A 51,538-nucleotide genomic window follows, 5' to 3' on the forward strand; every position below is an offset into this window, starting at 1 on the left:
AGACAGCTGCAAGTGATACCGAGTTCTCCAAGCCACAGGTCTGATACTTCTGTAAAATACTTCCTTTTGTTTTCTCCTTGGAACACAGTCATAGGGGCTTAGGAGACAAGGAAATAAGACTAGTCTTATTTAAAAATATTTTCCCCACCTACTTATTCCACTGATGATAAGCAAGCAGTTTCTCTCTTCCAGTGCCGGCGCAGATAATGCTTTGTGTAAACACAGAAATAACCAAAAGTGACATGAAGACTTAAAAGTGAATATTTATTAGGCACTAAAGGCACCACTGAAGTGGCAAAGAATGACAGACGCCCAGCCGGACAGCACGGTCCAGGGAGACAGACTTACAGCACAAACAAAAATAATAATAACTCTTTGGTAGGGAAGCTCCAGGGTCACATACAGTCCAGGGCTGTGAGCTACAAGCTGATGCAGCACCGTGAACTGGGAAGCGAATGTTTATCTTACAATGCAAGAGAAGCAGCTTATGCTGGTGTGGAGAAGAGGTTGGATCTTGCAGCACCTCTTTTCTCCATGACACCCAGAATTATTTTATTTATTTATTGGCCACAACTTACAGCACAGTGATTTGCCCCGGAGATAGGGCCTTCTCTGCTAATACTTAGTAACAGATAAAGCTTTTGGGGTTGGGAGGAGGTAATACTTTTTTTTTTTTGGTCTAAGCTTTGGAAAAAGCAATTTACTTATAGATGGGTGTGGTCCTTTGCTGATAAAGTGTCAAATGTGGACAAAAGGACAGACATGACAAAACTAGCCTGGATCATTCCCTTATTGCATTCCTTTTCTGGGGGAGAAATGTGCTAATTCCACTGCAAAACAAGCACCAGTAAAGAGAACAATCGTCATCCAGAGTCAAGGTTTGGGAAGAGCTGCTACCCAAAAGGATATATGCAAATCCCCTCCATCATACATTTGAGAGCCAATTCACCAGCTATAAATTCATAGTGGACACTATAATGGATACATTTGTACAGGATACCTGATGGCAGGTACCAGATAGACGCTGGCAGTTACTGAATGGAAAGCAAATTCCAATGTGAGGGCCCAATTTGGATCATGGGAGATTCAGGTCCTGCCCCCCCCCCCTGCTGTTTTCCTAGCTGAAAAATGGGACCTGCTATATGTTCTCTATTGGGAAAAGTTCTCTGTAGCCATTAGTAAATATAAGATGCCTCAGTGGGGAAAAAGAAGCAACCCTGGGCAATTTTAGGTTAGGCAAATGGAACAGGCTAAAGTCCTGATTCAATATGAAGACCCTCCCCCCTGCCCCCGGCAGCTGGGAATTAAGTTCCCAGAACGGAACTTCCAGACCACAGTCAGCCAACTTGTCATGTGTGGATGAGCCTAGGCAGAACAGGAGGCCCAGTCCTCAACAGCAGCCCTTCAGCTATACAATAACATTCCAAGGGCATCCCCTCCTTGGCTGCAACTGTACAAGTTACAGAGGTGTAGGCCAGTCTGTTGGGCTAGCTAAGGACACTATGGCCCCACAGGCAGGAATGGGTGGTGTTCCCTGCCTGGCGCTTGTGCAGAATGAAGTAGTATTGAAAAGCAGTGGTTTGAATCCATGTAGCTGAATTTTCCCAAAGGGAACCCTGAGCATTCTGCCCCCAACTGGGAATGATTGTCAAGTGAGAGATCTGGGCCCAGCTCTACAAACAAGACAGGACAACAATGTGGTGAGAAGGAAATACAGGGGCTGGGCAACAGCTTGGGTAGTCAGGACTGCCTCCCCCCATCCCCACCCCCTCCCACTCTTCACACATGGGAGAAAGCATGACTCTTGCACAGAGGCTTATCCTTTTTGGAGTAGAACGTCTTTCCCTCCAAGTTGATCTGGCAGATCTGTGAAGAAAGGGAAGAATTGGTGACCAAATTCTCACAGTGGCAAGCAGCAGTTTGTCACTTACCCTCGCCCCCTCCCGGCTCAGCCACACAGAATAAAAACAATGAGGATGGTGAGACAGATACAGGCCAGCATTAGCCGCAAAGCTTTGCTTTGGCACCAATTGCCTTCCAGATCAAAGAGCTGCCACGTGCCAATGGAAAGGCTTACACAGCAGCTCCACTCTCAACATCATATCAGAGAAAACACCAGGTTTTTAAAAAAATTAAATACAATATAACACACACACACTCGCACAGCCTTTCCCCACCATCGCACAGTAGCTGGAGGCGGCTTACAGATATCATATCACATACAAATAAAAACATTGTAAATACAACATTATAACAGAATAACGTATTTCATTTATGTCTTACTTTTCTCCTTAATGGGGATCCAAATTGGTTTATATTATCCTACTCTTCCCCCTTTTATCCTTAAAACTCTATGAAGACTGCCCCAAGTCACCCACTAAGCTTCCATGGCAGAGTGGGGTTTTGAACCTGGGCCTCCCAGATCCTAAGGACAATATTGTAATACTACAACACGCTGCCTCTCAAGAACTAAGAAACAAAAAAAGGCAGCCCTCTCCACTAGTTGTAAACTACATAAACATCATATCAATTATTCAACTACCCTCAAAGCCTTTTTAAACAAGAAAGTTTTACAAGGTCACCAGAAGGTGGGATTCTTCTGACTGCTTCTGGGAGTCCGTTCCAAAGAACAGGTGCAACAGTAGAGAAGGAAGGTGACTGAAGTATGGCAGAACTAAGAGGATGTAGGGACAGGACATGTCAAACAAACCTCTGGGACACTAACTTGGCACATGAGTTCATCCTGTGAGAAATGGTCCTTCTGGTATGTAGACCACAGACCAAATGCAGCTTTGGAGGTAAAGAACCAGAGCCTGAATTTGACCCAGAAGCAAATAATACAGACAACATGAAATTCATTTGTCATTAACTAGCAGCTGTGCTGGGTACTAATTGAAGTTTCCAAGTCACCTTCCAGGGTAGCCCCACATAAAGTGCATTACAATAGTCCAGTCTGGGGATTATGGAGGCACAGAGCAAAAGCAGACTGCAGGTCATGAGCTAGTTTCCGGACTGAGTACAGTTTAAAGAAAGTACTGCATTAACCTGTTCCTCTGACCTCAGAGCAAGGTGTAATAAGACTCCCAAGCCCTTTATTGTCTTCATTAACCTAACCACCATGCTGTCTAGTGTTGGCAAGACAGTTGCCTCTAAAAACTTTCCCTTACTGACCAGCATCACCTCTATCTGGATTCAATTTTAACCTGTTGTTTTTTACTAGCCAAGAATGAAGACTACTGCTTTCAATGGCTTATTCAAAGAAACAGAGAGCTGGAAGTCATCAGCATAATAGTAACACCTATCCCCAAAGCTCCAGACAACAACAACACTCAAAGGCCTGGCATTAATTAAACAACACTGGCCAGAGAATCAGAGAATAGCTGCCCAATGGCACTGACCCTAGAGCCATCCATGACTCCTCTCAGGATTCACCCAGCTAAACAGGAATTGGGGTGACAGGACTTTTTGTCTGATCTCAAGATGTCTCACCAAAATGGAGCAGCTGACCATCTCCACTGCCTTTGAGAAGAAATGTCAGCAGAGATGGATTTCCCTTAATTTGCTGTAAATAGAGATTGTCCACCAGAGTTACTAATGCACTCTGTCCAGACCTAAAGCCAGACTGAAATAGATCAAGGGTAGATGTGTCACTCAGAAAATGCCATTATTTCAGTTACATTGCCTATGAAGGGCAAATGTGACACACTCTGATAACTGAGCATGGTTTCTCTGTCAAAAGAAGGTTTCTCTAACAATGGTAAAACAATTGCTTCCTTCAAAGGATTTGGGGAGTGCTCTTCTAAATGAAACTTTCCTAGTATTAGCCAGAGGATTTCTTACTTTATCCCCACAAGATGTAGCTTACCATGGGCAAAGATACAGGTTATAGGTGATTGGCTCCACAATCCCCAGGATTTTGTCAATATCAGTGGGGGAGGCAGGACAAAAAACATATTAATATTCATTTGAACAGACAGTTTAGCCAACACTTTGCTTCTAGCTTAACATTAAAATTGACGTCCGTGTCTGATAGGATCTGAGAGGGGGAGGTTTGGCTCAGCAAGAAGCATGCAAAATCATCACAGCTAATACCCAAATAACCCTCATTTTTGGACTCAATCTTAGGAGTCACATTCTAAATAATCTCAAATAGTCCAGTAATTCAGCTGATACAATAATAGTGAAAGGGGAAATTTTTTTGCCATTATCACTGTCAGTCACGTCACAGGCCTTCAAAGGAACTCTGTCTATCTGATTCAGCTTGAATTTTCCACAATAGCCACTCCAGCTGTTCTGCTTGCTTCTTCACACCCACAATTACCTCCTGTTTTTCTTGAGGGCAGGAGAAGAAACCAGAGAGCAATGCTTATTAATAGCTAGTTCACAATCAACATATGAATTCATGTCTGAAAACAAGGTCTGTGCTACCACTGCCATTACGAATGCTCTCTCCAGTCACTTTAGCATGAATTGTGCTTGAATTGCAGCAGAGCAAGAATTCTGGCTGAGGTTCATTTGGTTAGGGATTTGGGGAGGGGATTTGAGAAAGTGAATGCTCACCGCACAGACGAAGCAAGTGTCATGCCAGCTGAAGCCCAGTGCCTCTAGGAAACGGTCACCAGCATCTATCTTGAAATCACAGCCACGGCATTTGGTTCCAAACATCTTCTCGTAATCTCGGTAGGAGGAAGAGGAGAGGAGTCTGACTTGGATTGGGCAATGATATTCAAATCCGAGGGTCAAGTGACAAAGGACTCTAAGTCTGTAGGCATAAATCCCCCTTGGCTTTAAAGAACAGGTTGGCTTGACTGCTGGTCTATGCGTAAAGTATGGAAACTAAATATATGAAACTCATCCTATAAGAAGCAGTCCTTAAAAGGGTTTGCCTAACCTCAATTGCCACTGTCCATACATGTTTACTTCCATCCAACTCAGTGTAACAGCCTTTTCTTTCTGACCCATTGCTATCTGAGCTCTAACTCCCCCACTGTCTTAACAGCTCTGCTTGTGCCCCACTGCTTGTTCTATTTATTTTTAGATCTAAAAGAGACACTCTGCCACTGCTCTGGGGCTTGTAGGGTTGGAGGACTAAAGATTAACTGAGGGCATTGCAGATGATCCCCACTGTCATCGAAGGCTGCACATGCTGCTAGGAATTATGCCATTTATGATGAAAGGTAGCTGTGCATTCATCTGGGAAAATTCCAGATCTTTTCATTTTATCAGATAATGTGGGTGTAGGGAAGGAGGTGATTTCATTTTCTCCCTATAAAACTCCCAATGAAAAATTCCAGGAAAGGGCAGTGTTTGCATGCCAGCATGAAGGAAGAGAACAACATTTCCCAGCATGCTACATGATGCAGGTACTAGGCGGTCATCTCCATAGCAACCAAGCAGAACTGACACTGCCCAGCAACCATTACTAAGGGGCAATTAGGCCTGGGTCACATGACAACACCACTAAGGTTTTGTTCCCTGAACTCTCCTGGCAGACCATAAGAACAAAGTCAAGCTAGGGCTCCTTTCTATACCATACAAAGAACAACTGCTGTTCCTTCATTCTCTTCCATGACAGAGAAGGCAATTTCGGGAGCATAGTGTCCAGCACTATTCTAGCAGATATTCAGTATCCATTCAATTTCACAGGACTGAAAGATAAATTCAAGGGATGTATCCCTTATCCCCTCTCTCTCCCCAGAAAGATCCCAGTGGAGCCCCCATTACATACTCCTCTGTACCTCTCTCACAGTACGGCTGCCCTTCTTCCATGTAGAAGGCTCGATTGCGGATAGGTGTTTTGCAAGCAGCACAAACAAAACACTGAACATGCCAGGTCATCTTCAGTGCATGCATAATTTCCTAGATCAGTATAGAAACAGAAGTCACTCCCCTGTAAGACCGAACTGTCCAGCCATTGCTGGAGGATATTAAGCTATGTAAGGTTTCAAATTCTGTCTGTACACTACCCCAATGATCCAAACAACACTGCACAATGGATAAGGAACACACAGAATAACTAAAGCCTCCCATGTTCCTCTTGTACGGGCTGCTTTGGTTTTTGATGGCATATAGATTTTACAGCTCTTAAGAATAAAACACAATTTTAAAAAATTGAGAAATAGGCTTTTGAAAACCTGGATTAAGGATTACTTAAGTTCAGCAGAGCAATGTTTTACCCTTAAGATGTGTGACACCTTTAAAAAAATTGCCTTCAGAAGCCAAAATAGGTTAAAGTGCCTGCATGGAAGGAACCCCACTGTGCTCAATGCATAGTCAACACTGAACAAGCCTAGAAGTCCACATCAGCCAGTCAATAGCTAGAAAACTCCAGCTCACAACTCATGCTGCTTGTTGCTGTGGTACATCAGCTTCTTGTTGCCTTACAGAATTACAAGGCACAGGTTTGTACTGTATGATCTTGTCACTGCCGTAAGTATCAATCCTTGATGGACTAGAAAGGTTCAACACGGTCTCCAGGCTGCCATAGAGAGGAGACGCCTACACAGCAATGACTTGTTCATTCCCAATTAGAAAAGGCCTGCAGTATGCTCGACTATGTAGCCCACTTCTCTGACGGCAGCGCACAACAACTGAACTCACCCCTGTGATCTTCTTCTTGCACTTGGCACAGTTTGGGGCATAGCGCATGTCATAACACTTGGGGCAGAAGATGGAGCCTTTCTCTTCAAAAAAGCCACCCTCATCCAGCACCTTCCTGCACTGCGAGCAAGTGAACTCTTCAGGATGATAGTAGCGTCCCAGGGCTACCAGATACCGCCCCCTGGTGGAGAGTAAAAGGAAAGCATTAGTTTGGTGCTAGCAATAGTGGTGTCAGAGAATCCCCATCTAGTCTCCATTTGGGAAAGAGAATTCTAAGATTGTAGATGTTTTCCCATCTGGAATTGTCACAGAAAAGGTTCACCTACTGTGAACTGAAATAAGTTGATTAGAAGTCATAGTAAACAGAGGAAACAGCTTTTGAGGTGCTGTTAACACAACTTCTGATTACTGGCTTGTCTTTGACAGCCCATTCACCCCCCAAACAAAAAGACGTTTCATAACCCCTTCAAAAATGCCTTTTTAATTAAATCAGTTTACACAGTCTGCTACCAGCAGTGAAGTGATCCATAATAATCAAGAGAGAAGGGAATATACATAAGGGGTTCTGCAATTCATTATTCCAGCAGTATGGAACAGGAGAGGAGTGGCAAGCCCCCCCCCCCCCCAGCACATCTGACCTCCTCACCTGATGATCTTGTTGCACTGATAGCAGATGGGTGTTTTGCTGGCACTCTCAGGTGGTTGCTGTGCAGCCTGAACAATGGAGTTGCGGTTCTGCATAGGTGTTGGGGTGGCTGGTTGGCTGTGCTTGCTCAGTACTGTGCTGGTTTTGTCTGGGGCATAGCGCTCGGCAAAGGAAGGATCCACAGCCCAGGGTGGGCGACTGTTAGGGCCAGAGGCAGGTGCAGGCTTCGGGACAACAGAGCCTGGAACAGTTACACAAGCCATCTGGCATTTCAAGTTTGCAACAACACCCTGACCCAAATAATCCAGTGGAAGCTTGCAGGGGAGGGGAGAGAAGGGAGGCCAATTTTTTTGGTTCCCAATCCAGGATCCATGCAACCTACTCAGAACAACGACATACTCAGCTATTCATCAAAATATTCTAGCAGCCACCTCTCCTAGACGGAGAAAAACTGGCCACTGTTAATTTATATAAATATGTAATTATAAAAAATGAAAAGGTTTGCCAATCGCTCAATATGGAAGTCAAGCTAAAACTACAAAAGGCTACTCTAAAAAGCAAGACAGGTACAACTACCTTGGCTTTAAAAGGGGACTAGACAGATTCATGGAGGAGAAGTCTATGAATTACTACTAGTCAGAGGGCACAAGGCAACATCAGGGGAAGGCCTTGGCCTCTATGCCATCTGCAACCCTCTGGGGCAATTTGTTGGTCCATGTATGAAGAAGGATGCTGGACTGGATGGATCACTTGCCTGATCCAGAAGCAATCTTCTTACATGCAGACCCTGAGAATCTACCTAACCACCCTGCTCAGAGCTTCACTGCTTTCAAACCCCCCCCCCAACCCCACCCCCGCCGGAAGCACAGTGCTCTCCACTTACCATATCCAGGATCCACTTGCAAGGCTGGCACAGAAGACAGATCCGGTTTGGAGACCTGGCTACAAAATAACCAATTAGTTCCTGTGCCACTTCACCCAAGCAGAGACTGGCACCTTGTGCAGACTGGGAGGTACAACCCCCCAAAGCAGAAATGAAGACAGGGTGAGTAGAGTGATGCATCATTGCAGTAGATGGGCAGCAAAAATATTCCCTTACCCACTGTGCAGCAGTGACCCCTACTGGCTGGTTTGGCTATCCAGGGTGATCAATATTAGAATCAAGGCCCTCACACCTGGGTTTGAAGGACAAGACCGAGTTGACAATATAAGGACACAAGAGACTTCCCAGTTATATACTGAGGAAGCATTCATTTTCCCTTCTCCTTTCTCTGATCAGGAAGGGTCAAGGGTAACAAAGTCTAAAGGAAAAAATCCTGTCCCCTTCCTCCAGCAGTGAAGAAACATCCACACATTCCCAGCTTGTTCACTCCAAAAGGAAAGAGGATAATACAGTGAGCTTTGCACAGGAACACTAAAACCCTCTGCTTATTCCCTTTTATATAGACAGGTCATGAGCTGAAAACAGGTAAAAACAGGAACAGGCCTAGTTGGAGACAGGAAACGCCATTGCCTGGCTGCTGTAATTAAATCACCAGGGGTCAACAAGATGAAATGGAATCCTGACAAAACAGAAATGATGCTGGTCAAGAAGGCTGATGTCTTGGAGGACATTACGCTTCTCCACATTTGCTGGGGTTTAGCGGACCCTTGCTGCCTCAGTTGAGAGGCTAAGGTAGGGGTGGCCAACCTATAGTGCTCCAGATGTTCATGGAGAACTATCATGGAGTCCAATTGTCCACTCTGAAAGGGGCTGATGGAAATTGTACTCCATGAACATCTGGAGCACCATAGGTTGGCCACCCCTGGGCTAAGGGCCACACTGGAGCCAGCATTACTGCAAGGTTTAAGTCCATTGAGCTGAAAAAAAAATGCTCCCCTCTATCTTTACTTGGCTCAGAAGATGGCTCCCTACCTTGGACCCAGACATTCAGGTCACACGATCCATATTGCAGCAATCTCAAGGCTAGACTATTGTAATACACTCAACATATGAGTGTCCTTGAAGATAACGTGGAAATGGCAGCTGGTACAAAATGCTGCAACTCATTAACTATCTGGTGAAGTATGCATATTACGCCTGCAGTCATTCCATTGGTGTCCAGTTAGTTCCCAGGTTCAATTCAAAGGGCTGATTATTATCTACAAAATCATTCGTGACCTTGGACCCACACATCTGCAGGACTCCCTCTTTCTATACTTTTTAGGCAGTTTCACTTATCCGAGAAAGCTCTCTGAAGGTGCACACTGCAAAGGGATCAACAGCTGCCCATGTTGTGCATTCTCTGCTGTAACTCCCACCTGGTGGAATGGCCAGCCTGAAGAGGTCAAGAAGACTCCCACACTTCTATTATGCCACACCATGTGGAAAACAGAATTGTTCAAGAGGGCATTTTTATAAAGGGAACACAACCAGAGTTTTAGTGTCTATGGAAATAAACTAGGTCAATTTTTAAATATATTGCACTGTATACTGTATGTATTTTACTGGCTTTCATTGCATTGTGTTCAAAGTCTGTCAGCAGCCAACAGGAAAGGCAGACTACAAAAGATTAAGTAAAGTTTTGTTCTAGGAAGTGTTCCTTTCTTCTACTGTAACATATTGCTTGTGGCTGCCTTCTGACCCTACTGGAACAGTTTCTAGCTCACATATCACCAAGAAGCGGTCACTGGAACAAATAAGGATGTTGTGATAAGAACATTAGCCTGAAGGGTTATTATCATTGTCTCTGAGGTCTCTTGGACCCCTTTCATTTGCTATATACCAGGTAGAAGTCCAGGCCTGCATGCAACACTTAGCATTCTGGTCAATACCATGAAAGATAAGCAAGAAATAAGATATCAGGCACTTCAAGCTGAAGAAACCATCCTTAACGATGCACTTGAGGTCAAGTAGTTACTTACATTGCCTGCCCACACATCTGTTTTGTAGTCAGATATTACACAGTACTAGCTGTCCACAGCTGCTTACACTGGGAGATTTTGTGCTCATCTCTGGCATAAACTCACACAAGATGGGTGTGCATTTTTTAAATCCATGCTGCCTGAAACACTTTGATTGAACTCCACAAAGCCCTACATCTGTCTGAATCTACAATTATCTTGCTCCAGCAAGACCTTCCCACAAAGTATTCCTCTCAGAAGCCTACCCATTCTTTTGACCAACTGCAATCAGAAGATTTACCTTATGTTTAACCCAGCCTCTGTCTAAAGTATATTTTTCTCCTTGGCCTCTTTTCCAAAGGCAACACAAATATTGCCTTTTATTTGAACCACTGTTTCAAACGGTTTGAAGTTAAGTAGATGGATATGTTGACAGTATCCTCCTATCCACTCAATAAAAAGGCCCAGGTTGGCTCAGGTGCAGCTGTAGGAAATGGCACCTCAACGAAGCCACGTAGAGTTTAATCCTCAAAAAGTACCTGCCTCCCATCTTTCATTTGGAAAGAAAAGCTGAAATGTCACATTGGGAGGATCACACAGTGCAGTATTTGGAATGTGCCCCACATAATACCCCCAAACACACACACAAGCTCTCCTTGCATATAGAAAGCTACAATGTCAGACTTGAACCTTTTTCTTGGCATATTGATTTTGATCTGCAGGGAGAGGGTTTTTTGTTGCATGGAAACAATTAAACATGCAACTCCTCACTTGCAATCACAAACAGTGCAGCTCAGCAACAGCAGTACCAACATGGCTCTCATAGAAGATGGAAAGGAATCTAGAAGTCATGAGGCAGACAGTTAATTGTAGACTTCATGAAGCTTGCAAAAATATTCTACTGTGCACGTTTCTCGCCTCCAAACTTTTGTTACCAAGATAGAATCCAACCAACAGAGAAGAGTTTGGCAAAACTGGGACTCCTCCCACATATGCAGAATAATGTACTTTCAAACTGCTTTCAATGCTCTTTGAAGCTGTGCGGAATGGCAAAATCCACTTGCAAACAGTTGTGAAAGTGGTTTGAAAATGCATTATTCTGCGTGTGCAGAAGGGGCCTCAGACTGGCAGCACAGACAGAAAATGGCTCAAGTGGAACCGTCCTGCTCCTTACCCACCACCACATGTTGTGGGCCTGGTATGAGAATTTCAGGGTTCTCTGGGAATTAAGGTATTGAGAAAAGGCAAGATGATCTAGTGCGAGATGATCACAAGTCGGCTCCTACTCCCAAAAGAAACCCAGGTTGCCGCAACTGCGCACAGAAGTCAAACTGGGCTAGCTACTGGCTTTGGTGAGCTGTCTCAGACCATACTGGTGAGAAATGCCTCTATTGCCTCCTCTGCCCAGTCCAGAATCCAATTTCTTCTCACCTACGTACCCTGCACCGCATGCAACAAGGAAGACAGGAGTCAGTTACAACAATAGGAACGTTTATTTTACTACAAAATAGTAAAGTAGTAACTCATTCTCCATCCAAACAGCAAAATATCAGCTGGGCACATTGGGTCTGAGGCAGCTGCAGGGTGGGTGGATTACAGCACTGTACAAATAGCAGCTGAGTGCTATGTTATGCCAATAGTCAAAACATTGATATGATTCTTTCTAGAGAAAGGGGCATGTGGATTTCCAGCCTCAGGGCAGCAGAAATAGGCTACTACAGAGATAGAAGATGATGACTCATTTCTCCAGAGTCTTCCCTAACCGCACCATAAACATCCTATCAGTGTCACCAAGCGCACTGAGCCTTTTGCATACCTGAGGCACACTTAAGTCACTCAAGTGTAAGGATGAGAAATCCCTCATAGCTGTATCGTAGCTTTATCATTTAGTTATAGCATTGTGGGCACCAAGGGATGCAATTACAATGTGTGTAGAAGAAAACCCCTCTCTAAAAGAGGAATGATCTTCCTTGTTGCAAGGCGGGTGGGGTCACAATCAACCTCCAGCCACTGAAATCAAGACAAGAGCAGGTAGAGAGGAAATCAGGAGAAAAATGTCACTTGCACCAAATAGTTGCTTACAAAGAGGAGGACAAGAGTTGCAGGAAAAGAATTTTATTCATTTAATCTCATTTACCTGCTGGTGAGAAACAGGCAAAGAAGAACAAATGAGTCAACTGTGCTGAGGTTAGCACACAAGAGAGGGAGCTAACCCCCCCGCCCCTTTTCCTAAGCAGAATGAGAAGGAGTCCCTCCAAACAAACATGTGGCTGGAAAAGCTTCCCTGGCTGCTCATGAAAGGAGGCTGGTCCCAGCAATCCAAGGCAGAACAGCTGGCCTCTTCTGAGCAATGCAGTCTTGCAGAGGTGGTTTCCACCAATCATACATGGAAGCAACAATAAGTGAGCAAAGATCTCTATGGCCACTTCAGAGCAATCTCTCTTTATTCTGAACAGGAGGAACAGCTTCCTAGTGCCAAAAGCATCTTTAGAGCTGGGGAATGCCAACTCTCCTGCCCAGGAATACATCTGCAGCTTGCAACTTATTCTGTACCCACAACTCGAGTTGTCGTTACATGACTTTCAGCAGGAACCTCCTGCCCCTGTCGAGTTTCTTCTCATCCCACAGCACAGATCAAAACTACATTTCAGGAGCTGATGTGGATTTCTAGTTTTTAAGTTTCATTCAACTGTTAGAAGGAGACAAACAGAAGTGCGCCTTCCCCACAACATAAGCATGCAATAGAGAGAGGCAGAGTTGGAAGAGCAGGGCAAGATCCTATCCCGCTTAGGGGAGCACATTCAAAGAGGTAGCTGATCGCTGGTGATGCCAGTCACGCAGGCGAGTGTAACGGGGGCTCTGAAGCTCCGAGACAAACTTTTCTCTGGAAAAACAAAAAGGAGGAGGGCAGGAAGGACAGATAAGCAAAAGGAGAACAAAAGAGAGTCAGAAACAGAAATACAAAGTTTGCAGTTTCAAGCTACCAGAACAGCCACAGACATGAAAACCAGATACACCAGGAAGAATATTCCCCTCCCCACAAAAAGCACTGAATGGTGCAATTACGCTGGAAAAGCCATCCCCAGCTGCTGGGAAGCGTGGCTACCAATTGAACAACGGCCTTAACCTCCACACCTAGCTCCATACCTAGAGGAAAGCTACCATGTGCAGGGGCAAAAATCCCAGACTCTCCTTGCCCTGCACAGGCACGTCTTACCTGGCTTTCCTAATATGTTCATCATCTGGGTCTTGCACTGGCAACAGCAAAAGGAAAAGAGAAAGAATATCATGGTCGGAACCAGCCAATCCGTTTCAAGGTTTCTCAAACGGAGGAACAGAAAGAAAAACCAAAGGCTGAAGACCAATGCATTCCCTAGAGGGCACAGGGTCTGGACATGCGCCATGTCTCCAGGGAGGGAGAACAAGGTGCATGTAGAACATCCTGAATGAGGCCAATAGAGTGTCCTAGGATGGAGTATTCCTGGCTCTGGCTGCGGGCAGACCTATTGGGTAGCCCTCACAAGCTGGTTGGTGCTGACTGGCTTAACAGAGTGCTCGTGGAAGAAGAGGTGCTCTGGGCCAGCCTCCCAGATTCCACAACAATACCCCCCCCACAACCCCCACACCAAAGCAGATGGTGCAGATCACTTGCTACTTCCTGCTGTTTCAGCCACTGACTGAGGACGAGAAAAGAATGTGCTCAAAGTGGTCCCTGTGAAAAGAGCACTTACTGAATTCTGTGCCTGTGAGATGGGCCAGAATGCGGAAAGAACGGGACTGGGTGGTGCCAGTCCGCGGTCGCCAGTCTTCCGTGTCCTCAATAAGTCTCTTTTTGCTGGAGTCATTGGGAAGGAAGGCTGGGAGGCTCACCAGCCGCAGAGAATGCCTATGAACACAGACAAGGGTGCTGAGCCAGGGCTGCACTAGAATGGGCAGCTGCCAGGCACGCACACACACACACACACCCCTCGCATCAAGCAAAGAGTCCATCACATGAGCACCCGCAAGCTAGCCACAACAGGGATACAGCCATGGTTTCATAACTCTGAAGGTCAGAATAAATAGCCACACTCAAATAAACTGCCCTGCAGTAGCAGGGAAAAGTCTCTTAAGTCCTTCCTCATCACTCTCTTGTCTAGGGTAGTTAATTGTACTTAGCCAAAGACGCTGCTTGAAAGGGTACTAGCTCTGCAAATGAGAGGGAATCCATACACACTCCAAGATGCAGGCTTCCTTGTATCTCTAGAGAAATGCTCTGATATGCATGGAAGATCTCTGGTTCACTTTCAGGCTTTTTAAGTAAGCCTGAGAAAGAACTCTGCCAGACCTGACACCGCTGCTGCCACAGTAAGAATGCAGGGATGCTCCTGGCTGGATCAGACCACAAGGTCCACATGATTCCAACACTCCTTTCGAACAGATGCCCCTGGAAAGCCAAGCATCTGGTACTCAGAGGTACACTGCCTCTGAACATGGAGGGTCTATTGGCTAACAGCAACTGTTAGACCTCACTTAGAGCAGGCTATACCAAAAATAGATGCACTGATGTTGTGATATAAATGTAGCATCATATATCCTTTAATCTTTAACACATACTCCCAAACGCAGTACTATTGCAGTGGTATCTGTAAAGAAGGTTTTTGGAATCCCAACCAACAAGTCTGGATTTTAGCTGTGGCAGTAGTAGAGACTGCACCTCTTCACTTTCATGGCTGCACAGCAACCTCACAGAAGGGGACATTCATATTCAGAGAAACAGCATACCATGTAAGAAACACAACAAAATATCTCAAGATGCTGCTACTATCTGTTCCAAAATCTTACGTGTCCTCCAGGTAGTAGTCACCATAATCAGGCACAGGATTGCTTTGGGGTGGAGCCTTCACCTCAGGAGGCTGAGCATTAACTCTGAGGTCAAGAGTATCAAGAGAAAGAGTCAGGTGAGAAATGCCATCCCCATCCCAGGAAAGCAGAATAAAGAGTCAAACCTCTGCCCAGCAGGCAATGTGACTGGAGGCCCCAGCTGTTTGTGCAGTAAAGACAACAAAATATGGCTGCCAGTTTGGCAACCTGCCCTCCCTCTTATCTGGTCAGGCAATAATGGAGTAGCTCTATGGAGTAGCTCACGATTGACCCTCTTGTGCTGCGATACCAGAAAAAGAGTTCTCCGAAGAGAAATAGCAACCTTTGACGTCAGGATAGCAACTATGATTCACTTGGCTCCTTCCTTCCCCAAACATGCCTCATTACTGCAGATAAGTGCAAACACTGTGCCCGCTGAGATGAATTCTAGCATATTCTAGTCAAGAAGGCTCAAACTTTGCCCTACAGGAGATCAAATGCTCACCTTCATCTCCATTCTATGCCAATAAAGGCTTGCTTAATTACCTTCATCTCCCCCGTGGGCTTTGAAGTTGTTCAACTTCTCTTTTCTCCCAAACATATGGTCAACCACATACCCCAGTCATATTCTTATCAGATCCACCCCCTACCCAGCCACACTTCCCTTTGATATGTCAAGACAGTGAATGCAAAATCAGAGAAGCCACAAACATTACAAAGAACTAGCAATAATAGAGAACTAAGTTTAGGTCACACAAAAGTTAGCAAAGTTATGGCAGATATGGAGGAACAGAAGAGGCAAAAGGCTTACTAACTTTTCGGGGTTCTTCACCTGCAAGATAGAGAAAAAGACAGGAAGGGAAAAAAGACAGACAGGAAAGACAAGGACAGGTTAGAGCCAGTAGACAATGATAAAATGCTTCCATATCCTGTTGGGGAAGAAAAATCCTGGTACAACTAAACTTCCTAGTATGTCATCCATGCTTCCAAACCAGTACCAAGGTTAGAAAAATATGTTAAAAGCCAATTTTCTGTACATGCATAGTAAAGCTTAAGTAAACCTCTCTGTAAGGAAAGGACCAAATCCTTTACACACACACACACACGCACGCACGCACGCACGCACACACGCACACACACACTGCTGAAATGAAGCTAACGGAAGCCTGACTTTTATTGAAAGCTCTGAAAAGACAGAGGACCACACTCAGTCAGGGCTTTATCTTCTCCTGCTTTACTGTAAATCACAGTTCCAGTTTCTAAGGGGATAACATTGTGTACTAAGTGGTACAGAAGAACTATGCCCATCATCACTCCTGCCAACATGCAGATTACATCCACTATGCTGGCACTGTCTGCAGTGCCCAAATGACAGGAGACTCAGTGTATACTGCAGGGTTAAGAGATGCATCAAAGCTCATCTAATGCACATGTAAGACTGAAAAAAGCTGCCAGGGCACCCTCAGAGCACCCAACTAAAAATAGTTGTCTAAAAAAATTGCAGCAGTATATTCAGCAACAGCCAAGTTTAGAGAGGCGGGCAATGACTTCTACGTAGTCAGACACAGGAAGGGCATATTGTCTGAAGCACCCAGCCAGGACTACAAATTACATTCACCTCTTTTTGTAGCTCATTTTGGGTTCACAAACATTTGTGGAACAAAATCAGAACAGCCTTGTTCAGTTTCAGTGTTCCTAGGACACATCCTAATTTCATAAAGCAAAGGGTTACCAACACTGCACATGATGCAACATGCTGCATATGCAACATGACCTTCTGTTTGGAAACCAAAAGGACTGCATTCACCTTTATTTATAGGATGCCCCACCCATGCATTTATGGCCCGATTCCATACCATATTGCACAGAAACAACCCTGTGCAGTATTGCACAGATGGGCCATCGAAACCTTTCCCAGGAGGGTTCCTCCATTTACATGCCTGCAGGTGGCAGACAGTTAAAGAATTCAGCACTAGGAGTAGTAAATTCTCACTCTGGCAATGAACCACGGCAAATTAATTGCTCCTGAAGCCTAACCTGCTATACAGGGTTTTTATGAGAAAAAAAGTGGGCTAACTCCATTTGGGAATATAAGCTCCTTAGCTGAAGGGTGGGATATAAGAAGAAGAGTAGAAGAAGAGTTTGGATTTATATTCCCCCTTTCTCTCCTGTAGGAGACTCAAAGGGGCTTACAATCTCCTTGCCCTTCCCCCCTCACAACAAACACCCTGTGAGGTGGGTGGGGCTGAGAGAGCTCCAAGAAGCTGTGACTAGCCCAAGGTCACCCAGCTGGCATGTGTGGGAGTCCACAGGCTAATCTGAGTTCCCCAGATAAGCCTCCACAGCTCAGGCGGCAGAGCGGGGAATCAAACCCAGTTCCTCCAGATTAGATGCATGAGCTCTTAACCTCCTACACCACTGGTGCTCCCGCCAAATATGCCAAAAGGTGCACAACGGTGTCAGGACCAAGGACCCAACAACAAATCCAAAGAGGCTTTTGAACACTTTCAGGGCAGGTTAGATAAGGACTAGCCTATTGGAAAGCACATAGAAAGGGTGGAGGATGCAGAGTGCCACAGATGAATCCATGATGAATCACATTAATTGACTTGAAGGCAATGCACATGACTGTAAAACGCCAATTTCTTTGTGTTAATATGAGCGGTAAGACTACTGGCTTTTAGAACCATGCTCTTGATTGCTGCTCAGGATTTTGCACGAAAGATGCACAAGGAAGCTAAAAAGAGGGAAGGAATGTGATGGAAGACTGACTATAAAGCCTTGATTTCAGCCATACACCTTGGACCAAAAATTCTATAGCAGGACAGTTGAATTTAGTCACTTCAATGTTAGCTCCAGCCACCAGAGGTCACTGCAACATCAGCTGTTTAAGCTCTACCTCAGATTCAGAGATACGGAGAAGAGGCCAGCACCCACCCACTGCCCACCCTCAAAGTCAAATGTGCAGAGCATGGGCAGACAGGAGGGTGTGTAGACAGGAGACTGTGCCAGAGCTCTTCAGTGACGTCATTCTGTCCCACCCGCATCCCACCTCAAAAACCATTACCCAGCGTGACTAAATGCACAGCAACATACCCATTGTGCTGTGTGGTGCAGACAGACGCTGAGGGAGTGTACGGCACGGGTTTCATCACCAGCCCAGGCAGGGAGTTTGGAACTGAAGTGGTCCCAAAAGGCCGGGCTGTTTTGTTGAGGGCAGTGCTGGGAGCAAAGTTATATTTCGGGAGCTCAGAGGAAGGGAGTGAATCCTAAGCGGAAGACAAAACACACACAACACCCAAGCCAATGTGGTCAGCTGCATGCTAGAGCACCCAATTGCCAGGCAGTGTCAGAGACCGCAGGGCCTATGATTGAAGCCAGGCTGTATCCAGGCCATACACATTTCTGACTAAATCCAGAGCAATAACTTCAGCCATCAACACAACTGGCTGGCTGCAGTCAAAACAGGTACCGATGCCACATGTGCATTTAGTGCCTACATGATCTACATAAAATAGGAAAACCCCACCCCCCAATTCAGCACCCACCCCCACTAACAAGCAGAAGTGAACATCCAGAACAGTGCAAGGGACTGGAGGGGTGGAAGATGACTAGGCAGTTTGCCTGTGCACATACTGTGACATTACATAGCAAAAAAAAAAACAAACCATGCATATCCATTTCTCCATCTGCCACTCTTTGCCCTGAAAGCTCCTTTTCCTTCATTGACTAAATTGAAAAGTTAGCAAGTAGAGAGTAAAACAGTAGAACCAGAAGACAGACCTGAAATTACCCTGGGAAACCTGTCTTTGGTGCATGTTCTGACCACCTGGGGTTCCCTACTGCCCTACATCCTGAATAACCATTTAAAGACCAGAGACTATATTGGGAAAGTGGATGCTAAGAAAACAAAGGGACTTGCTGATCCAACCCAGTTGAGGTTGGCAGCTCCAAGAGCCCCACTTTGTCTCTGACTCAGTCTTATCACTAAAACAAACCTATTCCAGGTCCTGGAGGGAGAGGCTAGTGGCAAGAAATAAGCCACCAAATGTTTAGGGTGAGTTGGGAAAGGGCAGTATCAATGACTCCTTTCGCTCTGGTTTATAAGCAGAGAAACAAGAATATTTTGACCCAGATAAGAAGCATAACTCCAGAAAGAAGGCTCACTCAAAGGGAGAGATGTCATCAAAACAGTGTGGGAGAGGGAAGATGCTAATAGGAACCTGGAAAAAGTATTGTTCAGGAAAATGAAAAGCATTTCCATCTTCATCTCAGTTCTCTGAGGGACTATCTAGCCGAGCTGGAATTTCTGCCTTAAGCTGAGAAATTGAGTCACTGCATCTTTTCCCCCTGGCTATGCATCTATAACTGGTATTAAATATTCCCTCCAAGAAGTGAGATGCAACCTAACATAAGTTGAGTTTTCATCATTAGTTTTTTAACATTGAGTTCTCTCCCCATCTAGTACAATAGCTTTGTTTCACTTCAACCTAACTCTGAGGGCCCCTAACAAATTAGAGGAGCCCAGCAACATGCCTTCCATCTGTCTCAAAGATCACCTGTATAACTGGCCTGACACTACACTTTTATGTTGGCAAGAACTGGCCCCCTCCTAAACTGCCACGAAGCACGTACCTTCTGAGGTTTGCCGAGCAGGTTTTGGACTCTGCAAGAGAAAAAGAATATTATGTTAGCAGGAAGAACAGGGATTGCCCTGGGAGAGAATGACAGACAAAGATTTTGCAAATTGAACTTTCTTTCACAGATCTGTATTGGGGAGAAGCAACTCGCATATAGGAGCACGGAAACAACAACATCCATTTTTTCCTATGAGGAGTCCAAACAACTTCCTGATGTCTTGACCTCAGAGTCCTCTTCGATGGAAGGGTGTACCCAACTACCAGGGCCAAGCTGGCAACAGGGCAGCTGTCCCATATTCCCAGCTACGAATGGAATTGTGTCACCTGAAACAGCCTAAACCAGCACCCCCCAGCCTTTACAGACACAAGACTCAACCCACATGGAATCCACTGAGCTGTAAGTACATGCCAGGAAGTCACTGGATATCAGAACCAACTGACAAGAAGACAAGGAGCCAGAGCAATGACCTCAGGGGTGTCAAGGCCAGAAAAAGAGGCAGTACAACAAAATAAGTGGACAGAGAAAACATACCAGGTGGAGTATCATAGCGAGGAAGAAGAGGAGTATGGAGGAATCCTTAATGCTGCAGAACTACTGCCTTGCTACATGTATTCACAGCAAAGCAGGAAAATTTTAACTCTTGTTTTCTACATGCATGCACTAGTATGTGGTGTGCGCATCACCAAAAAAGCAGCTCTAGGGGAACATACAACCCAGCATTTGGGCTTCATCTGATAGTCCCAACCCATGGGTTGAAGACCACTGGTCGAACCAACCTGGCAATAACAGGCTATAATTTAGCCTTTGGTTTCCACTATGGGGGTGGATAATTAATTGATTAGTATAATACCATTTTTATTTTCATACGAGTCTTATTTTGTCTCTTCTGTTTTCCCAAATAAACATTTATGCTGAGAATATTCTAGAGTTCTACCTTGATAATTCAGAAGCTCTGTTTTAAATCCTGCTAAGTTTCTAACATTTTGTTCTATAATTTCTAGACTTTATTATTAAGGAAGATGACTGTGGATTAAGAGGTCCTCTGTGTTAAAACAAAAGAGGATGCTTCTATTTTACATTAGTACCAGATGGTGCTGTTGATGACAGCCAGGTACTCTTACCCTCCCGGATGTGGGTAATTACCCTTCAATCAGACACATTTTGAAAGGTGATTAAGTCTTCTTATGTACTTCTATGCCAAAGTCACTCTAAGGACTATGAGTGTGAAAGAAGGACTATGAGTGTGAAAGAAGCAAAGTGGCTCAATTAGATGAGCTTCTAGTTGTGTACTGCACCTTATATTTAAAGTACCCCCTCAACTAAAAAATATTCTGCACTTGGAAGCACCCAGAGCCTCTTACCTGCTCAGGCTCAGGGCAAGCTTATCTCCGCAGGCACGGATCTTGTTCTGTGCTTCGATATGAGTCAAGGTGCTAGTGTTCTCCCCATCGATGCTTAGCACCCAGTCACCTGCTCCCACACCTGCCTGGGCTGCCTTGCCCCCAGGGGTAAGCTGCAAAAGGAAAGGATAAGAAGAAGAATGATAGGCAGCAAGAATCCCAGCATTCACCTTACAGAATGTTCTGGAGTAGCAGCACCAGACCTAGTGCATCTTCCTTAATTACCCTGTGACTGAAAAAAGTGAAACAGTAAAGAAGTCATTGTTGATCACTCCAGAAATGGTAGCACTGGTGCACCAGTATTTGGAAGCAGTGTGGCATAATGGTGTGACTGGAACTGGGAAACTCTGGTTCAAATCCTACTCCAGTGTGGTGTAGTGGTTATGGGTAGTTGGACTCTAATCCGGAGAACCAGGTCTGATTTCCCACTCCTCCACATGAACAGTGGACTCTTATCTGGAGAACGGCCCCTACATTCCCTGCTCCTACGTTCCTGATGGGTCACCATGGGCCAGTCACAGTTCATTCAGAACTTTCTCAGCCCCAACTACCTGTTGTGAGGAGAGGGAGGGAAAAGAGTTTATAAGCCCCTTTGAGTCTCCTTACAGGAGAGAAAGGGGGGTATAAAGCCAAACTCTTCATCTTTTATTCCAGTCTATTAAACTAGCTGGCCAGCCTTGTAGCTTAACCAACCTCTGAGTTATTACAAGACTAAAATCTCTCTCTGAGCTACATTATTCACAGTCCACTTTTCTCACGGGGACTCAAGGCAGATTACACTGAAGGAGTCAATGGAATCAACAAGATGGGACAGTCAATAAACAATGAAACAGGATTCGGGTTGTAGATCCAATCAGAAGCCTAAAAACAGAACGAAAGTAAAGCATAAGTGTTAACATGATACATTAAAAGATGCAAAAAATATACAACAGGAAGCAACTCACAAGAAACTATGCACAATAGTACAGACCCAGTCCCCAATCATTCATCCAAGTAACTCTGTGAAACCTACACTCTACTGCCTGTGTAGAAAAGCCCTGATGAATAATTCACCTCTGAATGTCTCTAGCTTTGAAAATCCTGGTTTGGTCAGATCACCATCAAAGTGTCTTTGAATGCCATGAGGGGAAGATGGGGCATATTTCTGAAGGTGCCATCCACCTTCTTTTGATATATTTTAGCTTACAGAACATTTTATATTTGTGGTTTTAAAGTATTTTTGTTGTACAGTGTATTGTTTTGTTGATTGTTGTAAACCGCCCTGGGCCTACTAGGGAAGGGCGGCCTGCCCACGTGATCTGGTGGCAGAGGGTTATTGAAAGTAAAACAAACAGTGGAGGAGAAACCTGTGCTGGCCGATTTTGAAGTGAAGAACAGGCACCTACTGAACCAAACAGGAATAAAGGGGGGAAAAACTGCAGATCACGTACTCAGCTGCTGCAAAAAGACTGTCCAGACTGAGTACAAACAGTGGCACAACTCAGTGGCCAAGATGATCCACTGCAATTTATGCAAGAATGACAACATCAGGACAGCTAAAAACTGGTGGGAACATCATCCAGAGAAAGTCACAGAAAATGAAGAAGTCAAGATCTTGTGGGACTTTTGAATCCAAATGGACAAAGTGTTGGCATATAATACAGTGGACAAGAAAGTGACCATCATCAACATAGCAATACCTGGTAATAGCAGGTTTGATGAAAAAGAACATGAGAAGGTCACTAAATACCACAATTTGAAAATCAATGTTCAACAACTATGACACAAACCAGTTGAGGTTGTCCCAGTGGTAATCAGCACCCTGGCTGCTATTCCAAAAACACTAAGGCAGCACTTGAAACATCTTCAAATCAACAAAACCAACATCTGTCAGATTCAGAAGGCAGCCCTGATGGGATTCACAGAAATACTATGCCAATGCATTACAATGTCCTAGGCCTCTGGGTGAGGCCTGAATTGTAATGAAAGGCCAACAACCAGTTAAAGAACAGGCAGCTGTGATATTAAACAAAATCAAATTATTATTATTATTATTATTATTATTATTATTATTATTATTATTATCTGCACTGTTGTCCCTTTCTCTGTGTCAGCCCTCCCCCAGCACCTGCCATTTATCCTCAGTGTCACCAGAAGCCTTTTTGCCAAATTGATGTAATGTCATTGTGTAACAACAACTTATTGCCATGAGTGTGTGTTAAACACTGTTAAGTCGCCTCCTGGCTTTTCTTTGCATCTGGTCACAGTACTGGGATACACTGGCATTTGGATCCACGGCAAAAGCAACTGTACATATTTAGTGTGCTATAAAAACAGGGCTCTAGAAAAGCATAAGGCTTGTGGGAGATTTTAGACTTACTGATGAATGCAACAGACCAGACAGCATTGCCTAAACATAGCTTTGCAGTTGCCAGCTCCTGACTCAAAGGGCACTCCTAAGCAGTAGGTAACAATCCTATTCACACAGCTGCATGGGTCTGAGATGCTGCACCTTTTCTTGCCATTGAGTCAAATAATGAAAACTTCTACACAGAGCCTCTCAAAAGAGTTTGGGCTTTGTGTGCTCATTATTTATATTTGTAAACCTCAGATGGAGAACATGCATCATCTTTTGGTGGGCAGACAGAATTAAAGGCTGGACTGAACTAGTCCTGTCCTGATTCTCCTATCAGATGAATTTCTTCTTATCAATTCCTGCTGAACTTTCTGTCTTAACTCAACTGTGCACTTTCTCCATCTTGCCTTAGGCTATACAAATTCACTATGGGCAGTGGCTTGCTTCTCTTGCACCAGTCCACGCCCTGTCTTCCCCTAACTGGATCCATTTAATTGTTAGTTTGTTTCTTCCTAGATACCCTAAAGCCTGGGAAGCAGAAATATTCTTTAAAAAGGAATGCACATCGAATATGAAACCTACCGGGAATATTTCAGAAAATTTAGGATTCTATGAAGAGCAATTTCACTTGCAACAATGGCAGAATGTCATAAGTGCCAAAACCTTGATGAAGAAGAATAAAGGGCCTCCATGCCCCTAGGCTTGGAAACTTCTTTTAAAAAAAACCTGGAAATGCCAGAGACAACCATATTTATTTAGGCAGAAAAAGAGCTAAGTTTTTTTTTCCCTGACAGGTCTTTTGAAGGGAGAAAGACTGCCTGACAAGGAGAAGTTCTGTGAAAAGAATGTAGCAAGCAAACCTCTTCCAGTCTATCAGGTAAACAGAAGGCACAGGTGCTCTGCCAGGAAAAAATAAAGCTGGCAAATGTAATCATAGAGTAGTATTCTGCTGCCAACCTATAGAACTAGTTGGCAAACCATTACACCGAAGCTTCCTGATGTATACCCCACAATCTCTGAGCAAGCCCGTTTGGGAATTGAACAAGCTTTCCCCCAGCTGAGCAACTAATATTCAGAACACATCTATTATATAGGCTCAGCTCAGATGTAAATGCTGTCCTAGGTTAAGTGACCCAAAATAGACTCTGGGATCAGTACAAGGTTTGGGATAGTGCGGTGTAGTTACAGCAATAGATTAGAATCAGAGAGGGCCAGGTTCAAATTTCCACACCACCATAAAACTCAATCTGTATTCATGGTCAGCTGACCTACCATGCCTCAGCCTGACCTACCATGCAGAATTGTTGTAAGGATTAAATGCAGGGAGAGGCTGAACCACATACACCGCCCTGAGCAATGGAATAAATAATCAGGATTGTGAAAGAGATTTTGCACTAATACTCAAGCAGTTTCAAATAGGATCAGTAATGGTCAGATAAAAATCAAGATAGAAATAGCAGGAAGGAATTGACACATAGGAAGGGTACAATCCTAAGACTTGGATCCAGCAAAGTGTTTCCACAGAGAGAAGGATTTCTCACCACCCTTCACCTGATACAGACCAAAATGTGGATCTCTTATGCTAGTGGAGGGGAGGGGAGGTAAGAAAGTCTGTGGGCAGAAGTCCTCCCATCCCTGGAAACATTCAGCTGGATCCAAGCCTAAATCTTCAGCGTAGTCCCTCAATCCTGAGCAGCATTAAGTCTGCCCAGAGTGATAATAATCAAAGGGCTGATGGAAGCTACAGTTCACGCACCACTATATATTAGTATTCTAGATGTCACAAGGCAATTTGTCTTCTTTATTGCATAGCCCATGCATTGAAATAGAGGGAGGTGTGGGGAACAAAGGTAAATGGCATGACCTGTGGTGAAGGGGCTACATTAAGGCTGAAAGTCAGTCCTTGATTAGTCTCTATATGGCATTAATGTAAACAACATATGGTTACTGAACTTAAAGATTGGTACTTGCAGGAACCCCTCAGCAAAGTAACAAACATTGGGCAAATATTGACACCCTTAATATACAGAGATAACAGATAAGACCAAAGTATTTTTGCCCACTTCATACAGCACAGAACAGAGATTGGGAGGGAAGTCCACCTATTCATAAACTGAGCTGCAGTCTAGCTTAATCAGAAACATTGTTAACTTGGCTTACCCAAAATTCTACTCAAGAGACAAAATGGAACTTTATATATTTTAGCAGGCACAATACAGATTCACTGAAGACTTTACATAAAGACTTTGTCAAAAATGTTGACAAGCCAAGTTTATAGCTTTATGTCTCCTGCTGCTCAGTTTCAGATGGGAATGGCCTTTACCGTATTCTCAAGGGCCTCTATTTTCAAGATAATGATATACTTCTAGCCTCTGTACCATTTTTTTAGACTCTATAATAAAGGATTAACTCTGTGGTGAAACCTTCCTTGCTACACTGGTCTGTAAAAATCTCGAGGGTCAAATAAAATCGCTTTGGGGTCTGAATTGCTTCAGAGGAGGATTCCACCCAGCAGGCTAGCCATTACCATTCCAGAGTTTAATTCTTTTTCAGCTATAGCAAGTCTCTCTGGTATCAGGCAGAGGTGTTTTGCTTTGTTTTTAAGATAGGTTAAAAAATTTGCAAAGCTGGAACTACCAATATCTTGCCTGACATTGGTATAGAGTGACAGAGGCTGCATTCAGACATCACAGTAACCTGTGGTTTTTAAGTCATGATTTATTTATACTCTAGTAGGTTTTAATCTGTAGATGCAGATAGTCCAGCAAACTGGAATTTCTAACAGTGATTTGTTGCTGATTTATTAATCATGGTTTGTACCAATTACAGTTTATTGCAATATCTAAATTCATCAGAATTTATTGAGTTAACATGCCTCCCCTCCCCCACCCTCCCCAGCCACCTGGCCAAAGAAACTGGAGTATTAGAACGATGTCCTCCTTTCTAGAAGCCAGAAAAGAAGCAAGAAGCAGGCAAATGGGCTTACATACAAAAGTGTTTTTAATATGGATACTGGGTAGACTAACCAGAGTTTGCTGCACAAACTATGAGTTATTGTAGTATCTGAATGCAGCCAGTATCCCACCAAGAGCTGAACTTTGCAGAATTTCTTCTCCATTGCCTGTCAGAGTACAGCTCAAACACAACTTTGATTCAAAGGAAAATCCATAAAAGGAAGGCCATTTGGAAGTCTGCAGTATAACTGCCCATGCTCAGTCAACATCTTATTGTGCCTTTATGGAACCTACCTTCCATTATATGGAAACACTAGAGAAAAGGAAGAGAAACCAAAAAGTAAGCCAATTCAGATATCCCCACCCCACAAAAAAACCCCACAAAGCAGACTGCAGCATCATGCCCCCTTCTTTTATTTAGCACAAACAGCATGCTAACCAGAAGCAAACACAGAATAGCAAGAGGATACTGACAGTCACCTGTCGTTTCTCCCTGTTTCAGTGAAGGACCAGCCCATACAGGTTTGTAGAAAAAGCAAGCAGTTTCAGGGAACCTACTCTCTTCTCCACAGAGTTCTTATCCCTGCACTAGAATGGGTGGGGTGGGGGTGGGCAATTTCTCCAGCTTTCACCAGACATTACTAGACTGGCCTCTGAAGAAGGGGAGCCTGGAGTGAATCAACTCCTTTCCCATAACACAATCCATGTGTCATAGTCAAGCCTGTCAGAGTTACCAAGCCACAGGAATTCCTTCAAGTCTGTATGTCTGCTGGGAAAGAGGATGGGGCAGCAGCTGCCGCCAGCCCACCTCTCTGCAGGCTCACCTCTCCCAGCCATCTCATTCATCTCTCTCTGTCAGTAGACAGAGACATTAGCTCATCAGCAGCAATGCAATACCTACCCTGGGGGCAGTGAGGCATTAGCCCAGAGAGTCTTCCTGCTTCACTGACCTTGGAGGTAGAGGAAAACAGGAATGTTATTGCACCAGCCAGCTCAGAGGTGTGCTCAGAACCAGCCAGGACTGAATGTTCAGACCTCAAGCATAGGGGCAGCAGAAGGCCACATTAAAAGTCCCATGTACACCAACCCACATTAGGCTGCTGTGATAGAGGTGAACCAGGTAGTATCTTGTGAGTAGTAACTTGTGAGGCTAGGTTCTAAAAACCATTTAGAACAAGGAGACAAACTGAGTGATTTCTATTCCAAGCCCAGGCTTGGGCAGGTACCTCAATCAGCAGGAGGCCTGCAGCTTGCCAAAGAGATATTAAGGCTGAAGCCAAGGTGGTAGGCCAGAGGACATGCAGGAAGGTCCTAGTCCACTGCCACTGGGATCCCCTCCCTTGGGAAAATGGGAATTTTTTTTCAGAGGTCCCTTATAATAACAATATAGCAGTGAAGGGAAAGGATTTTCCAATGGAAAGGGAACAGAGGGAAGTGGACTACAATGACACACCATCTTTGGACGCATCAGGAATGAAAGTCCTTATTGGTAGGAATCAAAGTTTCTCCTTCCTGTCCCTGTTGCTATCTGCTCCATCTCAGGTCAAAAAGAGATGTAATGGTCCAGCAGCTCTTATATTCAGCACCATCCAAAAAAGGGATCAAGATTGAGGAAGAAGTAATGGTAGAAAGGAAGGAGATAGTAACAACAGCATGAAAGTAGAAACCAACTGTGGACCTCCTTCCTGAGGCACAAGGAAACCAAGGGCCATCCCACCACAGAACAAACTGAGATGATCATGTTTCAAACCTATATGTTTGTGCTCTCTCTCTCTCAAAATTACATATTGTTCCAAGTGCTAGCTATTAGTGGGAACAGTGTTTTGTGGCCCATCTTCTGAATACCCCCTCAGTAATCCTTTTCTTCGTAACACTTTTTAAATATTTTGCCTGATTGTTTGGGAAGGAAGTTGCCTCACTGAAAACAAATACCAGGTTCTTGCAACACAAGACCTCAAGCAGGACTTCAGGCTCTCTCCCCCTTTCCTCTTTCTATATCTTAGCTACCCACTCCAAAACATACTGCATCTAAGGTAAGAGCACAGAAGCACAAGAGAGATACACAGCTGTCTTCTCCCATCCCTGCTCTTTGGGGATGAAGAGCTCATAATATTTGGAGAAGGCCCAAGTATTTCTCTAAGACCAGCTCCACATGCACGTAAAAGGACTGAACATCTGCTATCAAATTGCAGAGAAGCTTAGAAGGCTGGCAAACCCCAGTGCAAAGCCCTGCGGCAAACCGTTATTTCTTGACATAAGCACAGGATGGAAAATCCAGGCTTTGTACCACATTTGATAATGACACAATGACACCCCACAAGAGACACAAATGAAATACTGAGGTAGAATGTTTCTAGCAGAGCTGAAAAAACCACAGGTAGGAAGAGGTTATGCCAAGGTTCCTCTCCTCATGTTGCAGATATAGTAACCTTCAGGGAAAACTATTATAGCATTATACAGATTCATAGCCAATGCACACTAACTGCCATAAAAAGGGAAAGGGTTGAGAGAACAGGACACTGATTTATGTTCCTGTAGTACTGCTGGGGGTATAATTTAGACGACTGGGGAAGGCAATGGCAAACAACTCTGTAAACAATAGTCTGCCCAGTAAACGTTGTGATGTCAGTAATGGGTCAGTAATGACCCAGTGCTTGTACAGGGAAATTATTTTTACCTTTAGTACAAGGGTCAACAATACAGGTAACTCTCTGGCAGAAAGAGTATTTCACATTCACTTCTGAGACACTTACTATGGTCAACAGTTTATATTCCCAGGATTAATATGGAACAAAACTGTCTTCTATAGAAATCTATTGTCAAAAGCATTTACACACTGAAAAGAGGAAAAGATATATGAAACTTGTAGAATTATGGGCCCCAGAGAAACAGCAGTTTAATTCTTCAAATGGGGGTCAGCAAAGTCAGTAAATTATGGACAGCATTTAGACACATGCTCCATTCAAGGGCCACTACTAGGCAATTCTGGCAGATCCTCCCCACCAGGTACAATGCAGCCATCCAACCAAATGTGTCATCCTAATCCAATCTTGTGGCCTCTGAAGCAAATAATTCCCAGCCATAGGCCAAAAACCAGGGGAGGGGAGATTCATCTAGAGAAGTTGGTAGGCAAATCATTCCTTTGCTCAGGATGAATACAGGGGATGTCCTACTTATCTAAGAGGCTCCACAAGGATAAAGAACTGTTGATATACTAGATGGAGGCACATCTATACATAGGACAGGGCAATTTAGAGAAACCAAGGGCTGAGCTACAGGAAAGGAAATGGGTTTTCCTGACACATTATCTCATCAGGTTTTGTAACATAAATCCAGCAGCAGACTATTCCTCTACTTTCTGGTTCAGTTAGCTCTACCCCCACCCCTTTTCCACTTCCTTCCTCCATATTACTCATAGAGGCAAACTAAAAACTGCCAGCTCCTTGAGGGCCATGGGTTTAACCAAGATACACAGGAAGCTTTTGGCTCCAGTCTCCTGCCCTTGCAACCAGCAGTATATTCCCAGCCACGCAGCTTTGCTGAGGCCCCACTTTCTCCCATGCAGAAAAAGGAGGGAGGTCAATTTTCCATCTGGGAATAGGCACTTCTCCACTTCCTGCCTGTTGAAGCAGACTACACCAAACAGGATCTGGTTTTTACCGAGGGAGGGAAGCAGCTTCCTTCCTTCACTCTCCAGCCCTTTGGCATTCCCTTCCTTAACACCCCACATTTCATATTCTTCCTACCCTGACCTTTCCAATATGAATGCCATCTAAACCCAGGGAGTCCCACACCTGCTTGCTGCAGCTCAGCTAGAAATCTGAGCCAGCACTCCACAAACATGCCCCACTTTTCCTCTGAAGAAGAAGTCATTATCTGACTAATGTAACATTACTAACTCTAAGACGGAAACATTCACAAAGCATTTTAAACTATTTTTAAAAAAACTAACTGATCTCAATTGATTTGTTTCAATACAGTACTCTGCATATTCTACTAGCATGACACAGGAGTATGCAAACAGATATCGGTTAAGGAATTCAGAATGCCAAGAAGCTCAGTTGTCTCCTCTTTCTTCAAAAGAGGCAAGTATCTAGTCCTTAGGATGCAAGTCAAACAAAGCTGCATATGGTTGCTGTTATAGAAACCTGCTTTATTTAAAAAAACTTGGGGGGAAAAAGAGAAGCCAAAGAGTTTAAAAATTCATTTCAGCAACTTCCAGGAAAACTTGGATAATTCAAAGACCAGTGAATGACAGCCTTATAGCAAATACCCAGGCCACCTGAAAAGTCAACCCCAAGTACAGCCAAGTCAATGCATGGTGCAGACACTCTTAACCTAGCCAATGGGCTTCCTTGGACAAGGCCACCTTGGCCCATCCCTGTGTGAAAGCACAGGGTGTATTTTTATCCTGTTCTCCACCTGACCTCAGCAGTTCTCCCTGGTTTTCAAAACTCAGCTTTGGACAGCTAAAGCAGCTGGACATAAATCACTCCACCTGCTGCTTTCCATCACCATCTCATCCTTCTGCAAGGGCAGGCACCCATGTGCCCCCTATGTCCCCGCCCTTTGGATAGCTCCTCTAAGGATCTTCTAACAGTTCACTCTACCTGCACAGTCACAGGCAACAGGAGCTAAAAGGGAGCTCATTTGGCTGAACTGGGCAGAGCCAGGAACCAAAGGCAGAGAGATCTCAGCTCTGTCAGTGTTCTGGCTGAAAGTATAGCAACCCCTTCCTAGGAATGTGCAAATAAAATTAAATAACTTCAGTTGCTTGCATTGTACATGAGTTGCACAGCCACTCTGATAATCCAGGTAAGCAATGGCAGCCTCTGTTTCTTCACTGCATCTCATGTACACCCAGACATTTCACCCACTTGCCAGTGTGACTCATGCAACATCTTTCTGCTATGTAGGGCAGCTATGCAGAAATCACACATTCATGCTGAGCTAAAGGATGCCTGGAAGCACAGAGTGGTTACATAGTCCATGGACCAGTTCCAGCAGCATGTTCACTATAAACCGTCAACATTTATTTAATACATGGAATGGAGACCAAAGAGGTCAGGCAAGTGTGAAACTCCATTATTCCTGTACTACAGCCTCCTCCAGCAATCCAAAGGGTTGTTCTTAATAATGAAACACAAGAAATGTTAATTGAAAATACATACTCTAATAACCTGAATTCACTTCTGGAATATGAAAGCCATTGATCCCTCCAAGTGCACCTACACAGAGAACCACCAAATTTGTTTACTGTTTTGCCAGTAAAACAATACTGCTTGAGCAAGCTGTGGAGCAGACTGGCTTTACCCACCACTCTAACACAATTTGCTTGCAGATCACATCCCTGCAACTGCAGTTATCAGATTTGACCCAAAGGCCACAAAGGATACTTGTCAAAACTTACAGACTTCAAATAACTAAACCTAGAAATGATGAGTCACTTTTTCTACAGCACCTTCCTGGATTACTGTGGCACAAGAAACCCAGTTTTCAAACAAACTAGAATCTAGAATCTTTGTTCAAGCAAATGAATAATCTAGAAACAGACAGAACTTTGGAAACCCACTTTAATTCTCAAAAGGGATACTGGGATGCATCCAAGGACTAGAGAGCAGAGTAAACTACTGAACACAGAAAGGTGAAACTGGTCCAGTGAAAACTACCGCTGGGATAACGTCCTCTGAGATACCATGCAGGCGTGGGGTCTGAGTCAAATGCTGGCTCAGCAGTAACATGTCACAAAATTGAGACAGCGCTGTGAGTACAATGACACTAATACACCTATAGTTAGCCCACAAAGACAGGGAAGTCTCCCCACCCACCCAAAAAGAAAATAACTGTGCTGGACACAGTCAAAATGGTTTAAAATTCAGCTAGAAGTCTTTACTTGCTCCTCCTTAAGCCAGTTCATGAGAACTGATAAAGGCTTTTGGCTGTTTGAACTAGGAAGTAGAGAAGAGCTCCAGCACCAGGAAGAGGCTAAAGCAGAAGAAGAGTTCCTCTCTGGATAGACTATAATGTGTTTAGAAACACCAAGTCAAACAAGGTGTGCACCTAACTGGTAGTATGTTTAACTGTCTCTTTAAAAAGTCAGAGAACAGATGAGAAAACCATCCTCAGTCATTTGAAAAGAACACAATCCCATCACTTCCTATCTTTACCTTTTCATATTAGGAGACAGTTACGCCAGTTAACGTCAGACTGAAACAGACATATACCAGGGCAAAGAAGTGTTAGCAAAACCCCAGACTTTTCCTCACTGCTCACAAACACCTCATTTCAGAATCACACATACGCAGAAAGCGTTTCTACAGACCCCCTTAGGATTACTTTAAGGTATACCAGTTGAAGTCACCATCTGGACTGAACAGACCAACCCTGCTCTCAAACAAAGCAGTCAAAGATACAGAGAGATGGCTCTATCCAAGGTAACATTTGGCTCAGGAGTCAAAGAGAAAGGAGTCAAAGAGAAAGAAATAGACAAGCATGGCTGTATCCAAGAAAATATCTGGGCCAAGAGCTGTTGTAAAAAATGACATTTGCCACTTCCAGATGGGAGCAGCTTTCTTCACGGTGACTCAAGTCTGGCTTACCAGCAACAGAATGAGGTGAAGAGGTGGCTGAGTACCAAAGTGGCAGAATTGATCACTTCAGAGGAATGCAGATATCACATGTTCATACTACCATTACATTCCCTATAAGTGGGCTAGAACTTTTCACACCATTCTGTTCAGGTGGTTGTTTTTTTTTAAGGGATTTAAACATGGGGAGAATAAACATGTGAATCCCCACCTCATCCTGTGCAGCCTGAAGTAGTGCAGCCCATACCACCATTTCATTCTGCTGAATATCTAGACCAGAATTTAGACTTGATTTGAATCACCTGCTTGGTCATCTGTGGGAGGGAATACTGGCTCCAGGTGACCAGTCACACTTCTGTTGCATCATTTGTCCTTTCAATCTTGAAAGGTTTCTTCAAGCTTTAAGGAAGCCAGAGAACAAGGACACATGATCATTTATGAAGTAGTGACATTTCAGGGTGCATAGAACCACATGGGAGTCACTGGTCTATATCTTTCCCATACATAGCAACGAAAACTTCACTGGTTCCAAGAATTCCTGAACTAGTTGAGGGATACAGAAAAATCTTCCCTTATCAGTTGAGTGAATGCACAGGAACTAACTTGCAAATGATTGTGCGCTGCCAGCCATTATAAAGTTTCCTCTTGTAAATGGCTACCTAGTTCTTTCAATGAGAGTAATAATAATGCAGGAAATTCACAGATACCTCATCCTCCTCCCCCCCCCCCCTGCCTTTCCTTGCTCTGTGCCCAGAGGTCACTGGGGGAATGGAGATCTAGAACTGTGTAGTGAGGGGGGAAATTCCAAGCAAGGGGGGGGGGGAAATCTTGCAGTCAAATAAGTTATATATATTGCCATGTATCTACCTTAGGATATAGGAATTTCCTTCAACCTAAAGATCTTTCCCCCAGCCAAAGTGACTCTTCCATGGGAGGAACAGCCACTTAATTTGGTGGAAGTTTCCTTAGAATGAAGAAGAGTTGGTTTTTATACCTGCACTTTTCTCTATCTTTAAGGAGTCTCAGTTGCCCTTACAACTGCCTTTCCTTTCCTTTCCTTCCCCTACCCTACCCCCAACAGACATCTTGTGAGGAAGGTGAGGCTAGGAGAGTACTGAGAAAACTGTGACTAGTCCAAGGTCACTTAGCAGGCTTCATGCAGAAGAATGGGGGAACAAACCCAGTTCACCAGATTAGAGTCCACCACTCTTTTGGAGGAGAGTAGGAATCAAACCTGGTTCTCCAGATTAGAGACCATTGCTCTTAACTAATACAGCACTCTGGCTCTTAATCACTACACCACACTGGATAACAGAAGGTTTTAAAGTTTACACAGTGTCGTAGTAGAACACATGTTATTAAGCTTAGTTCTAGTTGTAGAACTGGAGCGGGGGCAGGGAACTGAAATATCAGTGTATGATTTGGCATTCTTTTCACATTTCTCCATCAACCGAATGCAACCCAAGGAAAGGAAGTCAGAACTCAGGCAACACTGAGATGACAAAATCCACAGGACAGCAGATAATGCTGCAGAAGCCACATCTCTCAAATATAAACAACATCCAGGCTATGTGCAGGTTTATAGGTATTTACCATCAGCAGTCCAAATAATTTTGGTTAGTTTGTTACCAAAAAAATAAGGGTTAAGAATATTTGTATGCATACAATTAAAGATTATGGCAGCCATTAACAGGAGTTTGTAAGGTTCCAAAACTGTATACTGAAGGCTTCTAAAAGCCAATCCTGTTGGGAGATTGAAAAGAGGCACTCAATCAGGCATTCCTGAACATACAGGCAACAGTGTATGCGCCATTTTTCACTGTTTGCTGCTGATCTGTGTGTGTGTGTGTGTGTGTGTGTTTTGGAAGGGATATAGTTCCAACCACATGCAGGAACCATTTGTACTCAAGTTCCTGTTTGCTTTTTAAGCAGGACTTTCGCATTAAAGAGACACACAATTTTATTTCACACACCTCGATAGGGGTTTCACAGTCCCCTTTTGACCACGATGATTCTATCCCTCCACTTTTTTCTACATCTTTGACTTTTTCACCATTATATCACTGCATGCATATATCTTCATTGTCTGCCCACAGGTTACATCAGGGAAGATTAACTTCACAAACCCCACCCTCTCCTCACACTTAACCCACCTTTTCAATTTATGAGATCATTTATCAAGAACTGCATTTGTGCAAGTTCAGCAGTAAAGGGGCAAGTGAAGTCCCAGGCCCGCATTCCAGGATGAGAAAGTGCACAGGAAATATTTAGATTTGTTCTAGGGCAGCAAAGGACACAACTAAAGTAAGGTGAAGTGTGATGGCAATGAATGCACACTAACCCACTATCAAAACAGCACAGCAACCAATTCAACCAATGCTCAGTGCAGCAAGCATCGCACAATGTTCTCACTGGTGTGGTTACTGATGCTAGCAGACCTGCCAAGGAGGAGAGAGCCAAACTGCAAAGTACAGGCTGGGAGTAGCCACTTGCAACTACTCAAGCAGCAGTGCCTTGCGCTGAGCAACAAACAAAGGTCATATTCAGCCATGATGCCTAGTGACAAATGCAATTAGGAACGTACAGTGCAGGAAGGAATAGATTCCAAAGCCTGACCACAAAGGAACTTTCACACAGCCTGTAAGGGATGGACTGCAGCATGATAGCACAAGGGAAAGGGGGCTGCTGCTCTAGTCTGGCATGTTGGTGGGAGGCACTAGCTGGGGTCTTGCTGCAGATAGGCGCTCCCCTGTCTAGGCAGGGTCTTTTGTTAAGAATTGGCCATGAGCCAAGAGAAACTTAGAGAGGAAAAAAGCACACACACAAACCCTGAACAAACAACAGAGGCTGTTTCAGCACAAAACCCTCCAAGCAGGAAAGCAGAGTATCCTCAGAGATGGGCTGGGAGAACGGACTGGTAGGAATGGAGAAGCAGAGACTGCAAACAGACCCTCCCTCGCCACAAAAAGTGGGACGAGAAACCAGTAAGGCTCAGCTGGGGCGAGATGGGGGCTTAAAACCTATGGAGTGCTGGGAAGGTGTTTGAGTGGGGGATGAGATGCCGGGCTTTGGAGTGTGGGGGGCTTCATGGTGCCTTCCCTCAGCCCTTGGGGTTTCTAGCTTATAGAAAAACATTCTGCCTTGCCAAGCGGCCGCAAGCGTCAGCAGCGGCTGTGCTCAGCATTCCAAGGCTTATAAGGCAATTCCAAGCAGAGGAGGAGTTGTCTGCAAGCCATCCACTGACAGCTTCATGAGTACCCAGCAAACTAGAAGGGCATTTTCAGGTCAGGAATTATACTTCTGAACTGCTGCAAAAGGAGCTCTTTTGGACCTAGAAAATAAGTCTGATGTATACCAGTACAGAAGAAGGCAAAGATACTCCTGAAATAGCAAAGAGTAACTTTTGTAATTGTCATCGAAGAACTCCACGCCCATCCTGAGGCCCCCATAATACAAATGAGAAAAGGAGGCCAATCTAGTGGCAATGCTTCCCTGTGAATTCAAAGCTTTGAACCAGAAGAATGCCCATTACCCCCACCCCACCCCCGCAAGAAAATGGCTTAAGCACTGTGCTAATAGCACATTAAGCTTCACTTATTACACAAGAAGTTCTTACAAGTCTGGTAGAAGGTATCAAGAAGGCAAATGGCAAGTGTTGGCACACGCTGGTGACTCAACCTGGACACAGGAACTTTCTTCCCCAACACAGACTGCGCATGGTTCTCCCGCAATTGGTAAACGCAGGGTGGGAATATAAAGACATCAGCCAGAGGCTGAGTCAGAAGACAGTCCCGTATCTCTCAAACTCACCAACAACCCTTCAATACGCAAAAGAGGGGGTTTAAAGAAAGCATTCCCCACAGTGCCATTGTTTGATTAGATGCCAACAGAACCATATGTCAACAAAGAGCCAAAGCCAGTTTGCTGCCCTGTGGAAGCTGCCATTTAGTAAGCTGCACACATCCTGGCATCACACTGGGAACAGCAAAGACATGTATTCACATTACCACAATCCCTTCCTGTGGAGAGCTATCTCCGCCCTGCCACCAGCAACAGCCACTACCACAGGATCCAAAAATAGAGTGCAGGAGTCTCCAGAACGTAATATCAAGTGACAGGCTGTTGCTTAGAGTTCCTTCATGACATCATGAAAGCAGGAAAGACTGGCAGCACCTCAGGTAGAGTTCCTCTCTCATGGAAACAACACCAACACAGGATCAAGCACAAAGAAATACACACAATGAAAGTAATACAGCATAATAGAGCTTTGTGTCTTCTCAAAACCCTTGCACTTGGGGGCTTAGAAAGTATAGAATCATAGAGTTGGAAGAGACCCCAAGAGCCATCAAGTCCAACCCGCTGCAATGCAGGAACACACATTCAAAGTACTCCTGTCAGATGGCCACCCAGCCTCTCTTCAAAAACCTCCAAAGAAGGAGACTCCACCATGCTCCGAGGTAGTGCATTCCACTGTCGAACACCCCTTACTGTCAGGAAGTTTTTCCTGATGTTTTGGTAGAATCTCTTTTCCTTCACCTTGAGCCCATTGCTTCTGGTCCTCTGAAGCAGCAGAAAAAAAGCTTGCTCCCTCACCAACATGATATCCCTTCAAATACAGTGGAACCTCGGTTTTGTTGGTGATCCGTCCAAAAAGAATCGATGAAAACCGAAACCGATGAAAACTGAGACAAATGTTTCCATAGGAATCAAAGTAAATCCAATAAATCCATTCTAGGCACTCCAAAAAACATACCAAAAACACATTTTTGGTGAATAAACATAGTGTTTAATGCTGAAAACAGTAACAAACAATAACACTAGGACCAGCTTCAGAGCCAGTGGACCAATGTCACACCAGAATGCTGCCAAAAAAAATCTGTTTCTGATGCCTCTTTAAGATTTGTCTGAAATGGGGCAAGACGTTGTCATTAAACAAGTTGCAGACACGGCCTGCAACAGCTTTGTCCGGATGATTTTTCTCCACAAACCTCTGCACCTTACTGCAAATCGATGAAAACCGAGACAAATTTTTCACTGAAAAAAATCGATGAAAACCGAAACAGATGAAAACCGAAGGCAATGACAACTGAGGTTCCACTGTATCTAAACATGGCTATCATGTCACCTCTTAACCTTCTCTTCACCAAACTAAACATACCCAGCTCCATAAGTTTCTCCTCGTAGGGCATGGATTCCAGACCTTTGACCATTTTGGTGTGGTAGATGGGATCCTTGTAAAAGGAGATTCAGCTGGCTACTTACCCGAGAGATGGATAATGGCATGTTGAAGTCCTTGCCACCCTGCAACCGGAACCCCCATGGTGGTGGACCCTCCAGCACAACCTTGTAGGAATCCATATCACTCATTTCTGTGGAGGAGGAAAAAAGGATCCTTAAGTGAAAGAGTTAACAGGAGAAGGAGCAGCAGTGGAAGAGGGCAACTGAAGAGTAGGAGATGCACCCCACCCTCCATACATGAGAGGATCCAGTGCCAAAATGTTGAGCAAACAGTAGCAAGGGGAAGTGCAAGCTCCTCCCCACAAACCTTGAAGTGCAATGTATGTGCACATTGGGGCACATCTCCCCCCACCTCCACATTTCATTTTTCTATTGCAATACCTTCAAGCTTTTTCCTACTCCTTCTTTAGAGTAAGCCTTCAGTGATTTTCCTGCTGCAGTAGCACACCAGAAAACAGGCAATGCCAGTAAACAACAATGATGAAAAGATTACCTCCCTCTTCAGCCCTGCATGGACTCACCCCACGGTCATAGCAAAGCCTGTGCTGCAATATCTACCAAACCAAAGGGCCACTATGCCTGGGAGCAGAGTAAAATGCATGTTCTGAACAGATTCACATGACCCAGAGACGATCTTATTTTAAATAAAAGGGTTCACTTTCTGGTGACCTGGCCCAAGTCAGTCACTAGAGTGGTTGTGAAAGCCAGCTTGCCTCATGCTTAGGAAATAGAATGCCCTTGGGTGATAAATCTAGTTATTTCATATACGCAACTCAATGTTGATTTGAAATGGGGGCACCACCAACACTAACCCATTTTAAGTTGCCTGTCTTAAATCTTAACCCATGCAGAACTTGTAAGGTACAACTTGGAAGTTACCGGTTTATTACTGACCCATAGAGTGAGTTCACACCACGATGTTTACTAGGTAGATTATGTTTATGAAGTGGTTTGCCATTGCCTTCCCCAGGAAAGTTCCATGGTAGAGCATGCCAAGACTATCATCACGTCTTTTAAGTAAGAAGGTGCTATCCCTCTCTGGTCACGAGGACCATTCTTTGATACAGACCTGGGTATGTTCTATCAGGTGGTTTGGAACTACCAGTCCCTAACAATAGTGCCTGCAGGTGGGCATGGTGCACAATATCTCTGCTGCAGACCACTTGGCCTTTGAGAAGACTTGCGCCAGACTACCCAAAGGTGCAGTGCCAAATGCCCAGAATGTCAACTCCTAGCCCTTTTGTTGTTCGCTGCTTGGAAGGATCCACACACCTCCCTGGGCTGTTTGAGTTACTGTATGGGCAGCACCTACTGGGGTATCTAAGATCTGGTAAAGGAGAACTGGGAACAGCAGTGTAGTAAGCCATGTTTAGAACTTGAGGGCATTGGTGTAACTGAGCAGCTGGCCCTGAGACAGCTTACAGATAGTTCAACAGAAGTTTGATCAGAAGGTATAATCATGGCACTTCTGGTCCAGACACTTAGTCCTAGTCTTTCTCCCTTCCTCAGCAGCAAAATTATGTGCCAGTTGGCAAGGCCCATATGGATGAGCTCCGTGGCATGGAGTAGTAAGATGGACTGCAGACAAAGCTCTGCCCACAACCTGAGTTCAATCCCAATGAAAGGTTGATTCAACCTTCCATCCTTCTGAGGTCACTAAAATGAATACCCAGCTTGCTGGGGGTAAAGTGTAGAAAACTGGGGAAGGCAATGGCAAAAACCACCTTATAAACATAGTCTACCTAGTATACACTGTGATGTGACATCATCCCATGGGTCAGTAATAACCCAGGGCTCACACAGGGGACTTCCTTTACCTTTAAAGTCCATCAGAGGTAATGAGAACAGTCTCATCTGTTAATTATGAGATCCGATGTCCGGCACAACTGGCACAAACTGTTACAGATGTTCTATGTCGATTTGTTGAAGAAATGGAGAGACTGAGATGGCTGTATAGGTAAGGGCCTTGGGGAGAGCACAGAGTTGGGTCCTGAAGCCTGGTTAGGCACCAATGCAGCTGAATGACTGTCTCACTGAGCTACGGGTACAACAGGAAAGAGGAAAATGTGTGAGAGGGGTTGGGTTGGGTGAAAGAGCCCTCTGGCACTAATTCCCAAGCCAGTTGGGTTGGTGCATATTTGCATTGATTTCAGACAGGTGAATATTTTGTCTAAATTTGACATACATCCTAGGCATAGGGTGGACCACCTGCTAAAGCACCTGGGCAATGTCCAGATAGTTTACCTTACAAAAGGATCCTAGCAGATCTTTCTGGGACTATGAGAAAGCTGCTTTCCCTTCCTCTGAATGTCTGCATCACTTAAACCATTTGAGTTGTATGGTGTAGATGGGAGAAGGCAATGGCAAACCACCCTATAAACATAGTCTACCTAGCAATTGTTGTGATGTGACATTCCCCCAACAGCCAGTCATGACTTGGTGATTACACAGGGGACTGCCTACCTAATAACTGGCAAGCAGTAAGAATTGTTGTTCCTCTCTTTTATCTGAGATAGAGGCCAAGGGTTTAGGGTGGTAATCTTGTGTTAGACTGGGTGAACCTCCCTATTCACCGAGAAGCCCATGTGCTACACCTCCTGCTGGCCTATATAACATTTGTTAGGGTTGGCTGTTAGTGCCATAGCCTACTACGCTTCTAGTACTTGTGGATGCCCCAGATGATGTTGCCAGGAACCATATATGCCAATATCATCAATATAAGCAGCTGGGAGTTGGTTGATTAGCTATGAAAAGGTAGCAGCCACCTCATGCAATTCAAATGGCCCGTAGTTGAAGTGGTAATAGGCCTTCAGGAGAAGATTTGGCTGAAGGCAAGGATGGCACAGCGAGGGTCTCTGGCTACGTCTATGCAAACAGCCTGGGTGGGACAAGGGAAGGATAGGATTGGGAGGTAAACAGGGCACAGAGAATGAAGCAGCACTCCAGGGATAAAAAAGGGAGCTTCGGGGGCAAAAAAGGGAAATGTCAAGGAAGAAAAGGGCAGAGACAGAAAGAATGGCAAGTTGGGTTGGGAAAGGCTGAGAAATTTCAGAGAAGAGAAGAAAGGGAACCCAGAAGAGTTGCAGTGACCTTGGGCAAGATAAGACAACCAGACCTGGTCAGGCCTGGTGGAATTCACCCACAGTAGAGGCCCAGCTCAGCCCACTATGGTTCTAAAGAGGTACAGCAGGCAAGTGAATGGAATGGCGCTCACGTGGAGACGTGTTTGGATTTGATTCACGGAAATAAAGGAATCTTAATGAGCACCGTTGAGTCTGGGTGAGTTTCTACCAATCACTGAAAACTCTTATGAAGTCCTGCTGCTCCCCAGAAGGGCCACACAGGGTTAATAACAGAGATAGGGAACAGAGAGTTTAATTGGCAAAACCACTGGGGGGGAAATGGATTAAACTCCTTCCTTCTCCCACACTTTAGCTCTGATCTGAACTGGGGGTACTGTGCAACTGCTATTTGACTCTTTGAAAACTCAGTCTAATCTCATCTAACTAGGTCCTAGATATGTTCACAAAATTCACAGCTACCATGATTTGGAAACGACTGCTTCACACATACATGTCCCAGATGGCAAAAATGCCAATGAACCTCAGCTCAAAGACATCATAAGATCAAATCATTTTCAGTTTTAATGGAGTACATCCTCAAAAGTGGCAGATCAGATTGTGACCAGGAAATATAATTTCTTGGGAGATGCATGCTCACATGCAGCTAAGGTTGGGAAGAGGAGATAGAGGATTTGCTAAGTTCCCATGGCCTATACTTTAAATGGTTGCTGGCCAAGGAAGACAACAGCAGGAGGGGACCGGGGCCTGATTCCCCTAACTGGGCAGGAAAAGATGGCCCACAATCACACCTTCCTTTTTTGGGGTGTGCTAGTAGCACCCCGAAGCTATGGCAAGCAGGCAAAAAAATGTCCAAAGTCCAAGCACTCCTTTCTCCTCCTCCAAACTTGTCAGTCAGTTTGTTGTCTATATAAGGAATGCAAGTCGACCCTGTCATATTCCACTGGTTGCTCATCAGCATTGGGAGAGATGCAAATGACTGTTGCAAACATCAAATGCTTCCCGGCAGGGGCTACTCAAGGAGCTGGAAGGAAAAATACAGAGGGGGAGAAAATATGCACAACACAGAAACATAGTGTTCTTTTGGGCTATCTAGGACACCCCCACCCCCACCCAGAGTCAGAGAGAGTAAGCTAGACCAAGAGAACAGAAAGGCCTCTCCCTTTCTTGCAAACCAGTATGGGAAATGTAGTGCTCCCAACTCCAGGAGAAATCCCTCACAACCAGCCAGAAGACCCCTCCCTGGCAGGCTGGAACATTTCAGTCTGGAGGATTTCAGCAGCAACAGCTTAATACCTTTTCTCCATGGGAATGGCAGAGGAATGTAGCCTCCGCTAGGAAGAGACTAAGAGCTTTGATTTCTCCCGCCTCCTCCCCAGGCTGTGAATCGGCATGACATGCCTGAACAGAGGCCCGTGCCACAGGCTGCAGGAGTGCCTTGGGCCTCCATTCTCATAACAGGAGCTCACTCGGGAGTCACTTTGCTCCACTGAGATTGTTTTCAGCTGCATCTACAAACTGCAGCTGCAGCAGAAACAGTCAAGTAGGGCCAATGTGGATTCTGGGGGCTCACTGGTTTCACAAAACAGGGAGTTTCCAGGCTACACATTGTGACCTTTAAGGAGCTATAGTATGGGGCAACATTGCCCCTTCCACACCAGTTGACTCTGTGGGAAGTGGGTTAAATCTGGAACAAATCAAGGCCCTCAGGCATGGAGAAGGAACAATTGAATGCAGGCTGGATTTAGGAAAGGACCAGCGAGCACAGACACTGGCCCTGAACTAGGCTCTTCTAGCAAACACTTACCTGGTTATCATCTCCCTAGATACAAGAGAACGCAGGAGCCAACTTAGTCAAACCACAAATCTACATGCACTGATAACTTTTTTGAAGTGCCTAACTTTGTTAAAAGGAGGCCTGGAATGATGAAAGATGCAGCAGAGCAGAACCAATATAGGAAATGGGAGAGATGGGCAGTCCACAGCATCAAAATTCAAGAGTGGCAAGGACTTTTTCAAAATTGCAGATAAAATGGCCCAGAAAGGCCTAAAGCCTACCATCTCTTTAAAACATTTCCACATTTGTCTTTTGCAAGTTTGGGAATGATCACATACTCTTCTCCAGTATTTAGAACACACTGAGAACATTCATCCCTGTGATACAAATAAAGGTGCATGGGCCACAGACACCCACTGACCCAAAGGAAATCAGAGGCTCACCTCATTACAGCATAGAGAGGCAACAAATACAGAGAGTAAAACTTTCCATAGCAACTCCCCCTGAACTCCAGAAAAACAAGTTGCTCCCCATGAGACTGCCATATTAACAACTGCAAAAAGCAATGAGAGGTTTACCCCTCCCTCCCCCACCCAGACACATACACTTCAAGAAGAGTACATAGGAGGACAGGATGAGGGGCGGGGGGGGGGGGGGGGGAGAGAGAGAGAAGAATCAGCATAGAATAGCCAGGCTCCTTTTCTCCCCTTTTTGACCCTTGCCTGCATGTCTCTAGATGATGACCAAAATTATTTCTTTGTTCTGTGGATTCAGCTGGCAGACCAGAAGGAAGGAAAGACCTGGCTGAGCAACACATAACTAATCCCAGCCGGGGAATTCTGCACTAGGACCCCTATTCCTTTGGAAACTTTTAACCTCCCTCCAAATGGGTCTTTTACACAAAATTAATCTACTCGGACACGAGCCCTGCGCCAGCTACACTGCCGCAGAGGGAAACAAAGTCAGATGTATTTGGAGCCATCTCCTTCCCTTGCTTGCACTGTTCTTCCATACTAATGGCAGATGCTGTCCTATCTTGGATCATAAAGCAAAGAGCAAAGGTTTAGCCATTGATCAAAGAGCCAATCTGGCATCCCGGTTAGAGTGCAAGACTAGGAGATGGGAGACCCAGATCCAGTTCCCACTCTGCCACGGAAGTTCGCTGGGTGACCTTCAGCCAATCATACATACTCTGCCTAACCTACCTCACAGGGCTGTTGTGAAAATAACTGAAGGAGCGGAAAACATTGTAAGCCCCTTTGGGGAGAAAGGTGGGATAGAAATGAAATACAAAAAAATACTAGCCATCCTTGTTCAAAGCATACCTCCAAAAGAAAACTGGACACTGGCAGGGAACCCACACTATTTTTAAAGCAGTGATAAGAATATATGGGAAGCTCTGCTGGCTCAAAACAAATATCCTTCTAGTCCAGCATCCTGTTGCCAGGAGTGACCAACCCTAGACTCCAAGAATGTATGAGGACAATGGCTCTGCCTTACTGTAAGTCCCCAGCACCCATCCCTAGAGGTATACTGTCACTTAACATGAAAGCTCTGTTTAACCATCACACCGTATCGGTTGGGCTTTCTTTCCATGCATATTGACAAACAGACCACAACATAGGTCCTGAAAGGGAAGGGGCATCACACACCACTGTGCTTTGCAAAACATCTCTATCACACATTCATTTATTAAAACCACAGTTTTCAAAAAGTCACCTCAAGATCCCAACTCTTAAGTAAGGCAGCCGTTGGATTAAAAAACCAGGCATGTTCTATAGAGCTGAAAACTGCAAGGCAGACCTCACTCCTAAAGCAATACTGTACATGGCCTCTCTGGAATTCAGAGGTCCTGAGCATATTAAAATATTAGGTTACAGCACAGAGGCACTTTTAGAAGATGACAAGAACAGATGTACAGAAAGTCACTTTCACTGGACGATAGGTTACAGCACACATGCACAAATCCACTCTGGACGGAGGCCTTCCTATTAAAATACTCACTCTGGCGCCTACAGAGCATATACTTTACCTCCACCCATTTGAGAAGAGAGGGCTGCTCTTACGTCCACCAAATGGGGCAATCCTGTTCTAACCCATTACAGGTGACCAAAATGCCACTCACATCCTGGTACCGGGAACTACACGCAAGCCTCCACAGGGGCCAAGGGGCACACCCCACTCTCAGGGCAAAAGAGGAGGACTCGAGAAGATTAGGGGCAGCTCGCCAAAGCAGCGCAGATCATCGCACCGCAAAGCAAGAGAAGGGAGCATGAAGCACCCTGAGGTTCTACTATGAACCTGAGTCACCGGGAGGGTGGGAGGAGAGCATTAGCAGCACGAAAGGGAGGCAACCGGATCGCGTGTCTCTGGACTGCTTTGCAAGGGCATGAAAGTTAACGGAGGCGGGGTGGGCAGAAAACAGTCACAAGTCGCCCAGACGCCAGCACAAGGCTTCTTCAAGGAGGTCAATCGCCCATTGGCAAGTCTCACTTATCTTTTAGTAGCAACCTCAGAACTCCGCAGGAACAGCCACATCCAATATTACCCCACCCCTGACCAATACGAGACGCATACCTACAAGGCCCAGGCGACCACCCCTCTTCAAGCCCGGACCGAGCTATGCAGCCGCCACCACACGGGCTCAGCCGCGGAGCCTCCGGGGAAGTGCCTTATATCTGCAGCGGCTCCGCCTGCTCAGCAGTTTAGCACGGAGATCCCCCCCCCCCCCCCCCCCCACCGCACCCCGTTCAACAATCGCGCCGCTTGTGAGGAGCGCATGCGCCGCTTGTGTTGCCCCTCCTAGGCGTAAAAGCGCCTCCTGATGGCCTTAGTGATGGCCTTCTTTAGGAAGGATGACAGGCGGGTTCTCAAGGCAGAGGAAATGTCCCTACAGAAATCGTCGTCTCTCTGGAGTGGCTGGAGCCCCACCAGAAGAGACACGGAATCCCCACCACATACACGAGAACACACTCATTCGGAAATCTCTTTCTCTGGTGTAAAAATGCCTCACACTGTGCTCAGAAGCACTATTTCACATGGCTCAGGTCCTTGAAAAGCTGGACAAATTAAGCTTTTAGCCTATGTATTGTCGAAGGCTTTCACAGCCGGATTCAACTGGTTGTTGTGGATTTTCCGGGCTGTGTGGCCATGGTCTGGTAGATCTTGTTCCTAACATTGCATCTGTGGCTGGCATCTTCAGAGGTGTATCACAGAGGGAAGTCTGCTACAGTGTGTTTATTTCCCTCTGTTACAGTGTGTAACAGACTTCCCTCTGTGATACACCTCTGAAGATGCCAGCCACAGATGCAGGTGAAACGTTAGGAACAAGATCTACCAGACCACAGCCACACAGCCTGGAAGACCCACAACAACCAGTTTTAGCATATGGTTTCTTTTTCAAAAGGGGAGAGTGAATATTTAAATAAGAAAATAGAAAAGAAAGCACCTGGCTGCAGAGCAGAGGTTGGTGTGGTTTGAATTCAGGGGTCTGACTTGCCTATTTGTCAGGGCACTAAGGTTTCCTCAGGCACACAATACGCATATGCACGCACAGCAAGTTGTGCCAATATCCTAGTAGTCCACAATGCAGGTAAAGAAGTGGAATTATAACGCCAACATGAATGATGCAGTCCACAAAGTCATATGACATGATCTTTGTAAGCACTGTTTCCCCACTCGTGGGGCTTCTAACTGTCATATGAACATATTAGGCTGCCTTATATTAAGCTAAACCATTGATCTCTAAGACTAGGCATCTGCTTTTACTAAAAAAAAAAAAGCACCATCCATGTATTTCTGTTTTCCTTAACCACCATAGCATTTCATGGGTGACTAGCATGCCATCATGCAAGTCATTCAAGAGTTATACATCATCATGCCAATCTCCTCAAACTGATCTCAGTTAGACAAAAATTCTACAGTCACATAAAACTAGCAACAGTCACTCCAGACCCCCATAGTAACACGTAAGTCTTCCAATTCAGTTTCCTTTTGAAATATGGATCAACTTTCCCCGAAGAAACTCCTACAGCTATGGGATGACCCACTGGGGCCCAGCCCTCTCAACAGTCCCTTCCACCCTCCCAGTGAATATCCCATGACCCTCAGGCATACTCTTTGCACATTGTACTGGGCTGTGGTGTAGAGGAGGTGCAGTACATTCTACTAAAAGGAATTTTGATAAACGAACACAGTTGTAGATATTACAGTAGTTAGAACTAATGTAGTTAGAATTATTGCCTTACCTGTTTTTCGGTGAACTATGGTTGCCATCCTTAATTTTAATCACACACATACACCAATTTCTGGCTACAATTCTGATGTGTCTCCTGAAAACACTCTACAAAGTTGAAATGCGAGCATGGGAAATTCCTGTTTCAGTTTTCAAAGTCAACAGAAAGCTAACTTGATCCTGTGTGGAAACCTGTACATCAGCAATAGAAAGTGATTGGGCATATCCTTTCATGAATGATGCAATGCTTACACCATTTCTTCTGCTCATAAGCAACAGATTTGTTCATCCCATTTTCATCACCCATCCTTACAAAGTTTCAGACCACAAAAGTATTTGTGAATTTTATATTAACAGTAATCAGACAAGGAAAGGAACTGAATGCTTTCCCTTCACTGCTCAAGGCAAAGCTTGACTGTAAGGGCCCTCTGTATTCAAAGTTTAACACTGTATGAAGTTTCAGCCTTATGTGTACAGAACAAAAACTATCTGTAAGCTATACAGTGCAGTGTCAACAGTACAGATAACCTAAGCGAGAGTGTAAGGTAGCAAATGGTACTGATGAAAATCCAGCTTCGTATAACAAAATCCAAGCACAAAATCTATGTTGTATGTTTAATTCTTTAAGAACATAAGAACATAAGAAAGAGCCTGCTGGATCAGACCAGAGTCCATCTAGTCCATCTCTCTGCTACTCGCAGTGGCCCACCAGGTGCCTTTGGGAGCTCACATGCAGGATGTGAAAGCAATGGCCTTCTTTGTTCAGGTTATGTTCTGTCTGATGAAGAGTTCTGGAGAACTGAAAAGCTTGCACAACATATTTTGCTCTTTTGACTGGTTCTTAAAAGTTATGTTGTGAATTTTGACTTTTGGGTTGTAGTGAAAGAGATGAGCAAGTTGAGGCTTGCATAATATTTCCACTGTGAACAATTTTATAGAAAACCTTATAATCCTCTGAAACATTGCATAGGCTCCCAGGATTCATTTTAGTTCACACAGAACAGAAGTTGGCCTGGTTTAACAAGAGTGACTGCCCAGTTCCTTAAGCCTAGGGAGGTAAAAAAAAAAGTTGATCCTGAACCTCCATGACCAATTGCATGTCTCTTTGACAGATCAGCTTCAAACCTTATGTAACAATTATGGTCTTCAGACATAGAATGCTGAGATTATGAAGAAAAAAAAGCTTTCCAGCATGAATTTTCAGTAACCTCAGAAAACTACAGTGTCTGGGTTCCTTCGTAGGGGTCAAAAGAGTTGTACCAACATCATGTCGATGTAGATTTGCAGAAGATAAGTCTGTTCGGCTTGTTCACTTCTGAAAACTAGTCACTGCTCTGTTCTACAAAGCCATCAACTAACTGTGATCCATATTTTATGCCAGTGCTTTTTCTCCACACTTTTCTAGGGCAGCATGCCACAAGAAATATTTTTCTAAATGGTAGGGGTGGGAAGACTTTGGTAGAAATTTCAAGCAACAACATTAATGTTTTGCACCTCAATGTGTGTGCATACTTTTAAAAAAGTTTTATTGTTCTGGATAACAAAGTAAATTACAGTACTTGCTGTAGTCATCACCAGCTGGCTCTCCCCACAAAAGTTCAATCTAAAAAAAAAGTGCAGAAAAACTAAGAACAACACAGAGAAAAAGAACTCCCCTATCTCTTTCGAAGAATCTCCAGTGATTAAAAAGTGAAGAGGCCAACATTGTGCTGTCAGGAAACTGTGCCTTTCGTTGCAGATTTGTTTCTGCTGTAGCAATTGTTTGCAGCCTTACTGTATTTACTCAAATGCAAGACTAATTCTTTTCCAAGTACACCATTAAAAAAGAGGGAATTGTTTTGTATCCACATATAAATTACAGTGCTGTCCAGTAATTATTTTTTGTGTATAACATTTGGAGGGCAGGTCATTTTCCTTTTGACTAAATAAAGTATATCCTCAATCATTCTGATCAGCCCAAAGCTGCTGTTTTCAATATGTATGTTAACTGGTAAGCAAAGCTGTAAAGAGAAGTTGAGAATACTGCTGTTCAGAATGAACCAAGTGATGGTCTTGCACACACATACAGAGGAAGCTCACATAAACACACAATAGTTCCCTCCTGATTCACCAGCTAGATTAGATCAAGGCAGACATTCTAGAAATTGCCTCTTTAGGACAACTATCAAACCTCAACATAAATACAGTTGATGTATCTGAGCCACAGCGCCTCTAAAGCTGAATAAGGCAACCTCTGAGGCCTCTTGCTGTGGAAATCTTCAGTGATTTTTGTCTTCTATTTAAGGCAGAAAGCATTTATTCATAGCTTGCAGGGATAAACAGTTCCTGGCCTGGGTTAGAAAGGAGCTGGAATCTCAAACCATGTGATAGTACTAACTTGTAAAAATAAACAATGCTAACATATGAATTTGGAAATAATCTAGTTTCTAGTTCAATTCAGCAATATATCCAAGAGACACCTTGTGAGGTAGGTGGGGCTGAGAGAGTTCTGAAAGAACTGTGACTAGCCCAAGGTCATCCAGCAGGCTTCACGTGGAGGAGTGGGGACTCAAACCCAGGTCTCCAGTTTAAGTCCATTGTTCTTAACCACTACACCACGCTGGCCAACCCTGCTTAGCTTCTAAGGTCTGATGAAATTGGGCTAAGTACACTTACTAGGGAGTAATTTCCATAAAAGTAAGTCCCACTGAGTTCAGAGTAAACATGTTGAAAGAGTTCAGCAGAATTACTACCTATAGGATGTCAGCTGTTGCTTACTTCTGAGCTTTTTTTAAAGGAACAGTTATGCTTCACTAGTGTTGACTAAGAGCCATTCTTTTTCTAGCAGGGAACACGCCTTTATGTAACTGATATGCTTGATGAGGAGTTGAGTTTACAGCTCAAAATACCTTGTACTTGTTACTGCTGGAAATAACGATCTCTTTGCATGTCCACAGCAAAGTGTAATCTAAACACTCTCCTCCTGGGAGGTGTATCTTCTCCTGTAATATAAATGATCGACAACGTATCTGGGTATATTGTGTTGTAAAGGTTAAGATCTGAAGCTGCACAATCCAGGCCCATGTAACATCATAGATGAATTAGGAACTAAAAAGCTATTTTGGGCCCCTTTTTGTGTGTGAAAGTAACAGTTTTGGGTGATGTCATCATAAATATCTAAGCACTGGTTAATACAATAAAGTGCATCTCTAGAGGACTGCAGTGTATGACTTGCATATTTGAATGACAGGATACAGAACTTGAATATTGCCTCATATCTCCTCAAGTATATTCTCCAGTAAAGCCAGCTCATACATTCTGCAAGTGTCTATGATGAAGAGTCTGTGCCTTTGGAAAGCAGTCCTTTTTCAGCTGGACAATTCCAATGCTAAGTTTAGCATCCCAGCAATGAAGAAACTGAAAGGACTTCCAAGTTTTCTCCAGAACTGACATGTCAGCCTGCCAGAGGAGAGGGTGACATATGGGTTATCAACTTTAGTTTGCTTCTTCCACTTCCTTCAGTGACCTAAAACTCTTGACCAAGTTCAGGTTCCATCAGCTGTTCTTCATCAGCCTGTCCAGAAACAATAGAAACAGAACATTGTAGCAGTCAGAGTTTTATGGCTGTGTACTAACTTCAGGCATCTAAATCCATGCAGCCTTACCAAATTTTCCTCAGAATTGGATGCAGATGTGAAAGAGAAGGGGCTTTGGGTTGATTCACAGCAGAGAGAATGGTTAAAGAACAGACTCTCACAAGGATACACAACGGCATGGAATAAACACCTGGCTAGGCTGAGCAGCAGCTTGAAAAGGGTTGTATGTGTGATGGAGGCATAAGAGGAGGAATTCTGTTCTCATGGGTGTGCATTGATCTATTGTTTCCCCTCCTTTTCTTTTTTCATATATAAAAAGGAATAATACAAAAAAGAAAAAAGGGGGAGATACAGTAAGAACAATAAAAGGATCTATGTTAATAGCTTATAATACTAAAATATAAATTACATTCAAAATAGAAAAGAGTAGCTTAAAACATTAGATTACCAACTTCAACATATTATACTCATGTAAATAATTCAGTTGGAACCTGGGAGACTCATGTTCAAATCTCCACACTGCTATGAGGATTGGTGTGTGACCAGTCATTCATGTCTCAGTCTCTCCTCTTTTGCAGGGCTGTTGTATGAATAAAATGGGGAAAGGAAAATCACATTCTTTGCTCTCAGTTCAAAGGCAGGAAAATGTGGTTTACAGATGAAAACAAGGGAGGAAAGAAATGGGGCAGAGCCAGTGGTGGGATCCAAAAATTTTAATAACAGGTTCCGATGGTGGTGGAATTCAA

General features: G+C 44.4%; 1 protein-coding gene across 5 annotated transcripts; it reads right to left on the reverse strand.

Moving 5' to 3' along the window:
- Positions 1 to 250: 250 nt before the first annotated feature.
- On the reverse strand, positions 251 to 45,720 carry PDLIM7 (PDZ and LIM domain 7). 5 transcript variants are annotated; one of them, XM_048488303.1, is made up of 11 exons: positions 45,565 to 45,720; positions 38,151 to 38,257; positions 20,974 to 21,125; positions 19,607 to 19,637; positions 18,068 to 18,240; positions 8,130 to 8,188; positions 7,247 to 7,487; positions 6,601 to 6,781; positions 5,739 to 5,859; positions 4,561 to 4,676; positions 251 to 1,866 (listed from the first exon to the last, which is right to left on the reverse strand). In XM_048488303.1, exons 2-11 carry the CDS (start codon positions 38,253 to 38,255, stop codon positions 1,780 to 1,782), a joined length of 1,266 nt encoding a protein of 421 aa, XP_048344260.1. In that variant the 5' UTR covers positions 38,256 to 38,257; positions 45,565 to 45,720; the 3' UTR covers positions 251 to 1,779. The 5 variants fall into 5 exon arrangements, with proteins under 5 accessions (XP_048344260.1, XP_048344259.1, XP_048344261.1 ...); XM_048488302.1 differs by having other exon boundaries at positions 45,561 to 45,718; XM_048488304.1 differs by lacking the exon at positions 45,565 to 45,720 and adding an exon at positions 45,109 to 45,223.
- Positions 45,721 to 51,538: the final 5,818 nt, after the last annotated feature.

Source organism: Sphaerodactylus townsendi, linkage group LG03, assembly GCF_021028975.2.
Source record: "Sphaerodactylus townsendi isolate TG3544 linkage group LG03, MPM_Stown_v2.3, whole genome shotgun sequence".
NCBI lineage: Eukaryota > Metazoa > Chordata > Lepidosauria > Squamata > Sphaerodactylidae > Sphaerodactylus > Sphaerodactylus townsendi.

Coding starts and splice junctions, on each gene's coding strand:
- PDLIM7 (XM_048488300.1), bottom strand. Junction 19,638..20,973: donor CTTGCCCTGAGCCTGAGCAG/GTAAGAGGCTCT, acceptor TTTCTCTTGCAG/AGTCCAAAACCTGCTCGGCA. Junction 18,241..19,606: donor TGCTCGGCAAACCTCAGAAG/GTACGTGCTTCG, acceptor TCTTCCGCTTAG/GATTCACTCCCTTCCTCTGA.